Source organism: Macrobrachium nipponense, chromosome 9, assembly GCF_015104395.2.
Source record: "Macrobrachium nipponense isolate FS-2020 chromosome 9, ASM1510439v2, whole genome shotgun sequence".
NCBI lineage: Eukaryota > Metazoa > Arthropoda > Malacostraca > Decapoda > Palaemonidae > Macrobrachium > Macrobrachium nipponense.
This window is the reverse complement of record NC_061110.1, coordinates 69,310,551-69,382,639: the sequence shown is the minus strand read 5'-3', so window position 1 is coordinate 69,382,639 and position 72,089 is coordinate 69,310,551. Positions and strand designations below refer to the sequence as shown.

At 36.1% G+C, this 72,089-nt stretch overlaps 1 protein-coding gene and 1 long non-coding RNA gene across 4 annotated transcripts; one reads left to right on the top strand and one right to left on the bottom strand.

Annotated features, from left to right (window-relative positions):
• The first annotated feature begins 21,712 nt into the window (after positions 1 to 21,712).
• On the top strand, positions 21,713 to 34,359 carry LOC135218292 (uncharacterized). Of its 3 annotated transcripts, XR_010315279.1 has the most exons (4): positions 21,766 to 21,888; positions 32,935 to 33,074; positions 33,232 to 33,542; positions 34,006 to 34,359. It is a non-coding gene; the product is annotated as an uncharacterized LOC135218292 (long non-coding RNA). The 3 variants fall into 3 exon arrangements; XR_010315280.1 differs by lacking the exon at positions 32,935 to 33,074 and having other exon boundaries at positions 21,713 to 21,799; XR_010315278.1 differs by lacking the exon at positions 32,935 to 33,074 and having other exon boundaries at positions 21,759 to 21,888.
• A 23,387-nt stretch (positions 34,360 to 57,746) lies between these two features.
• LOC135218437 (uncharacterized) lies at positions 57,747 to 66,732 on the bottom strand. Its single transcript, XM_064254751.1, has 3 exons — positions 66,594 to 66,732; positions 59,041 to 60,004; positions 57,747 to 58,918 (listed from the first exon to the last, which is right to left on the bottom strand). Exons 2-3 carry the CDS (start codon positions 59,620 to 59,622, stop codon positions 58,067 to 58,069), a joined length of 1,434 nt encoding a protein of 477 aa, XP_064110821.1. The 5' UTR covers positions 59,623 to 60,004; positions 66,594 to 66,732; the 3' UTR covers positions 57,747 to 58,066.
• Positions 66,733 to 72,089: the final 5,357 nt, after the last annotated feature.

Genomic DNA, 72,089 nt, shown 5'->3' with positions numbered 1-72,089 from the left:
TCTAGCAGAAGAGGGTACAGTGGTAAAATAGAACAATGATTGTAATTACTTAGGATCAATAATAATAAAAAATTATAATAAATAAGTTACCAATCAGGAGAAGCTAAAGTGGTCTGTAACTTGTTAAAGCTAAGATAGCTACAATTACAAGATAATTAAAAGCTAATGTGCAGCTAACATTAAGGCTTCACTGAACTAGGCTGCTAAAACGAGCACATAATCGGTACAGATGCAAATAACCAGGAAGTGTATCCAGTATAATGAAAATTCAGCTAAAACTCACAAAAAAATAGAATAAACGTACATAAAACAAACGTATATACGGGGAATTCAATTGAAAATAGTTTCACAGATACATAAAATGAATTGGGTGCCATCGTAAAATCTACTATGGAAGGGGAATTGTTTAGTTGATAATAATTTCGTTGGTTAACATATATGAAAATATATTAATTCCGAGGTAGAGTGAATTAGATATTAAAGGACGTTTGTAGATTAATGCACATATATGAATCACGGTAATGTGATATGACTCATAAATTGGCTACGTGCGACAAAAGCTCTACACAGTTATCAAGGTCGAGGTGGGTTGATGCCGACTCCAGAACAACGAATACCTGAGCATGACAGGGTTATGTAGGCTTAGTTCCTATCTTACTTAATCTCTTGAGTTTTTTTTTTTTTTTAATAGCAGTTTTTGCAGAATGTTTTCTTAATTCTGTAAAGATGTGTTCAGGTCTCAAATCAGGAACTGCGATCATTTTATAAGATAATCGATTTCGTTTTGCTAAAATATGAGTTGGATTTACTATTGTTACAAAGTGTTTGAGCTCAGCAATATTTCTAATTGGATTTGTCTGCGAGTTGTTAGTTTTTATGGTGGGGCAGATATTTAAGTGTTATTTTACAACGGCGTGTGTGTGTTTGTGTATATACGTGTGTGTTAGTATATGTATACACTATATTACTTTATATCTAGTGAACATATGTTCAGCAATTTAAATCAATATTTTTTTAGCCAAACATTTAGGAATATTATTTTGTTTTTAAAAACATACGGCGACACATAACGACAAATTCATTTTTGAATGGGAATAGTATGAGCATATGAAAACTATGTTTACACAGTATGATAAAAAAAACTATATAACTAAGGAGGTTTACTTACAAAATTATTTCATACTTTTTCATTTTATTCCTTACGTTTTAATGCACAATACCTGGCAGAAATATATATCTTTGTAAAGGTAATGTATCCACCTCCAATGTGTCCTTTTTTGCAAATATTTTCTAATGGTAAAATTAATGTTTTGGCTTCTTCCTTTTATTTTTACTCTCTTAATGTATTGAGCGAACCGTTGTAAAATAACACTTAAATATCTGCCCCAGCATAAAAACTAACATCTCGCAGGCAAATCCAATTAAAAATATTGCTGAGCTCAAATACTTTGTAACAATAGTAAATCCAAATTATATTTTAGCAAAACGAAATCGATTATCTTATAAAATGATCGCAGTTCCTGATTTGAGACCAGAACACATCTTTACAGAATTTAGAAAGCATTCTCCAAAAACTGCTATTAAAAAAAAAAACTAAAGCGATTAAGTAAGATAGGAACTAAAGCCCAGATTCGTTTTAGTTTCACCTGTTGAAACTCTAATCAGATTCTTAATACACATAGATAATCGCAGTATTATTTTTTTAAGGAAATGAATTCCATAAAAAAACAGGCAAAAAAAGTAAAAGTAACGAATAAACAGAAAGAAAAAACTGGAAGTTACATTCTTTAAGGGGGAGACTGATCTGAAGCCGAAATTCAGTCAACTTTCACCGCTTCCTTCAATCCGACTTCAAGGAATACGAACATTCACAAAGATAATACCCACTGAATAATTGACATATATGTGATATATATATATATATATATCTATATATATATATATATATATATATATATATATTATATATACACACATATGTATATAGAGTTGTGTATGTATATAAACATATATAGTATGCAGGAGTGTTTAGTAGTTTATAAGTAGCTCTACACATGATATTTCTGTACTTTTGATTAAGTTATTAATACCAATTCGATATTTCTTTGTTGATAACATGCACTTAAAGTAAATTGTACATAACTGAAGATACCCTGGCCTTTTGGGTTGATATGTAAAGGCAGCTTTCGACTCATGTTTGTTAGGTCCTACTAGTCCGCCCAGCTATAAAAAATGGTTACCTGCTATCGTTTGTAATTAAGTTTTAACCTACTAGCATTCTCTCAATTATTTGAAGGCTTCATTGGTTTTGCTACTGTACGTTATTTTCATGGTAAACTTCTGTCCGTTTATCGTGATATAAACTCTTACGTAAATCATTATAGGACAACTGATAATTCTGTTCATGTTTTGATTGTCCATGAAATGGAATAACCTAAACATTTTAAGGTATATTGTAACTGAATCAATATCATATAGCATGAGGATTACCACTAACTTTAGACAAACTTCTTTTACCTTTAATTCTGTATACGACTTTAGCCAGACAGTCTCTCAGCTTTAGTACCAGAAACTTTCCGCTGCATTACAATAGTTATAGGCATATGCAAATCATAAAAACCTTTATTAATAAAAACGAAGGTGCCCAATAAGTCTTGAATATCTGTCACAACTAGATCCAGTGCATTGCTAAAAGTTTCGGGAGTCCAGTGCAGATCTGCCATTCTGATCAGTAGTATCAGATGGATAATAACTAAAATCTCTAAGGAGGCGGTTAAAAAAGATGCCTTGAGGCCTGGAAACTTACTAAGCACGTCCTCGCTCTGCATACTAATCATAACTAGGTGCATGATGGACTCCAAAAACATGGAAGTTGTCTTTGCTGAGAACTTGTCTTACAAAATGAAATTTCATGAGACATTTGTACTCCCTATTATTCCTTTGATGATTAGAGGAATATCCAGAGCAGCGTTACTATTCTAACTTGATTTTTTAGCTAGCACCAAAATAATGGTGTAAATGTAAGCAAAAGTGAAGGGAAGTTATCCAAGCACCACTTGCATTTGACTGCATTAATCTCAGGTTTAGCCAAGGGTGGAGAGTGTCTTCAATGCCCGAATGTGCCAATCATCGTCATAGCAGTAAAAAAAAATCGGTGGTCATTTTATATCAGTGCAGTAAGTGCTTTCTTTATGACTTCAAGAAAACAGTTAGCTATAGTCATAGCACTTTTCAACGTCGTAAGACTAATTTTTTGTTGAAGCAACCGCACAATTGCATAACATATAATTAAGAAATGGTGTTTAAAACAACTGAAGTAAGAAACGTGCGGAACGAAATATGAGGAACCAACAGTAAAAGGCTAAAATTTATTGATGAATATTGCTCGGTTTCCTAAGTTCATGTTGAGCGATCTTTTTTTTTATAGTCTTTGATACCAATTATTCTTTCATGAAACGCAGCCGGATACGGATGGGAGCCTGTCTTCCTTACAGTAATCTTAATATACAAACAATAAAAAAAAGTTTTTTTAATAGTTTAAATGTATTATGTTTATGATAAATGATTTATCTTTTAATCCTGTTATGTGCCAGCATATTTTCTTCAGTGATGATATCATAGTAACACACTAAAAATCAAGACATATTCGGACAAAGAAATCCATTGTGAACCGAAGAGCATATTTGTTGAACACAGAAATTAAATTTTTAACAGACTTTCGGGGATGGCCATATTGTTGCTTTGAGGGAAATCTGTAGAATTCGCCTATAATTGATTTTATTTAGTTTCTAGTTAATCTTTTGCAGTGCATGGACAAGCATGACTTCTCATATTTCACCCTGCAATATTCATGTATTGTAAAACAAAAGACCAAAATATATTACACATGAACCCCTTCTACGACAACTGTACATTTATTTCATCGTGAGTGAACACAGATTCTAATTAAAATGTAAAAACTTTAGCATATATCAAATAGGTCTCATAATATCAATAACAATGCATTGGATTCAGCTCACTTTCAATTTTTGCATTTCCCCATTAGATTTCATTGATACGGAGGGAAGGTTACAGACGCTGCGTCTATGTTTGGCAGCTGTAACCCGGTTTCAACCTCCAAATCTCATTATTACATGGAAGTAACAAAATATGATAATTCATCATGCACATTAATGGCGACACAGTCATGCATATACTTTCCCTAATTGGCATTGCCGTCATACAGATAACCTCAGCAGTTAGCCTTTGATCAGAGCCACGCCCACAATATTTCATAAACTTAGAAACCGAAGAAAAATATGTTACAGAATTTTTATTCACAATGCTTTTTGCACGTCATGCTAACAAGCACAAATAGTGTCAGAGTCATTTTTAAGGTCAAAGTTCATCTGCCATCCCACTTGATCTCTGGAATTACTTATAAATAGAGTTGTGGCGACTGTGGTTTCTTTCGGGCGGTAAAAGTTAGTCGTTTCCAACCCCTTGTTTCAGAAAGTGAGGAAACATCGGTGCCAATGGCCAGCAACTTACCCTTAATTAAGTCCTAATATCAAAACTCACACTTAGCAACTTCTAATTTCAAAGGAAAAAATCAAATGTATAACATAGATTTAGGGATTTTAAAACGTAACCATCCAACAACATTGCCCGTCTATTAGTGATTACCTGTAGCCAGGAGCACTAGGAAATAATGGTTTTCTCCAAATTCAATGATTCAGGTAATCTGGTATGTTAGTACAGTGTAGTTGTACTTTTTCAGTCAGATTTTCTTTTCTATTAATTTTCTCTACTATTGTTGTGAAATTCATTCTTTGCCTTTTTCGCTGACTGCTTGTAGCATTCAAGAGATTTCTGAAGATTTGGTCTGTATCGGGGAATACTAAAAACTCGTTCTTATTGGTCTGGATGTAAATTACTGATGAAGAACCGTGTTGCCTGCGAAGCTTCAAAGGAAATGAAGCATTAAAAAAGGAGAAAACAAAAACTTTCTCTTCGGACTGACCCTAATTCTTTTATGTCCTTTCTGGTCCCAGCAAGAACTTCTGTTTCTACATTATATATATATATATATATATATATATATATATATATATATATATATATATATATATATATATATATATATATTGTGACGAAGAGACGAGTATCTGGTTACTACACTTGCCATTTGTACTTGTTAGAGCAAGAGACTCTTAATCCTGGGTCGGGGACACCATTTATAATTGGTGCAGGGTTTGATCAAGTACCTGGTTACTACTTACCTCACAACAGCAGCCAGACACCTAAACCTTCGTCACAAATACCAAACGACTGAATACTCTAAAGGTAACAGTGATCCCTTATAAAACTTATTATTTAAGTAAACAATCAGACTAGGTTCAATAAAACAGATGTGAGGTAACAATTTTAAAAGTATTTCCCTGGTTCTAATTCACTTGACGAAAACAGCACAATTACTCATTAAAATTTTAAATACAAAAGATTATTTCTAGATTCAAAATTATTAGTGAAATTCACAATCTCACGGAAATTTGCTAATTACTTGAAAACAAAAGTTTAATTAATTCTTGAATTAATCTTTACACAAAATCAAATCAAATTTTATCAAGAAATTAAACAGTCAGAAAGTTAAATTATTCAAGTAAAAGCAATACTTAAATTTTAAAAGAAATTTAATTAAATGCAAATTAATTCACAGATGTTAGAATTATACAATAAGAAACATTCAAATTAACTAAACAAAATGAGAATATAAAAAGCTTAGAATAATATGGAAAAGCACTAAAAGCAATGACAGTAAAAACATTAAACACACAAACTGGACGTGTCGTTAACATAGTTTGACCATTTCCATGACGTCATGGAATTTTCCAATTCACAACTAATCTATCTATGAGGCTGCAAGTCCTCTTTTGACAAATTGAAAGAGATAAGAGTTAATTTATCAGAGCTATTAAATATTTTCATAGCAAAAGTTACTGCAATAAAAAAATAAAAACGAAATGAAATCGTTGTATGGAAGGATCTGATGCAATATCGAGAGATCCTTATCGGGTACGTGAGTGAACAGTTCAACTGTGTTCGTCACGGGATCGCTTAGGACGTCACGGGACGGGATCGCTTAGGACGATAAAAAATTAGCTGGCTAAACCATTTTCAAGTTGTGAATAACAGCCCCTCTCTCTCTGCGCTTTAAGTTCCTTCTCAACACTGAATTATACATTATCTGTACATATTATTTCCAAATATGTGAATCTGAACATAAAGATTTACATTTTACAACATCATACACAGTTTCTGAGGGGAATTAACTGTATTATCAAAACAACAGCATAAGAATATATATACATATATATATACACATATATATATGTGTGTGTGTGTGTTGTGTGTTGTGTGTGTGTGTTGTGTGTGTGGTGTAAATATGTATATATATTCATATATATACATATATAATATACAAACATAAGTTCTTGCAAGGACCAGAAAGGACATAAAAGAATTAGGGTCAGTCCGAAGAGAAAATTTTTGTTTTCTCCTTTTTAATGCTTCATTTCCTTTGAAGCATCGCAGGCAACACGGTTCTTCATAAGTAATTTACATCCAGACCAATAAGAACGAGTTTTTAGTATTCCCCGATACAGACCAAATCTTCAGAAATCTCACCATTACTACAAGCTGTCAGCGAAAAAATCAAAGAATGAAAATAACATCATTAATAGAGAAAATTAATAGTAAAGAAAATCTGACTGAAAAAGTACAACTACACTGTACTAACATACCAGATTACCTGAATCATTGAATTTGGAGAAAACCACTATTTCCTTGTGCTCCTGGCTACAGGCAATCATTAAGAGACGGGCAATGTTGTTGGATGGTTAAGTTTTAAAATCCCTTAATCTATGTTATACATTTGATCTTTTCCTTTGAAATTAGAAGTTGCTAAGTGTGAGTTTTGATGTTAGTGCTTAATTAAAGGTAAGATGCTGGCCATACGCACCGATGTTTCCTCACTTTCTGAAACAAGGGGTTGGAAACGACTAACTTTTACCGCCCGAAAGAGACCACAGTCACCACAACTCTATTTATAAATAATCCCAGAGATCAAGTGGGATGACTGTTGAACTTTGACCTTAAAAATGACGCTGATACTGTTTGTGGTTGTTAGCATGACGTGCAAAAAGCGTTTTTTAATAAAAATCCTGTCATACACACACACATATACATATGTATATATATATGTGTGTGTGTGTGTGTGTATGTGTAAATATTTATATATACTATGTAAATATATATATATATATATATATATATATATATATATATATATATATATGTATATATATTTGAAGATATAGTTAGATATGTATGTATGTATCCATAGCTCACATAAGTAGGTAAATACAACATAACATACGCAAAGGACATTATAAGACCAACAACCGTAAATTAGACCAAAACCTCTTTCGCTGAGCATACCATTAATCTATTGTCGACGGGATCACCTTCGACTTTCTTCACTTTTTGCCATCGTTTTTTCTCCTCCCTTTAGCAGCTGTTAGAAACTTGCTCCAGAAAAAAAGTAGACTTGTTGCTACGAGATATAAAAAGTTGCTATAAGAAACCGAATGTAGACGTACGCTGACGTACGAAAAAAAAAATGCACCTTCACCTGATCGAAAAACACCTGTTTTGAAAAACCAAGTTACTTTAAAAAGTCAGTCTTCTATCGATTAAAGACAACACTGTAAATGAACTTTGAATTATTATAATGGCGGGTGAGACAGACAGACAGACAGATGGATGGATGGACAGACAGACAAAGATATAAAGTATGTAAGAGGTAAGAGGTCTTTAAACTACGCAATCCTGATCTGCAGAACGACCTTAGAACTTTCATAAAAACGAAAATTATCCGTCCTAGGCGAGGTCTTGAAAATAAAAGGACTCCCAGACTTCGAAACGGGTAGTCTGAAAGTAGCTTTAGCCACAGAGCACGAGTATAAATCAGATTAATCATAATTGTAATATCACTGCCTCCGGAATTTAGATTTTAGATCGAAATATGTCTTAGAATCCAAAGTTATTTACGAAATGAACTATCAAATGTAGATATTTACATACACACACACACACACACACACACACACACACATATATATATATATATATATATATATATATATATATATATATATATATATATATATATATATTATATATATATATATATACATCGAGCTACAAATGTCCTTTAATATCTAATTCGCTTTACCTCGGAATTAATATATTTTCATATATGCTTAACCGAAGGGGAATTTTTTAGGCGATAAGAGAATTGTCGGCTCCCGGGCGCGCGCCCGGGATCCAACAATTCTCTTATCGCCTAAAAAATTCCCCTTCGGTTAAGCATATATGAAAATATATTAATTCCGAGGTAGAGCAAATTAGATAATAAAGGACACTTGCAGTTCGATGTATGTATATGAATCACGGTAACGTGATATGACTCATATATATATATATATTATATATATTTATATATATATATATATATATATATAATATACATGCATACATATTTATATATATATATATATATATATATATATATATTTACAAAAGTGTTCAGACAATGAGTGAAAAACGAACATAGGATATAAATATAGCGAGCATAAGGGAGAGAAAAAAAATTAATAACTAAAAACATGTGGGGCTAATTAAGTAGTAGTTAATTCATTTATTTACTGATCCTTCATAAACATTTTACAATATATGAGTCCAAATGGTACAATCCCAGACTAAGATATAGGTTTTTTATTAGCAATGGAATTAACTACTAATTAATTAGTCCCACATGTTTTTAGTTAATCATTTTTTTCTCTCTCTTTCTCTCATGCTCGCTATATTTATATCTTATGTTCGTTTCTCACTCATTGTCTGAACACTTTTATAAGTTTCATATTACCAATACAAAGTATATTGTCTTTCGAATTAAATATGTAATATGCATGTGTGTGTGTGTAACAAACACAGACATTATATACATATATATTATAGGTAATATATTCATACACACACACACACACACACACACACACATATATATATATATATATATATATATATACATATATATATATATATACATATACATACATATATACGCATTATATGTAAGTATATATAAATATACAGATATGCATATATTCATAGCTATATATACATATATATAATGCAAGAGTAGCCAAAATTCACACACACACACACACAAACACACACACGCACAAGACACACACACACACACACACACACACACACATATATATATATATATATATATATATATATATATATGTGTGTGTGTGTGTGTGTGTGTGTGTGTGTGTGTGTGTGTGTGAATTTTGGTTACTCTTGCATTAGTGACTTTTATATATTCACAAATGTTAATCCACAAATATACTTTACTATCGAATTTATTATATTCTGCATATAACTTTAAACTTAAACATTTAAATTTAGTAAACGTGTAAAATATTACCTTTACAACATCGAATAGCTGCGTTTTCTGTCGCACTGTTATAAAACTGTGGTATCATGAATAACATTCTTGGTAATGTACCTCCAAAACTAATATAATTATTGTTGAAAACATTTGACAACATTTCATCTCGTTGTGATGAATCCCATCTTCCGGAAGCACTAAAATAAGATGAAAATGGAAAAGTAAAACGGTATTCATCTAAAAAAAACATTAAATATATACATGAAATACGTTGCTTATTTTTTCCATCAGACAGTTTATTTACAAGAATAAATTTCCTTTTTGTGCGGTTCAAGCTCGTCAGCCGTAATAAATAGCCTTTATTTTCAACGACCATTGCCACTTCCTAAAGCGTATCAAGAAAATTCAAGAATATATGGAATATACCATAAGCAATCTATCAATTGATATATGATAAAATATTAGCAAAGAGCAGCAACAGTAAAGGCAAACAATATCAACAACAACAGCACATCAGCGCTGAAAAGATGAAAATGTTCAGCCTTCGAGTAGAATAGCACGTAACTCCACCTGAAAAAAATAGGGTCCATAGCCCTATAAAAAGACATAAAACAGAGAATGCATTGAAAAAACGGCTTAGTAAATAATGGTTCAACTTTCACCTAGGAAAGTAGATCCTAGAAAGCACCTCATATTCCCAGGTGCTATTGCACACAACGTCTGTGTAACTTGCGACTGAACTAAGAGGTAGCTATTTTTTTTTTTTTTATTAAGGCACCAAAGGACAGGCAGACACAAATGTGCAAGACACAGGAAAAACAGGATCAGTATTCTAAATTCATGTAACCCTTTTTGTAGTTTGCTACCTGGCGAACAACGCAACCAACCAAGCATGATTGTAGAAGAAAAGGCACAATTTAAATATTGTGTGTTAAAGTTTGATTCATTCAGTCACTAAATATTCTGTCAGATCACTAAACATTGGACAAAAATCTGATTCATTAAATCACGAAATATTTTTCCAAATGTTGAAATATTGTGTCCAATCGTTGAATATTGTGTTAAAGTCTGATATATATTTTTGTTCGATGGCCAAGGTCTGTGGAATATTCCTGAAGCCAGTCTATAAAACGTGACAAACTCTATTGCAAATTCTCTGATGTCCTTTCTTCACTCTTTGAAAACCCACGTTCACGAGGATCATTCCTACTAATACAGCAGTTGACGCTAATACTCATTGTAATAATAATGGTAGTGATCATTTTTCTAGATTAAAATCCAGAAAACGTAAAAATAAAAACAAAACAAATAAAAGCGTAAAATAATCCTGCGTTCTTGACAAAAGACAGGAAAGTGCTGAGACACTGGCAGGAAGCAGCTTACGTAAGAATAGAAAAGAGACAAATGCAATGCAAAAGGAAAACAAAAATACACTAACTGTTTTCAGTGTTTTTTCTCATACCGGCAACAGCAACAATAGCAACCAGAATAATAACAATAACGGAAAGCAAACGAAAATGGTGAAATGTAACATTTACTGTTCAATTCAATTTATCACTAAATATCTAAAATCATTTCATGTTCAACGAACGCAAAATAGAAATAAGTATTAGAGTAAAAAGTTGAACGACAAGTGAATTTGAATTAGTGATACAGCAGAGATGACAATGATTCATCAGTTATCAACAAACAAATCAGATATCCTGACAATGCAAAACGACCTTATCTTCCACAAAGGACATTTCTTGCACATGTGTCCTTCAGCCATCAAATGATGTGTTGGCGTATATAACATAAGCTGAGATTGTCGTTAAACTTCTTATATTAAGGATCTCTTTTGCTAGAAATGAAAATAAAAAAGTATATTAATTACAATAAGGCCACCTTTAAGAGTGCAAAGGGTCCCACACTTAATAAGGAAAATATTTCTTTAGCCGAAAAAATATTCCTTTTGTCGATATGCTGTACTCATTATCATAACTGACGTGGTTTCAAACGTATTCCCGAGTCTCCTCAATGGAGTTACTGACTACGATCTCTCGGTTACTTACTGATATTATGAGTCTCAAAAACGGCGGATATTTAAAAAAAATATATATATAATAATAAAAAGACATGGGCTGCAAGTGGCAAAATGCAAGATGACACGTCCTCTTTCAGTTAAGCTTTATGAATATATTCTGTACTATGTCAGTGTCGATAGATTCTTTCTTTACTATAATTTTTACTCATCATGAAAGCGGATTAATCTTCGACATTTAGAACTGCCATTCTATTGCTTAGCAAGATTCCAAGGAAAAGAAGACCAATATGTGAAAACTGAAGGAAACCTCAAAGAGAAGTGAAATAAGGCTGTGCAATTAAAGAAAGATAATATACACATGATTATACAGTTTTCAAAAGAAAGGAACCAACCACTTCGAGCATTTTTGTCTAGAAGATAAACCATCCGGAATGCTGCAGATATCAGCCAAGAGGGCAATATTCCAGGTAAAACAAATATCTGAATCAAAACTGTCATTTATGTAAAATTAGGAAGCCTAACAAACAACAACACAGTCGAAGGTAACATCAAACGTGATCAAATACCCAGAATTATTGCAAAAACAGTGCTGCCCATACAATGAGACTTGAGACTCGAGACTCATTGATTGGGAGCCTATAATTATAGTACGAGATCGGCTAATCAAAAAGTTTTTAGTTTTGCTCAACGTTCAACTTCATCCTTCACCGACAACACTAGTCACTAATCTGTCATATATTTCCGCTATGGTTAGCAGACACTTTACTGAGCACTAATATGAATGAATTTACGTAGGGTTATTAGGGTTCAGGTCCTTGCACTAGGGCTGGAAGACAATTCAGTGAATTTTGCACCTAGGGAGAGTGAATAATTGCAACAAGAGTTGCAGCTATCAAAACTAGCAGTCACGTAGTTTGCAAAGGTAAAAACAAAAAAGGAATCAAAGCACTACGCTATGGAACTCCAAAGATAAAAGGTCTAGGCTGATTAGAACCGTTATCAGTGATAATTATGGCTCCCCATCTCTATGGAAAAGCTAAAATCCACGGAAACCCGATCATACACTCCCCTATGCTCTTTACATCATTATAGAGGTCCGTACCCAATGCCCAGATTACTCAAGTCAGTCGTTCACATGGTTACAGAAGAAGACATTTCTGCATACTTGAAGTACAATTCATGTTTTTTTTTTTTTTTTTTTTACTCAACACAAATACACGTAAAAGCAGATTGTGTATATATATATATATATATATATATATATATATATATTATATATATATATATATATATATATATATATAATATATATATATATATATATATATATATATAATATGTGTGTGTATGTAGAAGGCCATTACAAATGATAGATAAAACGCACGGAGGGCGCCCAAGACAACGGAAATACCAACACTGAAAAAAAGATAGCTTTCACTGAATAGCAAGACGAGTATTTTCATTCCTTTAAATTGCCACAAACTGGAGACACTCATGAAATCTAACGTGTAATTATAAAAGACTTTAAGTGTTGGTAGGACTCGCAATAAACCGCTAGCCACAGTAATAAAATGAAATGAATAATAAGTAGTGCTAAAAAAAAGCTTGGGCGGATTTTGAACCATGGAGCTGCCCAGACCGGTAAAATCCGCCTTTGCCAATGAAAGACAACTTTCGGAAGACGGGGGGAAAAGAAATCCATTTTATAACGGTCGAGGTTTTGACAAATAACTCTTGCTTTCCTCCATTTTTTATTACTATTTTTGAAATATTATCAACTGTGGCTTTATGAAATGTCTAGCAAAAATATTTTCATCTTTAAGTAAAAGCGGAAACAGCAGAATAAAAAACGTTAAACGGAAGAATAGAAAGGGCCGAGAAAGATAATGAGATAACGTAACTAAAAAACCAGGCAATTATGAAACGCGACCGTTTATTTCTTTCATTCTTCTGTTTTTTGCCACTCTCTATTGCTCCATTTTCTATTTCCGGCCAGGTTTCTCATTCATACGGTTAAGGCACCTTCATCATGACTCAGTGCAGATACATGCATACGTAAGTATATACATATGTATATATGCATGCATATGTATTTATATATATATACTACATACATTATACATATATATATATATTATATATATATATATATATATATATATATATATATATATATATGGGATATTGTGTGTTATAACGAGAGGCACAGACAGGGACAGAGACCAGATGAGAGAGAGAGCGAGATAGACTTACAATTTTGTAACGTTTGAAAAAATATTCACATCAAGCGGAAAAAACATTGAATATACGAACTCTTCCATTACATTTTTGATCACGTATTTCAGCCGTAGGGAATTTTTGTTGTCAGTGTTTGACTTGCAAAGAATTGGTCTTGCTGATTCCATCACACTTTTCATTTTGTAAAAATAGGTTTGTGCATATGGTGGGCACAGAGGGCTGTGACGTTATTACTAACAATTTCTCCCGATTTCTTAGAAATCTTTTCAACATCTTCAACACAGATTAAAACCAGAACTATTCCCCTGGTTTAATTTTTTTTATTCTTTAAATAGATTTACATAATAACTACTCAGAAAGAATCAGATTAAAGGGACACACTGAAACAGGAGGTAGAGTATGAATAGAAAAGTAAGCGTGAGTACTTTTGATTTGTAACACAAAAAGGAACAAGTTAATTCCAATTTGAAAATTGGATTCCTGCCTTATGGAACGTAATGTGAGATTCTGGATTATTTTATTTATCATACAAAAATAAAGATTATCAAAGAAAATTCTACCTCGGAAACAATTGTGAAAAATTAATTTTGCGTAATCCATCTATTGTTTACTCAGAAAAAAACTGAGAATGATAAGCGAGTTGCATTGCACCAAGTCATCATGTTGCGTCCATATTTGCATAACTAATTTAAAATCCAAGGGTAAAGTACTTTTCAAATATCAGCTACATCCTATTCAAAACGGCCACTTATGACTGTACAAGTGACCTTCCAGAGAAACGCTGTGCCCTGATCTTATCTGTTTTAGCAAATACCTCCTAATCTTCGTTGCACAAAACGCGTCCAAGAATACTTGCATATTTAACTGTCGCCTCTTTTTTAACGCTGTTTTCTCTCCTTGTGGAGCATTAGCCAAAGTGCTCAGAATCGAACATTGTTCTCCTGTTGGTATCGAAGAAGCCTTTGCATTTCTATTATAACTTACATGCAAATAAATGAAATTGGCTTCATGGTGCGATTCTGTAGCATTCTGTAAAGCTGCATTCTTCTATCCTTATTTGGAAAATAATCTTTAACCTTTTTCCAAAAATCTAGAAAGAGACTCAGATATATTTCCTATGGAAATAGTTCGTTACTGAACTTTCTCATTTTCATAATGAGATCCGAGTACAGAATCACTCTGCCACTCACCCCACTATCGTCGATTGTCCCTAATTCATGGTGGACGATGGGGTCACTACGTCCCAGCGTCTATAGTAACTGATTGCACCTTGTACAAGGCAGTAGATTCACCACATTCCAAAGCCTCTAATGAATAACGGCTCCCGTACAAGGAGTGCTAGCAGTAGGGTCGCCATGTTTGCACACCTATAATTGTGGTTTATACTCACACAGAGTAGGCATAGATGTCACCACATTCCTGTGTCTATAATAGGCAATTGCGCAATGTTATTATTATCATCAATTATTGTTATTATTATTATTTCAGTAAATGAAACCTATTCACATGGAACAAGGACACAGGGACCATTGACTTGAAATTCATGTTTCCAAAAAATGTTGGTTTCAACGTCCCACCAAAGACCCCACACTACAGCAGTGACTGATCATGATAAGGAACCAGTGATTTTTCATTGCCCTGGGGAAGGCACGAACCACGATAACTGAGTGGCAACCACGGCACTAACCACTATACCAGCGGACCACCTGGCGTATGTTGGGATTACAATAACCCTACAACTATAATGCCAGATTGCACCGTATAAAAGGAGGATGTTGAATCGCTAAGTTCCTGCACCTCTACATAAGAGGACTGTAACTGGTCACTTTACCCTGACCCCTATAATGGGTAATCTCACCTTGTACACCCCATGACTATAATGGCTGATTTGACCTTTTCATTAGTGAGGAGTGGAGTTACCATATGTCTACACATAGAATGGCTGATTAACCATATACAATGAGGATGGTGGCATTACCACATCCATACGGTTATAATGGCTGACTGCACCTTATGCAAATAAGACTGCCAATTCGTCTCTATAGGTATAATGGGTTACTGGACCTTCACATGAAGAGTGGTATCGTCGCAACATTCATACCCTTCTAGTATATGATCGTATTTTAAGTAAAGAGGACAGTTTGATCGCCACATCCCTTCTCCTGGGCTGTACAGGAAACGTGCGTCTGCTTTTTCTTCATCGCCGCTGGGATTGATGTTTGATCTCTAGCTGGTAATACTGTTACGAACCACATCACAAATATATATATATACATATTATGTGTGTATACTATATGTATGTATGTATGTATGTATGTATGTATGTATGTATGTATGCATGTGTATATATATAATATATATATACATATTTAAAACTCTTGCTCAGTTCAGATGCAATATGGTGTCACCTATATTCTCGGACCAGAGGAGCACGATAACTAATACGAAAAGTCATTTGCTAGATCTCTCCTGATAGCACAGAAAATAGAATAATGGCATTCGTGAATTTGCAGTTTTCCATGTGCTTTGTTTTGGCATTAAGAATTTATTAAAAAACTATTAAGAAAAACTTTGCCCCAAAAAATGTACTTTCTCCTCCATAAGAAAACGAAAGCAATACTTTCCTCCACGGTATAATGGGGAAATATAATAAAATGTGTCGTGCTTCTTTTTCTGTCGTAAAAACAGAGGTGCGAGGTGGGAATTTACTTTCCAATGCACGGGGGCAAAAATTAAGGCTAATAAAAGATCACGATGAAACTAAGAAACGAGAAATTTCTCTGAGAAATTATTAAAAATGTGTCAGAATTGAACAAGAGGAGGACTGACCATTTTCTTCATGGTTTACTACTTTCCCTGTCGTATTCTGCCTTTTCCCTTTGCGTGATAGCATGTATTCGAATATTCATGAATTGTATTCGCTCATAATTAAGAATTTTTTTGCAGCCACTCAATGATCATCGGAGCTGTGAAGGCCGACAGTCTTCAGTTAGTCAGTAACTTCAGATCTCATCTGCTGTTTCTCAATTTCCAATAAAAAAAAGTGTTGCCCTTCATTCTTTTCATATGCATATATTATACATCGTAGGTGAAGAAAAATCTTTCTTTATTCACACAAAAGTGCTGAACTGTAACACAATGTCTATCAGCATTATCCGTGTCTAATTTTAGAGTTTCACCAACCGGCCATCGTTGAGTGATTCGAACTCACATATTCTAAATATTTGCTTTACCTGAAACAGCCAACATATTTTCCAGTATTATAATGGAATTCAGAACATCACAAGCGAGATAGTTTCATAGAAATGATCGGAACTCAGTGCAACTGGAACCGTGGGACGCTGACCCCCATTCACATTCTGTAGCTATTTTGTAATCCAAAAGAAATTATCAGGTATTTTCTGTATCTGTATCATAAAACGTCTGCTACTTATATTGTGGCGTAATCTCAGACTATTCAATAAATCAAATGAAATCAGATATAATAACTATTCAAGACATTTTTAAACACGACTGTATTTTACAAAACGTGGAAATATATCAGAGTTGCTGAAAACTTTTGTTCTATTGCAGACCATGAACAAATAGACTGCATGTATCATTTATCGATTTAAGGCCAATTTATCTAAGGAGAAGACAACGACCTTCAGCTCACTACCAATAATGAACCACAAAGCCTCTCAATCCAAAGTTGATATTTCGAGCCGGCTGAATCTTTTGAGAGAGAGAGAGAGAGAGAGAGAGAGAGAGACAGAGAGAGAGAGAGAGAGAGAGAGAGAGAACAGTATCATTTTTCCATGTGACAAACTTCCCCCTTAAGGATGAATCTCACATCTGGTTAGGAATACAAAAAAAACAATAATCGTGCTTATATATATATATATATATATATATATATATATATATATATATATATATATATATATATATACACACATATATACTCCACCTAATAAAAGGCGTTTTTATGGGCTCCTATTATTAGATATATATATATATATATATATATATATATATATATATATATATGTGTGTGTGTGTGTGTGTGTGTGTGTGTGTGTGTGTATATAAATGTGTGTGCGTATGTTTGTGTATGTTTGCAAAAAGTTCCACGACGAGTTCACTTCTAAGGAGTAATAATTCTTAATTGTAAAATATCAACCAAAATTAGAATGTTACTGAACTAATTCCAGGTGTGAACCAGTCGCTACATTAGAAGTAATTCTACTAAACGAAGTAATTCATAAGATTATGAAAAGGATGAAGATACAACAGGAGGAAATTCTTCACAGCATCCCAAAATTAGAAGTACTAAATATCACACTGCTAAGAATCCAGGATAACCAGCTTTTGGAGAAAAATGAAATCGCTCCAGCGTAACGATGAAACATATATTTATTTTTGCTTTCCAAACTACGAAGTGGAACAAAATCAGAAACCATAACGAAAAGAATTTTCATTTCACGTTTTGACAGTGTACCAAATTGTTGTTCTATGTGTGTCAGCAAATGTGAAAGGAAAGGCTTTCTGGGGCGTGTGAAGCGAAACGCTGTCAGCTCGAAATCTTTAGTATAAAAAAAAAAATTACAGTGTGAGTACTAGTAAACAGATGACGCATGTTTACAATCAAAACTTAGGATGGCCTCGAAGAGGTAACCCTCATTTCATCAATGTTACTAAACCAAAGGAGCATCAGCGTCATATATCCAAGTGCCTTCATCAATCAACTGCATTGTAATTCAAGACTTAACAAGTGCAAGTTAGCCTGAATAACATATGCATAATAAAAATTACGAAATTACATACAGATGGTGATCCCACACTGAAGTAATGTAAACAATTATTTTTCAACCACACACAATTGCTTTGAAGATTCTGAGTAACACTTCATCAAACAAGTGTCACACAATTTTGAACTTGCCCAGTTAACTTCTCACTTAACTTTCAGCTGAAATGGAAATGTCAAGACTAAATAAATCACTTATCCATTTGCATTGAAATCTGCATTGGAAGGTAATGAAATTTAAAGGACATTACATTGTTTTCAAGGGTTTGTTTAATTATATTAACGTATATATATAAACAATGATTTACATATGCTTTGTATATCCGTAATTAATTACACCTAGTTTAAGTACGTGAGAGCTCGTGTATATACATACACACACATAAACACACACCCTCACACACGCATACGTATATATATATATATATATATATATATATATATATATATATATATATATATATATTGTAGGAAGCCCACTAAAATTCGGAAAAAATTGAAAGTTTTATTTAAGCTTTCGGAGAGTACATTCTCTCCCTCTTTCAGAAAGAGAAATAAAAGTTACATAAACTGAAAACAACGGTCAAGGTAAAAGAAATAACATACAAGCATATGGTTGTATCAGAATAACTAGCCTACGGTGGTTTGCCAATCTTGTTAAACAACTTAGCTATACACTAACTACATGCTTTGTCATAATTGCATTACAGAAAAGGTCCAGTTTAAAATTACTCTTATATATATTCATAGCGTCAACATTTTGAATGAAAATAGATTCTAAAAGTTTTCTTTTTTCAGTGTTATTAACAACCTTTATGTTTTTCATTTTGTCTAGGTTAACCATATGATTTTTACTTTGTCTATGTTGAAACAGGGCGTTGTTTTCATCACCTTTCCTTAATGAGTCACGATGTTGTCTTTTTCTTCTGTCAAAATCAATCGTTTCACCTATATAAGTTTTATTACACTCTTGACAGGGAATTTCGTAAATGCATCCTTGTGTTTTGTCTACATTTTTAACATTATTTGTTGGGTACTTTTTAACAGTGTTTGTATTCTTATATACTGGGACAATGTTGCAAAATTTCAAATATTCGTTTAAAGTCCAGGGTTTGCTTTGGTTTGTGGTAAGACTAAAACAGTATTATTATTACCTAGGAAGCTCCTTTTCTCCCTTGCTACATAATATATTCTACGTGCCTTAAAATGCGCCCTTTGAATAAAATTTGTATTGTAACCAAGTACAGTGAAAACATTTTTGATATGATTGATTTCAGTATCTAAAAATTCAACATCACAAAGTTTATACGCTCTCAAGAATATATTAGAAATAACACCTATTTTGACATCGTCTGAATGGCACGCACGTGCGTGACAGCTCGTATATACATAAACGCATACATACATATCATAATCTTATATATATTATATATCTATATATATATATATATACATATATATTATATATACATATATATATATATAGTTATGTATAAATTATTTATAACGACTGTTATTAGTATGAGGAGAAGGGCGACTGAGACAAATGCAAGAGACATGAGGAAGGATTTTGATTGAAAACGTGACACAAAGGGATTGCTTGGAAGAGAATTTAGACGAGGAGCGTGTGAGTACGCTTGTGTTTATTTGCAGGTCAAGAGTCTGATTAAGTAATATAGTAGGTATATATATACATATATGTATGTATGTATGTATACATATATGCATATACGTATATGTATATAAGTATATATATATATGCATATATATATATATATATATATATATATATATAAGCATACTACAATGAGGCTATTCTGTTACATATCACATATTGCATATCCATACTCATACGTATGTACCTACATATATATATGTATATATATATATATATATATATATATATATATATACACATATATATATGTGTGTGTGTGTATGTTCGTATACTGTAATAAGGTGATTCATTTACATTTAACTACTATTGCGATAGATGTAATTACTGGCCTAGGTAGTGGTAATGACTTGGAATTCTATTGCACTGTATCATAAGGGAGGGCATTTAGTATAGGACTCTGAACCCCTTGGGAAAGCTATGCCTGTGGAGGAGTAGATGAATTTTTCTTCTTAGGCCATATATCATTTCTATTTGTTGCGGTCTGTTGCAAGGGTAGTAAGCGGTACAGTCTGTCTGCTCTGGGTATTTCTTATGGTTTGGGAGTCAGCTGTGTTGCACCCTTAGGCCTAGTTGGGCTTAATTATGTAATCTGATTACCTTTGGACAGGAAATTTCCACATTATGGCAGATTCGTCTCTTTGCAGGAGGCCAGTGATAATCACATTCTTTCTCCTGTAGAATTCTAATAAATAATAGAATTCTCAAATTATGTACAAAAATCAAATAAGTAAAAGAAAACTTTCAATTTCATAATAACATCATGGATATTTGTGGAATCTGAACAGACAATGTTATTATTTTTGTATGGCGCCATAAAAAGGTTCAATCGAAGATTCATATCAAGCCTTTAAGAGTGGAAATTGCAGTTGGGAAAAGGTATTGTGATTTACACATTTTAAGTGCACTTAAACACTGTTTACACTGGGTAGATAAAACTGTATTATTTCCTACACATTATAATTTTTTCTGTTATGTCCGTGTGTTTCATGTTTTGTGACGTTTTATTGCTTTTGACATTTTTCCATATTTTTCTATGCTTTTTCCATTCTCATTTTGTTTTATTAACTTCAGTATTTTTTATTGATTTTATGGGGAATTTATTTATTGGTTGCATATGACAACATTCTCAAGGGTTGCTGAGAGAGAGAGAGAGAGAGAGAGAGAGAGAGAGAGAGAGAGAGAGAGAGAGCGGCTGGTTGTTTCGTCTGTTGTCTCGGGTTGTTTGCGTTCAGCGATAGGAATGGTCTTGGATGTTTTGCGTATTTATTATAACGTATTATGTTTATTATTGTTGTTAAGCTAGTATGGGAAAGGTTTGTTCATATTTTTTTTTTTTTTTTTTTTTTTTTTTTGCATTTTGAGAAAGAGAGAGCGTGAGAGAGAGAGAGAGAGAGAGAGAGAGAGAGAGAGAGAGAGACAGACAGACAGAGAGAGAGAGTGTGAATGATGAATGGGTAGTTGACAAGTGAACTGCTTGTTTGGTGGGTGTTTTGGCTCGTTGAGTGGCTCAGTCGCCGAGCATTCGGAGAGTCGGGAGCAGTCAGTCAATGAAGGCATTCGGAGTGAGAGGTAGTCAGCCTGTGTGCATTTCACATAAGTTTTGGGCATTCAGTAATCAAGTTCTGTCCTGCTTGTGTCCATCTGGGGTTGTCGAGTTGGTGAGCAATTTGTCGTGTTTGTGTTTGTGAAATGTTGTATATTCTTGGTGCTTGTTTGGTGTTTTTTTGGTGTTTGTATTCAGCAGTTTGTTGGTGAGAGATGGTTTGGTGTTTGGCAATTAGCTAGTGGCAGTGGAATATGTTTTTCGACGGCCATACAGCGTTGAAAGCACAGCTTCTCGCCCTGATTGTTAAAAGTTTCCTTGTGAGTAAATGTGTTTGAGTTTTTGCTTTGCTGAACCAAGTGTCCTTTAAGTAGTTAAAGTAAAATAATGTGTGGCTGGGGGAAATTTGTAAGCCAGGATTGATTATCATAAATGTGGGGAGGTCTTGCCTGCTTGCTTAGCTTGTGATCCCGCCACAATTTATTACATTTAACACTTGTGAATTAATTTGATATAGTTATATTTCTTTTCAAATTTCAATTGTTGTTTAACAGTTTGAATGTTACATGAATAATTTAATTTCTCGATTAATTCATTTTCTTGATAAATTAACTTTTATTTAATTTTGTTTGATAATTAATTCAAGAATTAATCAAACTTTGTGTTGTTTTCAAGTAATAGCAAATTTCCCTGAGATTATCAATTACACATAAATTTTGAATTTAAAAATAAATTTTTGTATTTAGAATTTTTATAAGTGTTTTATTCACCATCAGCTAATTTTATTTTTTATTTTATTTAGGTAGAAATATAGTGGTAATTGTGCTGTTTTCCTTCAACTTTAGACATTTGATGCCCTTTAATTAAGATTACCTCACACCAGTTTTAATGAACTTAGTCCGATTTTTTATATGATTCGTAAGTTTTAAAGGGATCAGTGTTACCTTTAGAGTATTTAGTCGTCTTTTATCTGTGATGAAGGTTCAGGTGTCTGGCTGTTGTGAGGTAACTATTTCTTTTGATTGGTAAGTGTAGTAAACAGATACTTGGCCACTTCACCACAAGTATAAATGATGCCCAGAGAATAGAGAGGGAAAACTAATCACATTATCACTGTAGTTTATACTGGTGGCGTTAGGGATATATTTTGTTAAGAGAGTGACCATATAGTTGTTTGTTTTTGCATTCTATTGTATTGAATGTTATTTGAGTACCTTAGAGAAAAATGGCTCCGTTCGATGCTACAGAATTTTTAGCAGCTCCTTCCATCAAAGAGTTATCTGAAACAACTCTGATTAAGGCACAGTTTATTGCTCTAGCAGTAGTATGTGGTGGTCATATGTATAGTAGCATGATGAAGGCACAAATCAGATGCATTCCCATGCAAGCATTGATAGACTCTGGTACAATAACTGATGAAGATGGGGTAGAACTAGCTCAAGAGTTGTTGAATGTAGCACAGGCTGATCTTATAAATAAGCAAGAAGAAAAGAAAGAGAAAGGTGACACAGAGTTAGAGCTTAGATGCATAGAAGGAGAAGAAAGTTTGACTTTGCTGAAAATGCAAACAGAAAGAGAAGAGAGAGAGACACAAGAAAGAAGAGGAAGAGAAGAAGAAAAAGCAGCAGAAGAAAGAGAAAGAGTAAAAGAGGAAATAAAAAGAAAAAGATTTGGAAGGGAGATGGAATTGATAAGAGCTAGATCCACATTACCTGTTACACTGTCTAACCCTAACCAAGGTAATCAAGATCCTGTATTTGACGTAGTAAGAGTGCAGAATTTAATCCTTAAGTTTACTGAAGAAGCTCCAGATGAGTTCTTTGATCACTTTGAGAAAGTGGCTTCAGGTATGGGATGGCCAGAAGATAACTGGTCAGTTTTGTTACAAAGTGTCTTGATTAGTAAAGGGAGAAGTGCTTATTTAGCCTTAACAGCCGATCAATGTATAGACTACAAGGTACTCAAACATAATGTACTACAAGTCTATCAGATAACCCCAGAAAACTACAATGAAAGATTCAGAAATATAAGAAAAGATGAAAAGGTAAATTTCTTGGATCATGCTTATAAAGTGAGAAGATGTTTTAAAGGATGGTTGGAGGCTGCTAATATTACAACATTTGAAGATTTAAAGGAGCTAGTTATTTTGGAGCAATATTTCAAAGGGATCCCTGAACATATAAGATCCTATTTGAGCGAGAGAGAGAGGTTAAGAAACTTGATAAGGCTGCTACACTGTGTGAAGATGACAATATAATTAGAAGCAAGCGCAATTATAATGTTAAGTACCAGACTCAACAATGCACAGGTGTTAAGTCTCATCCAAATTTCAAGAACAATTTTATAATTGGGAAACCTACAAGTAATAATACCCCTCAGCTAGCTAATGTGAAATCCTCATCTAATAAGACAGTTGCAAAAGCCTAATGTTGTCTGTTTCAAGTGTGGAAGAGCAGGACTATTCAGTCAGGCATGTTACCAGAGTCATCAGCAGTCAAAGCCAGTTGTTCAAATAGTAAGAAGTGACCAGGTGAAGCACTGCTAAGAGCAGTGTGGGAACGAATCAGACTACAGGGAAGAATGAAACTAAACAAGCTGAGTGTTTTGCACCCAGTGGAAATGTAACCTCAAGCTTTTAAGCCATATGACTATGAGAGTACCCTGAGAACTCAAGGAGAAAATGTGCAGGTGCCTGCAAGATATTACAGGATACATGGAGCAACCATAGTGTGGTGGTAGTGTCACGCACAATAGTTCGTTCCCTCCACTGATCCAGAGTGAACACGAATCCGCGACTATGAAACCCCGAAGCAGTTGAACAGGTAACTAACGGAACATCCAATAGATGTTGCGCCGTCAGGCCAAGGAAGGAGGAGTGGGCAGCAGGTATTTTTCTTGAGCATAGAGTAAAGTATCCATAATCTATTAACGTTAATTAAGAGAGTGGTCGTAAACATTTTGTTGTTGACGATACTGGGTTTGAGTGTAAAATGTGCATTTAAGGAAATATGCGAAATAAATATGAGACTAAAAGTACTTGCTTAGGAACTTAGTATTTATGAAATAGATTATTAAATCTTTTGTACTGACATGACTGTCCACGAGATCGATACAAAACTTTCACCAACAGAGTTAACGGTGGTGTTCTGTAAGCAGCAAGCCACCTCTATATATATATATATATATATATATATATATTTATATATATATAATATATATATATATATATATATATAGAACATCTATATCGGCAAATTAGCAAAATTTTCAGTTCACTTACTTTATTGAGGTAGCAACCATACACACAGATACATGTCTATATACTTACACAATTCATTATTGGGCCAACCTCCTTAGAGAAGGCGGGCGATGTGGACAACAACACTAAAAAATTACGGCTATATATAATTTTCTTTTTTTACTAAATGTTAGCAACTAAAACAACATGAAATATTAGGATACTTTCACCAATATAACAGGTTCATATTTGGTGGAAAAGAGAAAGACAGAACCACTGAATATAACAAGACAAAGATAAGTAGAGAGAGAGAGAGAGATAACTTATTAAGTTCTTTTCTAGATTATGGTGTGAAGAAGCCTTGTGTTCTTATTTTCTTCCTAGCACCAGGTCTGTTATAAAATATCAGTTATTATCAATTTTACTATATTTCTTTCGTAAGGATATTTTCATCCTTGTTTTCAAGATGCATTGTAATAGAAAATAACTTAACTCAATTTCTGTGTTTCAAGAAGCAAAGTAGTTTTCTAGTGCCGATGTAGTTATAGCTAATTCTAATGTGTAAAAGAGTTAATATGTTATTGTAGGAATTTAACTTTTCTCTCCTGTGAAGTCAACTGCCGTGGTCCTTGCCGTTCCCTGACCATTTCCTGTCTTAGGGAGGGTTAGGAACCACTAGCTTCTACCTTTGCATTGGCGAGTTAAGTTGCCTAGTGTATGGCCATTCGTAGGCTGCAGCTTTTAGCTCCACTAATTCTATCAGGGCTTATTTCTTCTACCTTTTGGACCCCCTTTTAATATTCCAGCCTTAGTTTCTTAACTGCTGTGCTCTTATTCTGTCTCAACTTTATTACCTTAATCTATTTTCCTTCTTTTCTTGGAATGAAGCGCATTTTGTAATTCCCTTTATATCAAAATAGTAAAATAAAAGTAGTGATATTTACAAAATTTAAGTGATATATTCAAAATTTAAGGCTTATTTCAGTTTGACTAAATGTTAAACTAAAAAACCATCACATTTTTCCGACAATCTGGCAGATAACTTTGAACCAATATCACTTTTTTTTTTCATATAATTTTGAGATACTATAAATATTACTTTTCATTTTAAACCTTTGAAATATGCATGATCTTCCAAAGCATTAGCATTAACTGGTAATCAAGTAAAAGGAACATAACTAAAAACACGTGAGCTAGTGTCAATATTTTATCATTATTATTAGTATGATAATATATAATGAGTAGGATGTCCAGCCTCCATCTGTATCTGTGACCTCACACAGACGATCAGGTATGGAATCTACAGTTTATATTATGTAACAGAAGTGTGGGTTATGTATTTGATTTCCCTGGAACGTGTTTTACGCAGATATTTTTTTTTCTTTATCAAGCACGCTTCTGCAATACATTTTCTTAACCTTACATGTCATGTCGTTTTCATTGTTGTATTTATTATTTGACGACATTATTGACTCTATAATTGGTTTTAAATTGCTACAGTTTCTTCGTTACACATTTTGAGAGGCACAGTATTTAATTGTTGTCATTATCATCCGTATTAAACAGTATTATTTACATTTGTGTTCTAAGGATGGGTTCACACCAAATGCGTCGCCTTATATAAAAATGGGGTTGTTAAGATTGTTACTTTATTTCTATATTGGATTTCAATTTACGAATCAAGTTATGCTCTAATAAAATTGTACTCCTTTATATCTGATTTTCACTTTTATATAGGACAAAATTTAGTATAATTAAATTTCGTTTAACCTTTTCTTTGTATGCATATGATATAAATTTAAAATCTTAAAACTTACCTATAGTTTTTGAAAATCATTATGGTTGAGTAGTTGATTATTATATATAATACATAAAATTTCTCTTGATGTCTCAGCTAATTCATTTAGAATTATATCTTTTAGTTATTATGTTAAATTCAATAACAATAAAATGTAGCTTAGAAAAATGGCCATTTTTTGCTCAGTTCCAATTGCCCGCCTGTAGTTAGTAGTGGTACCTCGACATACGAAAGGCTCAACTTATGAAAAACTCGAGATACGAAAGCAAATACAAAAAATTTTACAGCTCTACATACGAAAAGTTTTCAAGATACGAAAGGTTGTTGCTGTAAAGTCCCGAGATTCGCCCGGACCACCGAGAACAATTTTAAAACTCCCACGCCGCCAACTGAGTAAACTCGCCACCATCCTCCCGCTCTCCCATTGGTTCCTGATGCTAGTCACCCCATAAGGTCCTGCTCTCCTATTGGTCAGCATCTACCCCTTGTGCTTTAAGTATTCTATTGGTAAAAGGATGCTTTAAATTGAAAAACTTATTCATGCAATACATTTAATAAAAAAAAAAAAGCATTAGGTAAAGATAGAATAAAGAATAGAAATGAATGGTTATTATACTGTTTGGTAGTTTCAGTAGTTGAAGAGAGATAATGAAAATTTATGGCTTACTGTGTAAAGTGATTGCTTGGCGATCGTTCGATATTCGTAAGTGCTAGATGTAAACAGAAGTTTGGAAGCTTTTTTTTGTTTGTTTATTATACGTAGTTAATGGTTACTTAATAATTAAATTTGAAATGAGTACATGCAATACATTTAATAAAAAAAATTGTGAATTAGATATCATAAAATATAAAATAAATCAGACTGCCAACAAATACGTATTTTTTAGAATTCTTCTTCTGTTTTATTATTACGTTACGTATATGTATGTTTCATTATAGCTGTCAGTAACTCGGTATCTCTATTAGGTAAAGATAGAATAAAGAATAGAAATGAATGGTTATTATACTGTTTGGTAGTTTCATTAGTTGAAGAGAGATACTAATGAAAATTTATGGCTTACTGTGTGCTAGGAAAAATGATTGCTTGGCGTTCGTTCGGTACTCGTAAGACGGGTAAGAGCTAAATGGAAACAATCGATTGGAAGGTTTTTTTTTTGTTTGTTTGTGTATTATAGTTAATGATCAATAAATAATTATTTGAAATGAGTACATACTGATTATTTATACATTTTATTGGCATATTCTAAGCTTTTAGCTCTTAGGTTTAGATGTCAGAATCATAGACTAGGCTACAGTAGCAACCGCTAACATAGGCTAAGCTTATGCAGTAAAAATGGGGTTGAACATTACATGCAGTTGAATATTACTCAAGTATGTACAGTATTTTGCCTTTTTGGAGTCATATTTCTTCCGTCGGATCGGCGTCGTAACCCTAGAACATGTGTTTTAGGCCTGGAAATATAATTTACTGGGGTGTTTTTGGAGGGCTTGGAACGGATTAGCCATTTTACATGTAAAATGTGGTCCAAGATACGAAAACTTCATGATACGAAGGGCGCCTCGGAACGGATTAATTTCGCATCTCGAGGTACTACTGTATTGTTTTTCTTGTAGACAAAAAGGTAAATAAAGGATAAGACGATAAGAGCCCAAACAAATAAGATACATACTGCAAAAAGATCCGTACACGAGAGAGAGAGAATATTTCAGCAATTTATAACACCTAGAAACAAGGCATGATTAAAAATCTTTCAGAATGTTTCCTGCTATATTTTGATAAATCGAAATATCTCTTGTGAAATATTGAAAATCAAGGAAAAAGCGAGAGATGTAGAGGATAGTATATGAACTGGGTATTCCAGTTTGAAGAAAATGTGGCCTTACCTGGCCTTGGCAGCAGCTGTTGTGTGACGTTGTTGTCTAGATGTTGTTTGAAATACGGAGAGAAGTCTAACACAAGGATAGCCATGATGTTTATAGGCTGCCTATTCACTGGTGAGGTTCCTCCTAATTACCGATGATGGAGGTGAACAGCCCAAGGAAATGGAATTGAACGAGAGAATTTCGGCCTTGCGAGACACCATCCAGTACCAGAGAGAGCAGCAAGTAAACTTGGACAGGATAATTTTTCAGCTGCAACAGAGGCTTGACTACAATGAAGAGACTCAGAAGGCGGGCGGAAAGGAAGAAAGCACTCGTGTGATCCAGATAACTCAGGTGGTGTTGCAACAACAGGCCTGGCATGAAAGGGCCCACTTATTCGAAGGTGAGACGTTGTTTCTGAAGGAGAACGATCAAGTGAAGATGGAAAAACAGCAGCTGGAAGACAAGATTCTCAAGACAGAATAAAATCAGCAGTTGATGGATTAAAAAGGAAATTGGGCAGAGAAACGATGCCCTATGTGAGAGGATAAGGGAACCAACAGTGCAATTGCCAGGTTGAGAGGCAAGAGAAACTGCTACGACAGAAGGAGAAGGACCTGCAGATATAGACCGAAGAAGCGACGCGGATGGCGAGGCTTGTCCAGGAACGAAAGGACTCGACCGAAAAGCGGTAATCCGACAGGAAAGACGCCGAGGTCAGGTTCCAGCTCCTGCCGAAGGAAGTGGAAGACCTCATGAAGGAAACGTGTGGACTCCATTATGAAGCTCAGGTTGCGAAACTGAAGAAAAACGAGCTGAGGTGCCTTCTAGAGGAAGGAAATCATCGCTTCAAGTCGCTGGATAGGAAGACCGGCGTCCAGGGCGAACGGAACGACCAGTTGGAAGATGAGGTTCGACAGCTCCGAGGAGGGAAGGAGAAATTGGATTGCCAGCTCAAGAATCTCCGGGGGAATTACAGATGCCTGAAGAGGGTCAAGTGGAAAATGAAGGAGCAGTTATCCATCTTCAAGGAATGGCGCGACCAAGTCTAAGCTGGCCTTGCGAAGAGGGATCAGATGTCAAAAATTTGAGGAGAATGTTTGTTGTATGGAAAGATTTTTTTTTTATTTAAATCAAAGTTTATTTACAAACTGCGATTTTCATTTACACAATAATTTTTTGCAGCAAATTTTGTTATTTACATAATAATTCGAGTTTAACTCGAATTTAAAGGACTTCTTCCATAAATCCTTGTTACAATTGATTTTAGTTTGCAATGGATTTTAGGTGCCCCGGGACAGGCGGTGTCCCGGGACGGGCGGGCGGGGCCCGCTACGTGTCCAGGGACGGGCAGGCGAGGCCCGCCACGTGTCCAGGGATGGGCAGGCGAGGCCCGCCAGGTGTCCCGGGACGGGCGGGCGAGGACCGCCAGGTGTCCCGGGACGGGCGGGCGAGGCCCACCAGGTGTCCCGGGACGGGCAGGCGTGGCCTGGCAGGTGTCCCGCTAGGGGCGGGCGAGGCCCGCCAGGTGTCCCGGGACGGGCGGGCAGGTGTCCTGGGACGGGCGGGCTTGGCCCGCCAGGTGTCCAGGGACAGGCGGGCGAGCCCCGCCAGGTGTCCCAGGACAGGCAGGCAAGGCCCGCTAGGTGTCTCAGGACGGGCAGGCCCGGTGTCTCGGGACGGGCGGGCAAGGCCTGCCAGGTGTCCCAGGACGAGCGGGCGAGGCCTGCCAGGTGTCCCGGGACGGGCGGGTGAGGCCCGCAAGGTGTCCCGGGACGGGCTGGCAAGGCCAGCCAGATGTCCCGGTACAGGCGGGAGAGGCCTGCCAGGTGTCCTGGGACTGGCGGGCGAGGCCCACCAGGTGTCTCGGGACGGGCGGGCAAGGCCCGCCAGGTGTCCCAGGACGAGCGGGCGAGGCCTGCCAGGTGTCCCGGGACGGGCGGGTGAGGCCCGCAAGGTGTCCCGGGACGGGCTGGCAAGGCCAGCCAGATGTCCCGGTACAGGCGGGAGAGGCCCGCCAGGTGTCCCAGGACGGGCAGGCGAGGCCCACCAAGTGTCCAGGGACGGGCGGGGGCCCGCCAGATTCTGAAGAAAGTTTTTAAGAAACTACAAGAGGCAGGGTTAATAGTCAACCTAGAGACCTAGAGAAGTGAGTTTGGGAAGGCGTCTGATCAGTATCTTGGGTTTGAAGTTGGGAAAGGCCTTCTTGCTCAAGTAAATGCTAATGTAGAAGGTATCTGTACGGCTACCCCACCTACTACTAGGAAATTGCTACAAAGATTTTTATTGTTGTTTCTGTCCAAATTTCTCAGCCGTAAAAGTTCCCTTGACAGACATAAGTAGTCCCAAATCTAAGTTTGTATGGACTCCAGAATGTCAAGAATCCTTTGAGAAGGTAAAAGCCATTTTAACTTTGAGACCAGTGCTTCAAGCTCCAGGCTTTAATAAAAAATGTGTGATACAAGTTTATGCCTCTGAATGTGGAATTGGAGCCGTTCTACTTCAGGAAGATGAAAATAATATTTTTCATCCCATGTGTTTCTGTCTTCAAAACTGAAAAAGCATCAGAAAACCATAGAAACGGAAACTCTAGCCTTAATTACAGCATTGAAAAAGTTTGAAGTGTATGTGAAGAGACCTAGTAATGAAGAAATTCTAGTATTGTCTGATCACAACCCCCTATCCTTTATACAGTGGATGAAAAATCATAATCAAAGGTTAACAAGGTGGTCTCTGTGCCTGCATCAATATATTTTAAAGGAGCGGTACATAGCAGGCAAGAACAATGTAGTTGCCGATTATTTATCCGTTGTGAATTGTTGGATTCAACCCCAGGAAAACTAATTTTCTAGGGGGAGGAATCTTTTGTTGTGGTTTTCGTTATGCAATAACATCCCCTCAACAACTATGTGTAATGTTGAAAAAATGTATGTTTTGTGTTTCAGTTTCCAAATTAAAAGTTAGCTTAGAATTAAAATGTTTAAATGATGTATGTTCAGAATTCACAAAAGCATAGCTTTGGGCGGAGAGAAAGAAGGTAGAGTAAGCCACTAAAGAGAAAGGTTGCTCTGTTCGGCTGTTATTCACCACTTGAAAGCAGATGAAGTAGCTTATATTTTTTTTTTTTTTCTATCAGTCCCGAACAGGACACAGCCGGGCTGTTGATTCGCATAGGAAATCATGTAAGAGTCACTCGATATCGCATCAGATCATTCAAGATCTTTCCATGAGACGATATCATTTCCTTTTATTTTAGTAATTGGATATTCCTTTATGAAAACGTTTAATATCACTGATAAATTAACTCTTATCTCTTTCAATTTGTCAAAAGAGAACTTGTTGACTCGTAGGTATTTTCGTTGTGGAATGGAAAAATCCATGACATCACGTAAGTGTCGAGAGTATCGTTTCGAACGGGTTCAGTCAACCGTTTGGATGAAGGGTCACGTATGACCAGGTTCGCCCATATTGAACGCCCATAGAAGCATTCCTTCTATTCTAAAACTAGAAACCGTGTGGTCTCTGTTTCTCTCGCTTACGGGACTTTGGCTCTTACTGTAACGTAACTTATATTTCTAAAATTTTGTTAACTTTATTCTAATGCTTTAATAACGTCTTAGATATTTGTGAAATCTGAAAAAGAGTGTTATTATTTTTGTACGGCACCATAAAAAGTGTTGAAATGAAGATTCGTAACAGGCCTTCAAGAGTGAAAACTGCAGTTGGTAAAAGTTATTGTGTTTTACAAATTTTAAGTGCACTTAAAAACTATTTACAGTGGGTAGATACTATTATTTCCACACATTATAATTTTTTTCTGTTATGTCCTCTTCATGTTTAATGTTTTGTGACGTTTTATTGCTTGTGACATTTTTCCATATTTTTGTTTTTTGCATTCTCATTTTGTTTGATTAATTTGAATATTTCTTATGGATTTATTTAATCTAAAACTCGTGAATTAATTTGAATTTACTTAGATTTCTTTTCAAATTTCAATTGTTATTTAACAGTTTGAATTTTACTTGAATATTTTAATTTCTTGATTATTTAATTTTCTTGATAAATTAACTTTTATTTAATTTTGATTAATAATTAATTCAAGAATTAATTAAACTTTGTGTTGCTTTTAAGTAATAGCAAATTTCCCTGAGATTGTCAACTTCACTTATAAACTTTGAATTTAAAAATAAATTTTTGTATTTTAAAATGCTTATAACAGTGTTTTATTCACCACAAGTTAATTTCATTTTTATTTTACTTAGGTACAAATATAAAATGGCAATTGTGCTGTTTTCCTTCAACTTTGCTAAAGTGAGTTAGAATCATGGAAATACTTAGACGTTTGAAAATGTTGATGGAGTGATGCCCTTTAATGAACTTAGTCTGATTTCTTACACGATTCGTAAGTTTTATAAGGCATCTGAAGAAAAAATAAGCCTATCATATTTCCTTTTTATTTTTTTATTAAGAAATAACTTAATTTATTATTAAATTTTGTCATATTTGTTTTCTTTCAAAGTATGATTGATTTTTTAAATTTAATGTTACGATGTTCTTAGGTCTCACCCGACTTGGTTGACGAAGGAAGTAAAGCCTGCCCCGTAGTTACTGATTTCTTTCAGTTGGAGAGTTGATTGGTCGGTGTGCACCAGGACTGTCAGAGAGTCAGTTGGTGGGTGTACACTATTACTTCATCCTGATTCATTATCATTGATATGGCAAGCTAAAACCTTAGCGGCCGAGGATGGCTCATGGACTTGGACGTCAGAATGGCAGCAAGCTTAATAACACCTTTTTTCCGAGCTATGTATAGTCCATTCCACCACGGGACTTTGGAATCTCACTTCAGCGGATCGGGACTAATGAAGATGTGAGTACAATGAGTTAATGCAAGTTCAAGTACTGTACGATCATTAGTTTAAAGTTTTTTCCGTATCATCTTTGATCCCCATCACGCTCATTAAATAAATTAAAAGGACCTAAAGAATATTTAACATCAAATTTATCATTATACATCAACTTAAATTTTATGAAGCTTAATAACCTATCTCATTATTCAGTGCTATCCGATAACAAATTTTTGTATTTCTCTTTCATTTGTTTTTACGTAATTCATCAAATAGAAAGGGATGTCGAATAGTTATTTTTCTTCGACGTAATTTATACACGTGTTGTAGATTTTTCTTCGACGTAATTTTACACGTGTTGTAGATTTTTTTCGACCATTTATAATTTCTAATTTGCTTTATATGTAAATAAATTCTGCATATAAAGTATTACTGACCCATAATCTTCATATCGATAATTTTTATCGTACTTATTTGTGTTGTCAGGTCCTTGTATTTCCTTTGATAATTAATGGACATCGGGAGGAGGAAGTTTGCTTCCCTCACTTTTGACGGGTTCCTTCTCAAGACGGAGGAGTGCAGTGACTCAACTCCTTTCACGCCATTCCTTCCTTCGGAATAACTACAGTTTTCGCTATTTCATATATAGATAATGGTCATTATTATTAATAGTTAACTATCTTAATCATGTCTTGTTAATTGTTAATTAAATATGATTTGAAGCCTAAAATTTTTTATTTTACGATTGTTCCATACATTAATTTTATCAAAGCATCACTGTTAGCATTAGAGTATTCAAACGTTTTTTTATCTGTGATGAAGATTCAGGTGTCTGGCTGCTGTGAGGTAACTATTTCTTTTGATTGGTAAGTGTAGTAAACAGATACTTGGCCACTTCCCTATTATATATATATATATATATATATATATATATATATATATATATATATCATATATATTATATATATATATATATATATTATATATATATATATATATATATATATATATATATATATATAATATATATATATATATATATATCTATAGTTAATATATATATATATATATATATATATATATATATGATATATATATATATATATATATATATATATATATATATATATATATATGTAATATATATATATATATATAGACTATATATATATATATATATATATATATATATATGATATATATATTACGTATATATATATATATATATATATATATATATATATATATATATATATATATATCGTATATATAGATATATATATATATATATATATATATATATATATATATATATATATATTATATATATGTATATATATATATGGTATATATATATATATATATATATATATATATATATATATATGTATATATATAGTATATATATATATATATATATATCCTATATATATATATATATATATATATATATACATAATATATATTATATATATATTATATTATATATATATATATATGCCGTATTATATATATATATATATACGTATATATATATAGTGTACGTATAATATATATATATATATATATATATATATATATATATATATATATATATATAACATTCATTGAATTAGAATGGCTTTCTCACTGTTAACCAGCTTTTTTGAAATTGCTTCATATTTTCTAATTATTTTCTTTACTTCATTGTTCAGGTTACTAATGGACACATAATGGGGTTCTTCCATTTACTCCAGTATTTTTACACGCGACAGCTGTTTCGTCAACCTATACGTATTGACGTTTTCAAGCGTACTGATACAAAATATGAGCCTACATGCGTTTTGTGACGTCATGAGGACGGAAAGGTAGTACAATTGCCAAGATATTCTAGTTTAAGTATTTACAAAAGACTATAGTGAAACATAAAATAAGACAAATAAATAAATATGTTAACAACAGAATTAAATAAAAAAGTTGAAAGTAAGTTATTATATACACATTATACATAAATATATATTAATTACATATATGTTTAATTCACTGAAAGTCAGTGTGCGCTCCTGTCCGCGTGTGGGGGCTTTGTTCCACGCGGTTGAAGGACTGCCTCCTACACGAGGGCAAGGATCGGTCTGCCTCACGTTGGATGTTAAGGCTGGGACGTTGCATTGCGATGCTGACTGTTCTGATATCAATAAACGATTGTAGTTGCCTTCCTTGTGTATTATTTTGGTGTTTGTGAGAAGTTCTTGTAATGATGGTTTTTTATTGTGGGTATCCACAAAGTGCTGATGAATGGCTCCTTGGTTTCTGTGGGCCTGCATGCGACGTTTGAGTGTGGTGGTTTGTGTGTCCCGATATAGCATTTTTGGGGGGACTGACATTGCTCGTCAGCACAGACAAACTTGTATACTATATCAGATTTAACCTCTTTCTCCGTCGATGGGGCCGTACTATTTTTCATTACCAAAGAGGCCGTAAGGTTTGGTTTGCAGTAAATCCTTGCTGTTATTTTGTTATATGGCGCTAGGGGGTGGTTTTCCTCTTCTCAGTATACCAAGGATGGCTTTCCTTTCATCTTCGTGGTGTTTGTTGTATGGTATCTGATGGTATATCACTATTTCTTTGTCTTTGTCTTGTGTGTTGTTCCTCGGGGTCGGATTATGGAAAGCCTCTAATCTCTTTTTGACAACTTGCTGGATCATGTCATCTGGATATCCGTTATTTGTGAGCAGCTGTTGAACTCTGTTGATCTCTTCGTTAGTCGCTTTCCACGTGGAACAGTGTGTTTTATGGCGCGTTTTATGTATGCATTTACCACAGATCGTTTATATGCATCAGGGCATTCTCCTCTAGATTTAAGCATCTTCCAGCGTCTGTCTTTTAGTATATACGGTGGTATTGTATTTGTTGTTCTTTTGGGTCACAAGTACGTCCAAGAAAGGGAGCATCTTCTCATCACTTCTTTCTACCGTAAATAAAAATTTAATGTAGAATTTGCTTGGAGTTTATTTACTAATTCTTCTATGTCATTGTCGCCCTTTGTTGTGATAAAGATATCATCAATATATCTCCCATAGATTCTGGGTTTTGGGTGTTCTTCAAATGTGACCTCTTCTGTGTGTGCCATGTATGCGTTTGCGAAAACAACCCCGAGGGGGGAACCCATTGCCACGCCGTCCTTTTGTCGATATATTTCGCCCCTATGTGAGAGGAATGGGGCTTCCTTTGTACATGCTTCCAGCATCTCTTTTAAGATTTTTTTTTTTTTTTTTTTAAGTTTTTTTTTTGAAGATTTTTTTTTTTTTTTTTTTAAGATTTTTTTTTTTTTTTTTTTTAATGTCAGTCCCCCCAAAAATGCTATATCGGACACACACCACCACACTCAAACGTCGCATGCAGGCCCACAGAAACCAAGGAGCCATTCATCAGCACTTTGTGGATACCCACAATAAAAAACCATCATTACAAGAACTTCTCACAAACACCAAAATAATACACAAGGAAGGCAACTACAATCGTTTATTGATATCAGAAGCAGTCAGCATCGCAATGCAACGTCCCAGCCTTAACATCCAACGTGAGGCAGACCGATCCTTGCCCTCGTGTAGGAGGCAGTCCTTCAACCGCGTGGAACAAAGCCCCCCACACGCGGACAGGAGCGCACACTGACTTTCAGTGAATTAAACATATATGTAATTAATATATATTTATGTATAATGTTGATATAATAACTTACTTTCAACTTTTTATTTAATTTCTGTTGTTAACATATTTATTTGTCTTATTTTATGTTTCACTATAGTCTTTTGTAAATACTTAAAACTAGGTATCTGGCAATTGTACTACCTTTCCGTCCTCATGACGTCACAAAACGCATGTAGGCTCATATTTGTGTCCTACGGGCTGCTCTATGAGCAAGAGCCCGTGCTGGCATAAAGCCAGCTTAATCCTAAACAACAACAACAATATTTGTATCAGTACGCTTGAAAACGTCAATACGTATAGGTTGACGAAACAGCTGTCGCGTGTAAAAAAAAAAATACTGGAGTAAATGGAAGAACCCCATTATGTGTCCATTAGTAACCTGAACAATGAAGTAAAGAAAATAATTAGAAAATATGAAGCAATTTCAAAAAAGCTGGTTAACAGTGAGAAAGCCATTCTATTCAATTGAATGTTGTATCCGTGAAAAAATTGTGCCTAGAAGTATATAATAATATATATATATATATATATATATATATATATATATATATATATATATATATATATTATATATATATGAAGGGAAGAAATTCCTGCAACGGACATTCTTTGTAAACCTGATTAATATTTTTTTCGTTTTCTTTATCATTCCTATTCGTAAATCCCATCATCATTGTCATTTTTTCTTTACCTCAATACTTCTTACCCTGGATTTTTTCTCGATGTAAAATTTTGATATTGTCCTCATTTCTCTTAACCGGGGATTTTCATCTTCATAACTTTTGCTACAAACAAACGAGAACATTACAAATAATAATGCAAATAAGAAAATCATACGGTTACGACTTGTTGCATTTAGCATTATCTAGTAGCCTTGAAAGAAGTGTTACAGTGCCAACAATACGCAAAGAATAAGCAGAGATGATGATGGATAACTCTGGAAAATTGAGTCGGCTTTATAATTTCTCTCACTATTATTCAGCTTCCTCCAAAACAGGTTCGTCTGATTGGACCCACCTCTTCCCACTTCTTGTGAAAGTACTCTGCCGCAAAAACGACTGTACAAAGAAGGCTTTTTTTTTTCTCTCTCTCTCTCCATCTCAAAACGACCTCTGCTTGAGTGTACGCATGCAAGCGTCCATTCACCAACTCGTCCAGCTTTTTGTCCTTAAAAACAATTTTAATGAGAGCGGGTTTTTTCTCACTCTTTTTGTGCAGAATCATTATGGCCTCTGTGACGCCGCCTGTGTTCTATTGCTTCAGCCGGACCTGTCGGTGAGAGGAGAGGAAATAACAAGGTACTCCTCAAGGCAAAATGCCCGCTGGGTGGTGACAGGAAATCGTTACACACAATCTTTGGCAATTTTGAAAGTGTAATTTTCCACTGGGCATTATTCATGCTAAGCACCGATTGTGTATTATACCATATAGTAATAGTTTAAGCTATGTAGTATCTGTTAAATTAGACAAGTGATATGAAAACATCACTAACAAGTACTCTACGCAAAATTCAAGAATGCAAAGGCAGTTTTCAGTTCTTTAGTTTTATTGTAATTTAAGTAATACGTTACAAACGCAACTTCGGACAAGAATAATTATAATGTTATCATCATTACTATTATTATCATTAGCAGTAGTAGTAGTAGTAGTAGTAGAAGTAGTAGTAGTAGTAGTATTAGTAGTAGTGGTGGTGGTGGTATAAATTGCACGGCAAAATCTATACCCCGAATGCCAATCCATGTCACTATAATTCTCTGTTCCTGAGTATTTATGAAAGAAATCTTCAAGGACTTTCGAATCATCATCTTAAATTAGTGACTTTTCCAAAATATTCTGTTATTGTTGTCAAATGTTATTCAAATGTCAAATGTTTCTCTCATCAATAGAGGCTATCTATATAGTTGCATGAGTTTCTCAATAAAAATTAAATGAGAGAGAGAGAGAGGAGAACATTACTCTCTTGTAAAAAATAATCATGCATTCTATGCTACATTTCTTTCGTTAACTATGCATTCTCTACATACAATGTAATGCAGGTAAGAATCCCTGAAAGCATGTAAACGTATCACAGAATTGTACTTGAAAATTGAAGATAATATGACTAATAATAAATATTACAATCATAGCAATAATGAAACTTTGCTATCGAACATTTCAGCTAACAGATGCTACAAACTTTTCCTTTCACAATTATTTTAACCAACGCCTGGTTTTTTAGAATTTGTAGCGTTGTCCTGATTAACTTTCCACGCTTATTAAGGAATATCATTAACCAAATACTATAAACTACTTCAAAACGGAACTGCAATAGCATATGACGTTCGTTTTCAATGATGCACTCGGAAATTATTTAGTTTCTCTTGTCTTGCTATCACTCCCGTTTTCTTCAGATTTCATGCGCCACTGATCAGGGGCAATTTTGTTAGCTGCTGAAATCTGGCTCTTTATTGTATTTTTCTCATTATCTCTTTTGATGTCCATGTATTGCAATCATTCAAAGAAATGTTTTAGATTAAGGTGTTCTTCATCGTTGATTCTATTTGTACATGTCTTAGTAAATGTGACTAAATAAACTCTGATACATTATTTCGATTACTGTTCAAACGAGTAATTGATCTCTTTGGGCTAAATATTGCAATGTCATTTTCGGATAGTGTTGTTCATCCATTTTGCCATCTACAAACAAATGGTTAGTAGGGGCGTCCTAGGCTGGCTGCCTAGACTAACTTGAAATTCTCTCTCTCTCTCTCTCTCTCTCTCTCGCTTCTCTCCTCTCTCTTCTCTCTCTCTATCAAATCATATATATATATATATATATTATATGATATATGAATATATATATATATATATATAGATATATATATAGATATATATATACTATTATATATACTATATATATATATATATATATGAATATATCTATATAATTAGTATTATAATACTTATATATATATATTAATATAATATATAATTAATATATATACTATATATATATATGCTATTTGGGCATATTTTTTCCCTTATACATCTTTTTCTCTTTTTGATATTGTATATAGACACATAAGTATACACACACATATATACATATTTATAATACATATTAAATATATAAAACACAATGGTAGTAACAAAGTCCTGTAATGCTGGTAATGTAATCCGAAAAAACATGCTAACATATTGGGAGTGTTTATGACCTTTTAATATATGGATAAATTCAAATCTTTTAATTGTAAAGACTATTTACTGCCTCGTACACTGGGCATTGCAAAAGTTTACCGCGAGGTTCCCCAAAACAATGATGAATCGCCTGATGAAGGAATAACCGGATTTCGCTTCTGGATTCTAAGTGATCCACAATCAAATGCTACCTACTTGCACAAAAGCAACAATACTTCAAAGGCGTGTAGTAGTTCTGCCTTTAAACGCATCTCATAACCTTTATGACCAACGAACATATTAAACTAATAATAAAGCTAAAAAATCATTCTAGGTCCCTCCCAAAGAGGATCCAATAATTTAGTGAAATTTAATACCTCTAGGCAACGGCCGATTTTTTTCTTTTCTTTTTTTTCCGAAATTTTAATGGAACGTTCCAAATCAATATTTTGGGACCGTAACTGCTTCTATTTTGCCTAGATGAAATCAAGTTATTAGTGCCGTTTTTAACCTTGACTGTCAGCATTCCATGTTGAACTATATTCGTCCATGTATAGGGGATTACTCTCGTAATATTTATTGTGCATAGTCTTTCTGTCCCACTTTGATGGGAATGAATCTAGAGCAATTCTAGTGATCAGTGATTCCAATGCCACCTTGTCTATTGATTCTCTCCCTCTCTATTGCAAGGTAGCTTCTCTCTCTCTCTCTCTCTCTCTCTCTTTATCTGTTTAACTTAGATGGAAACGTAGTTTTCCTCGTCTAGCGTATACTCTGCGGAAATCAATAATCTCCAAATTACACAGTATAGTATTTGTTTCCTCCTTCTGTTGTAAAACTTTGGAATTCTATTCCTTCAAATTTTGTAAAGCTTTCTTACTGTTTGAAGGAGTCTCTCTCCTTTCCTTTTAAATTTGCTAGTTTTGTCGGGGTCGGACTAGAAAAGGACTTTATGCTGGTTTTATTTATCTTTTCTATACATATTAACATCAATTTAACAATGATTTCGTTCATGCCATTATAATAATCTTTTATCTTTTTTTTCCACAGGGGGTAGTGCTGTCAGTGCACCGCTTAAAGTTCTGTGCAGCGTCCCTTCGGCGCCTAGCTGCAACCCCTTTCATTCATTTTACTGTACTACTATTCATATTCTCTTTCTTCCATCTTACTCTCCCCCGGGCCCCTCTCCTAACAATTGTTTCATAGCGTAACTGCAAGGTTTTCCTCCTATTATGATCTTTCAGACCTTTTTATTGTCAATTTCCGTTTCAGCGCTGAATAACTTCATTGGTCCCCGCGTTTGGCCAGTGGCCTAAGTTCTATATTCTTTCTATCTAGCTGTTTTCCTTATTTATGGCTTTTAGCACCTGAAGAATACCATGTGCACTCGAGTATATAGTACTTACTGTAACGCCCACTCGACTGAAGTCCTATTAAGCCAGGTATAGGTATTAGAAGCAAAGGCTTATAACACAAAGTCAAAAGAATCAATTTTAAAGACTGGCTGCTGAATGTAGCCTAAGTTCTACAAGAATATCGACAATATTCCCTTGCTAGACAGTCGTTCAGTTTCATGCTTGATTTTTTAAAATGTCGTAACAAGGACAAGTAAAACCAAATTATTTTCAACATCATTTTAATGTCCATATTATTTTAAAAACTCGATAAAATGGTGCAAAACCTTCGGGTAATGGGGGTATATATATCCACATCAGCGTTAAGAGGTTTGTTGATGAAGCTGAATTTCAAGAAAAATAGGTCTGTTTCAAGTTTCCTTTTTCTTCTCTTTTTCATTCATAAACGACCATTAGACTTTTAGACGTCTGTGGCGCTGGAATGGCCTTGACCAAAAACACTGACGACACCAAACAATTAGTGTTTAATTAGATTCTCCATCACTTTCAGTTAACCAAATTCAGTCAAAAAACTAAATTTAATCACTCATAAAGACAAATCTCCCTGTCAGTTCTGAAGGGATAAATAGATCTGCTCAGTGTTCTGATTAAACTAATTAATGATAATAATCCTCAAAACTTTCTTTTCCCGCGTTTTAGAGAAATCTAAATAACATGACTTCAATTTTATATCACAAGGTAAATATAAGCATTGCTTATCAAGGTATTTCTGGAATATTCTCACCAAATTCTTACAACAAATGCTTCACCTTAGATCTAATTAGCAGTGAGGAAGATATTTTTGAGACATAATTGTTGTTGTAGACACCCAAAACTAACATTTGTTTTTAGAAAGAAAGAGCCTGGTCTTCGAAACAAGAACCCCAGAGGTAAGCTTTCAGCTGGTGGATTTGTCAATTCTTCGTGGAGTATCCAATGAATGCATACATTCTGGAATGAACCCTTATCCCGGATGATATAGACACATCATTTATTGAACTACTGTAAAAATGTTCAGGAAACTTTCAAAAGATCAGAGTTATAAGGTAATAAAAGTAACGAAAAATGTCAATGATGTCATTGGGCCTCAGCAAAATTGAATTCTGACTTTTAGTACTCCCAGAGTTCCTGAATAAATATAACAATGTAAAGTCAAATTATATGTTCCAAGACTTACGACAAACGCTTTCACTCCCAGAAATCCTGGTGCGCTGAAATAACCTTAAATGTAAGTACAATGAAGTAGATCTGGCTAACAAACTCCTTATATGGAAAAGAAATCAAATGGATGAGAATCAAACTTAATAAAAGAAAGGTGTGTTCTAGATATCTTCCTAATGAACACCATATTCTTTGGAAGCTTCAATTTCAAGCCAATGCCCTCTGTGGGTTTGCTCCATATGAATAGGTTTTATCTTATGAATAATAATAATAATAATAATAATAATAATAATAATAATACTATAATAATATTGGCGCCGTGGGCAGAGTGGGAGGTTAGCCGTCACAATTGACTGGTTAAGCAACATTGGGGCTGGTCAGTCGTTGGATGGGTGACGGCTCTCCTCGGCGTTGATTCCTTGGGAAAGGGTCTTTACAGGTTAAATAGCAAAACTTAGCAATGATGGAAAGAAATGAAGAATTAAACGACAACGACGTAAATGGAACCTCTGGCAACAGAGGAGCTTCGTCCGGCAGCCAGGTATTCAGCCCAATTGAAGGGGACGACGGTCAGGTACTTGGAGGTCGTCATCTAGCAGCTGACCACCACAACGACAGTAACCAACAACCAGAGACTAGAGCTACAGAAGCAAACCAGAGAAGAAAATAAGGAAATATGGAGATGCTACATCAGAAGCAACCCGACAGAGAGAGGATATAGAAGAAGGTTAGTCAACATCTGGAATGAGAGGCATAACACTCCCCAAACAGAGCAGAGGCTGGCAGACCAAGTAAGGAACATAAAGAAAAAGAACTGGCTCTCCCCAACAGAAAGAGAAGAATTGGAAAGGGAAATGACACGGCAACGAATTACAAGAAGACGAACTGAGAGACGATGCCACAGAAGACGGGGATGATGAGGTATCAAACAACGACACACGACGAAACACCGACGAAGTAACAAACAGGACAGAATGGGTAGGAAAGATCAGACAATGGATGAAGCCAGATACAGAGAGAACAAAGATCCCCTCCATGAAAGCCTACAACACCAAGAAATTAAGGGAGAAAACAAGTGAGGTCAATGAAATAATAAGACTAATACACACCACAAATTTCACAGAAACAAATAACTTGACATATGCAGGAGCAAGATTAGTAGCAGAATTGATGGGGATACGAACACCACCAGCACAACCAACCTAGCAGAAACCAAAACAGCAACCGCCTTTGGAAAAAGGCGCCTGGAAAAGCAAATCATGGTGATGTGATCAGACTTGAATAAACTGAAAGAGATGGCAGAAAAAAGGCTAAGAAGCAAGAAAACAAGGCAGGAACTGAACGAGAAATACAAAGTACAGGATAGGGGACTAAACAACACAATAGAAGATGTAAAACAGAGGCTTAAGGCCAAAGCACATAAGATCCAACGGTACATGAACAGGAATAAGGGATACCAACAGAACAAACTATTCGGAACCAAACAGAAAAGACTATACAGCCAACTGGAGCAATCCTGTATCACACAACAAACATGCAACATGGCTCCAGGAAGTCAGGGCTGAAGAAACAGGGAGAATAAAACAAAGATTCACTGACATCACGACAGACACAGTCAGACACCAACTAAAGAAATTGCCCAACTGGAAAGCCCCAGGTCCCGATGAAGTCCATGGATACTGGCTGAAAAACTTCAAGGCCCTACACCCACGAATAGCAGAACAACTCCAGCATTGTATCACAAATCACCATGCGCCCAAATGGATGACCACAGGAAGAGCATCCTTAGTCCAGAAAGACAAGAGTAAGGGAAATATAGCCAATAACTACAGGCCTATCACCTGCCTACCAATAATGTGGAAGTTACTAACAGGTATCATCAGCGAAAGGCTATACAACTACCTAGAGGATACAAACACCATCCCCCACCAACAGAAAGGCTGCAGAAGGAAGTGTAGGGGCACAAAAGACCAGCTCCTGATAGACAAAATGGTAATGAAGAACAGTAAGAGAAGGAAAACCAACCTAAGCATGGCATAGATAGGCTATAAGAAAGCTTTCAATATGGTACCACACACATGGCTTATAGAATGCCTGAAAATATATGGGGCAGAGGAAAACACCATCAGCTTCCTCAAAAATACAATGAGCAACTGGAATATAATACTTACAAGCTCTGGAATAAGACTAGCAGAGGTTAATATCAGGAGAGGGATCTTCCAGGGCGACTCACTGTCCCCACTACTCTTCGTAGTAGCCATGATTCCCATGACAAAAGTACTGCAGAAGATGGATGCTGGGTACCAACTCAAGAAAAGAGGCAACCGAATTAACCATCTGATATTCATGGACGACATCAAGCTGTATGGTAAGAGCATCAAGGAAATAGATACCCTAATCCAGGCTGTAAGGATTGTATCTGGGGACATCAGGATGGAGTTTGGAATAGAAAAATGTGCCTTAGTCAACATACAAAAGGGCAAAGTAACAAGGACTGAAGGGATAAAGCTACCAGATGGGAACAACATCAAACACATAGATGAGTCGGGATACAAATACCTGGGAATAATGGAAGGAGGGGATATAAAACATCAAGAGATGAAGGACACGATCAGGAAAGAATATATGCAGAGACTCAAGGCGATACTCAAGTCAAAACTCAACGCCGGAAATATGATAAAAGCCATAAACACATGGGCAGTGCCAGTAATCAGATACAGAGCAGGAATAGTCGAATGGACGAAGGCAGAACTTCGCAGCATAGACCAGAAAACGAGGAAACATATGACAATACACAAAGCACTACACCCAAGAGCAAATACAGACAGACTATACATAACACGATAGGAAGGAGGGAGGGGACTGCTAAGCATAGAGGACTGCGTCAACATCGAGAACAGAGCACTGGGGCAATATATGAAGACCAGTGAAGACGAGTGGCTCAAGAGTGCATGGGAAGAAGGACTGATAAAGTAGACGAAGACCCAGAAATATACAGAGACAGGAGAAAGACAAGCAGAACAGAGGAATGGCATAACAAACCAATGCACGGACAATACATGAGACAGACTAAAGAACTAGCCAGCGATGACACGTGGCAATGGCTACTAAGGGGAGAGCTCAAGAAGGAAACTGAAGGCATGATAACAGCGGCACAAGATCAGGCCCTAAGAACCAGATATGTTCAAAGAACGATAGATGGAAATAACATCTCTCCCATATGTAGGAAGTGCAATACAAAAAATTAAACCATAAATCACATAGCAAGTGAATGTCCGGCACTTGCACAGAACCAGTACAAAAAGAGGCATGATTCAGTGGTAAAAACCCTCCACTGGAGCCTGTGCAAGAAACACCAGCTACCTTGCAGTAATAAGTGGTACGAGCACCAACCTGAAGGAGTGATAGAAAACGATCAGGCAAAGATCCTCTGGGACTATGGTATCAGAACAGATAGGGTGATACGTGCAAATAGACCAGACGTGACGTTGATTGACAAAATCAAGAAGAAAGTATCACTCATAGATGTCGCAATACCATGGGACACCAGAGTTGAAGAGAAAGAAAGGGAAAAAATGGATAAGTATCAAGACCTGAAAATAGAAATAAGAAGGATATGGGATATGCCAGTGGAAATTGTACCCATAATCATAGGAACATTAGGCACGATCCCAAGATCCCTGAAAAGGAATCTGGAAAAACTAGAGGCTGAAGTAGCTCCAGGACTCATGCAGAAGAGTGTGATCCTAGAAACGGCGCACATAGTAAGAAAAGTGATGGACTCCTAAGGAGGCAGGACGCAACCCGGAACCCCACACTATAAATACCACCCAGTCGAATTAGAGGACTGTGATAGAGCAAAAAAAAATAAAAAAAATAAAATAAAATAATAATAATAATAATAATAATAATAATAATAATAATAATAATAATAATAATAATAATAATAATAATAATCATGAAGATTCTCCTTTTTAATCATAGCCGCCAAAATCACTTGGAAGCAGAACACTGTACATGACCAACGATGCAGCTTCATATCAAAATCCATGAGCTTAAATTAAAGGCCTGGTTAAAATTAGGATGATCACTTTTATTTGACACTAAATAAGCAAGAATTATGGAATCTAATATTCTTCAACTTGAAACTTATATTTCTATTGTCGTGCATTTTTCAACTAGTTACACAATTTTGAAATGTAGATTTTCTTATACTGTGTAACTTACAATTTTTCAAGTGTATTTTGTTTCTGACCATGAATGTCAATGTTGTGTGTCATTTGATAAGAATTTATCCTCAATATCTTCATTTAATAAAATGAATCTGGTACTAACTGATCTTAGTCATTTTTCGTTTTCATACTCTAAACCGATAAATTACTTCAGAGTCAAGTAAAAGTCCTGCTTTTAATGATATGGTCGTTATCTCGTCCACCATGGCTCGAACACAAAAAACCGTTTTATCAAGTGCTTTTATGTCAAAGACCTCCTCAGTACAAAGAGATATTTTCACAATCTACAATAGTGGTTTATCAGTGGTGCGAAACCGGCAACGTAACCTGTTCTGGTCACCGAGGGACCAGTCACACCGATTCTTGCCGGTAAAAAAAAAAAAAAATAAAAAAAAAAAATAAAAATAAAAATTCTTACCGGTGAGGTAATTTTCCACATTCCGTCTTTACATCAGAGGATTCTCCGTTCTGCTCATCACCAAGTGTAAATATTACTTTGTGTGATGGATCGATTCAGAATTGAAACCTTAAGTTCTGAGGAAGCAAGCACATCCTTCAAGATTAGATTATTGTACTATTTGGTGCTTCAAATCTATTTTCTTATCATCAGTGCTTCAGAACAGTGAATATATAACTAAAAGAGTACAAATGACATTACATCTGCTTGTCTTCTTCTTCCCCACCGTTATGCCTACATTAAGGGGTCGGTCGCCTGATGCGCCTTCTCCACTGCCTTCCTCACAATATCAGGCAAGGTTTATTGTTTGGCGAAATGGTTTTTACGACCGCATGCCCTTTCAGTCATAAACCACACTTATTGGCGGTGGGCCTCGCCTTTGATTAAAAAGTCCGCCGGCAAGGCAGTAGTTTCCACAGTTATTGGCAGTAGACTGCAAGGCAGCGGCTGTCCTTTTAGTCGCCTCTTACGACACGCAGGACCTACGGTGGTAGTATTCTTACACCCCTACCACAAGGTCACATTGCTTATGAATATCCTCCTTGTTAAAGATCATAAGACACGCAAATTTGAAGTCACATCAGAGCAAAGCGTTACGTGAAAGGTCCACGATTGATCGATACTTCGGAAACTGAATATTTTAAAGTCCTACAAATATTTCAATGAGACTGAGCTTAAAAAGTAGGCATCTTAAGCGTATTGTTTAAATATACTCTTTCGTCAGAGACGTCATGAATTCTTGACTGCAGTTCATTTCTCAAACACTTCACCGTCATAAAACTATTAACACAGATTTGCAATTCGCTCTTTGTCTTGAATTAAATTGTCTGTTTCTCTTTCGTAACTTTGAACGTTGTTTGAATTACATTGCGACCACAAGACGTTTTAGTTCTCAGTAAACTGTTATACATGAGATCAAATAAGATATCAAATATAACGAAAGACTACAAAATATACATCATACAAAAACATTGAAGATGTATTACATGTGTTAGGGAATAATGTTTTCACTCTCCGTGCATTTATTTTCTAACATTAAAATTTATATGAGAATGTAATTCTCATCGCACGTGTTGAAGAAATCCAGTAACCCGCTTCCTTTTCCGATATGAAAAGTAATTCCTCGTCGCTAACCTGAGGCGTCAGTGTCTGTCAGCTGAAGTCACTGAACCTCCCGAGATCAAGCGACCTTGTCACGTGAGGTTTTGTTCACCTTATCAGATACGTAAAAAATGTTTGAAGAAAGATAAAACCTTGCGAAGAAAGTAAAGTAACTTTAACATTTCTACTTAATGTAACAATTCTTAAATTTAGGTGCATGAAAAACTATAAAAAAAATCATTTAAGCAAGCCATGGTAAAATTAGTAGAACCGACTGGAGGTTTGTTTAACATGAAGCCAAGTGCATAAAAAATAGAATAGAATATATTTCAGTAATGATAAGACAATTAACAGCTTAAGATAAGTATACAGTTAATGTAGAGATGTATTGAACAATCCCATGTCGTTCACCAGTCCATTTAAGTGGTTCAAGTTTGTAACCATAATCCCTGTAGGACTCTGGAGAATTATCTAAATGCCAGAATCGTCTCAGTTTTTTGCAGATCCATCGCATCACCCTGCGTCACATTCTCTGAAGGGTCATCCGTGCTCTCTTAAGAGAGGAAACAGACCCTCTCAATGAAGGAGACTCAATATGTCAATCTGACACAGTGTCAGCATCTGGCTAAGAGAAACATTTTCCGCCAGTGTGGCACTTCAGGTCACCATGTGAAATCGGAAGGTTTTAATAGGTGCATCATTTTGTGAATGAATCACTGCTCTGTGCAAGAAGACGGTACAGTATTTGAGACAACGACCGCAAGTGCATGGACAGCCTGTACTCAGCTTTTCTTGGGTTAGTTAACACGCAGTAGCTTTGCTCAAAGCATAACGAATGATAGCAACCATAGCCACTCTCAGTCGACAAATTTTGACAATGAAACGTTAATCTTATGGTGCTCCACATGATTCCATTATCAGGCTCAATATAACTTTGACCTAGAATTTGGTCAGCTACCAAATGACTGCTAGCTATTTCATGTGTATGAAGAAACCTCTGGCATTAAGGTGATAGTATACATATTCATGGATCCTAAACAGAAAACTACGAACCAATACAAAGATAAGTTTTAGTAGTCATTTCAAGTGTTGCACATCCAAAAGGCAATATTGGCAGGAAGCATCTATGCTCATAAGTAACAAATGATTATACTTTTTATCCAACAAACAGGCTATTAAAAAAGTGCCAAAACTCTGATCAAATTCATCAGTTTTTGAAGGTATGGTAAATAACAGCTTTATCTTAAATGATATCTGGCAATGATATATGATTTCATGGATGTCAAAACTTAAAAATGGTCCATTTTTGGAGTGAACCGTGTGCCACAGTCAAGTAACCACAGGATGACATAAAGCCAATGCAACTTAGTTAAAGTCAGTACAATGTTTAGGTAGATATCGTGTCAGTGACAATGTTAGTCAGCCCAGGGTGAATCTGTGTTACAGCTGAAAGCTCAAGCTGCCAGCTCAATATTTTATGACTCCTTTTTGGCCTTTGCCCTTATTGTGAGACATATTATTTGATACAGGAGAAGGAGTGACTTATTTGCCATAGCGATACCGGAAGCGTACATACTCTGTGAGAGTTTTGCGTTACTATCTGCAAAGAACTCTTTATCTTACCTGAGTGTCGATAGCAGTGGGTGAAGTGTCAGAGTCAACCGGAAAATAGAATCATCCATCAATTTTGAGAATTTGCAAGGAGACTCCAGTTCTATAAGAAATCAAAACTGGCTGAACAGTAGTAGGATATGATCTCATCTCACTGAAATAATGGGACAATGGTAAAAAATAAAAAGATAATGTTGAGCTGATAGCAGTTAGGATGTCAGATGGCTTACTTGGAGGCAACCATCTGCTGAACTTTGCCTCTGAACTGTTACTGTCATAGAAGTCAGTTCTCCTTTTCCACCACTGCCTTCTCTACCACCAACGTCTCATGAGGTCACAGCTGAGCGCCCTCATCCTCAATATCTTATCCAAATGCTTAATCAGTTGTAATGCCTGTGTTGATGGGGATTGCTCCAAAAATTAATTCCACTGGTACACGTATTTACAGCCGACTGGCAAGTGAGGCTGGCAATTTTATTTAAGAGGAGAGAGGAAACCAATCTGTTAATGCCGCTTATTAAGCAATGGAAGATAAGTTCTGTACTATCCTCACGGGGGTTCCTAGCTTTTAAAAGACAGAATTATTTTGGCACTAGTCTTACTCGTACTTTCCTTTGAAGGTGCTGTATGAATTCGTAAAAGAATTGATTGGAGACTGATATGAGGGATCTTCCAATTAAATATGAACCGCCAAAAGATATTGGTAAATATGAGAAAGAAGTACAGTTTATTAATAAAGATATGACGAGGAATAATGGTCCCAATGCTGATGAAACGTTTCAATTACAACCAATTTTTTTTTTTATAAAAACGCAAAATTATTACAACCCTAATTTTAACATATATAGTCTACCTTTATTTTTTTTTCAAACGTGGCTTGCTCTTGGTGAATCATGTTGAAGAACCTTAATGATAAATATTAAATCTTGTCTCTTTCAGACATCATAAGCCAAGTGATGTATCTGTATGGCGGTATTAGTAATCAGGGGGAAACCTCTGTATTCATATCTATATAGTATACAATAAGGCCTTTCCTTTTCCACTTCGTCATGCAGTATTTTATTTAAAAATAAATTTAAATTATTTGTAGAACCATTGATATTAGCAATTCTATTTTTCCTTAAAGCACATTCCATGTGAAGAATTATATACTTTTAGTGAAATGACAAAAAGAAGCATAAATGTTTTCTGCTGTAGGTTGTACTCAAATGTTTGTACAGTCACCTCGTTTTCTATATTTTACATCAATATATATCTATGCAAGGCCTTGTTTTTGGCAATGCCAAATTCCAGTCAGGTAATCACGAAACGACAATAAAACTGTATTTCCACGTCTTATTGAATCCCCCAGAAACATTGTTGAAACGATTTGTTCCAACTTCAAATTTTCCTTAACAGAATGGTCAACCCACTTAACTGACGACCATTGTCGATTGCAAAAGAAACCAAACGCATGAGGTACTCATTTGCTACCAAATTAAAACTGCTAATGATAAATTACCTGTCTCATAAATTTGTAAAAATTCAATTTTCCACCTGCTAGATCAATCCCCTTGTTATTTACATGTATCTCAAAGACATTATTTTACTCCCATAAACATGCAATGATTTTTGAAATTCGAGAGTAACTCTTTACCTTTATTTCAAGTCTGTTACTAAGTTACAGCATCATGGGGGAGCCACAAATACTTGCCTCCAATAATTCAAAGAAGTCAAACCGTGCAATACATTATATCACTTCTAACTGATCTGTTAAAAACACATTTATACAAAATGCTGAGGCATTACTGATAATATTTCTGTAAGTGAACGGAACTACTCCTTACTAGTTCCGCTGGGGGTAAAGGCCAGGCAGAATTCAGACCAGTATAGTCTGCTCTCAATAAAGACTATAAGGAGGAACCCATTTTCTATACTGTTTTCTTTTCTTTTTTTTCTCTTTTCTTTTTTTTTTGCTTCTTCTTTAGGATGAACGCACAGAATTAAAACTTGCTTCGTTTAACAGGAGTCATATGATGGGACGGGTTTGAGAGTGGGGTGGTGTCGGGGAGAAGGTAAGAGATAAGACACATCTTCCTTTTCCATTTACGGCCTGCTCTGGGAGCAAGAGCCCGTGCCGGCAAGTTACTGGCTAAATCGAAGAATTCCCGTTCCATAAAATATAAAGCTGGAGGACTCGGGATATTATTATTATTATTATTATTATTATTATTATTATTATTATTATTATTATTATTATTACTAATGAATGCAAAGGAAACTGGAGAAAGCCTTAAATGAAAGAAAATGAAACTTCCCCGGTGTTCAATTTCGTTGATGACTCCTATAGAGATGGTGAATTTCTACCGAAACTGTTACCTTCGTTTCAGCCGTTGAAATAATAAGATAATTTTAAGCTTTATTTTTTTCATAATATATACACTTACCTAAGAAGATTTCTAGCCTATTCCCACTGTTTATTTGTTATCATTATCGTTATTCAATGTCCGATCGGTGCAACTTTAAAAATATAATTATTTTTTAGTAACTTTCGACCTATTGCAAACAATACAGTTAAGAATCTTTTTAAATTTGCAATAAATTTTTGCATTCCTCAAACAACAAACATTATTTAAAAAAAACTGCTATGTTTACATGCCATCCATGTTCCTGACATGATGGGTGCCTTTCAACGGGTCAGTTACTGAAAAAAATCTTGGCTCTGGTAATGACCATGATACGATTGATCGCATCACAGATAAGGAATTGAGATTGTAAAACAGACAAATGGAACCTGAAATAGTCCGAGTATCTTAAAAAGCAGAAAGGAATTGAACGAAGCTTAATTTTAGGCTTTCTTCTTTGTATATTCGATGATCTTAAACGTGTTTTGGACCAAACTAGTTTCGTTATCAAAGACAGTTAGGCAAGAAATAAATTTTCACACGACGATAACATATATTTAAAGTTGGCCCTGCAGCCAGAGGTGACATGATAAAAGAATAACAATCTTGCAAGTAATCATTATGTAATTTTCAAGTGCACGAGGAAAAGTATTTTTAAAATCCATGTAAGGATATTTTTCTTAGAAATAGATTTCAGACGAATATAATTAAAAGTATCGGAGTCGCAAGTAAGTTCGTTTGTACGTGGGGCTCTGTTGTTCAACTTCGAATAACTGTTTCTATCTATCTTTCCTAAAGTCAACTACGTGAATAGACGCATTCAGCCAAATCGTGAGGGGGGTTGGGGGTCAAGTAGAATCTAAAGATCATTTTGCCTAACAGAGGCCAACGTTGGAGTATTCCTCCAAGAGGCCAACCCATCATATTTTTGTGATGATGAGGACGCTGAAGAGGGAATGCGGAAGACAGGTTTTCGAGAAAACTCGTCAGCACAAATTGTATTCCTTTCCATGAACGATACATAAAGAAATTCTTTCAAATGATGTATCGTGCTTTTCACTACGTGATGAGCGGGTTAGATTGTAGTAGGATTACATCCTCTTGTCTCCCTTCTTCCAGGATTCCAGGATGCGCTGGTCTTCCAAACTTGATGGAGCTACTATACTCTCGCTGGATGGCAAAGTTTAGCAGTGTGCTAAAATAATATTGAAGGATTTAAGTTGAACACAGGCTTTCATACACTGTCGTACGCTATTTTTTTTTATTTTTATTTTACTTTCATTTGTACAAACGGTAGTCTAGAATTTATCTAACTTTAAATGTAGACCTTATGTGTGTGTGTGTGTATGTATATATGCAAATATATATATATATATATATATATATATATATATATATATATATATATATATGTGTCCGTTTGCTTAAAATCCCCCCATACCTCCAACCTTTTACATTACTGTTGCAAAATGAAATACTGCTTACTTTTTTTCTTTTTCTGAATGATTTACAAAGCCTTCTTGTCATCTGGAGAAAGGACTCGTCAAGCGGCCCTGAGTCGCTTTCTCTCACAATAAAATACTAATAAATGTCTATTCTTTCATATTACATTCGAAATTAAACAACATACCTCCACGTAACATTTGCAATTACAGGAACTTACTTGTGACCCGGAGAATTTTTATAATCTTGATACTTTTAATTATATTCCTCTGAAATCCCGTTTCCAGGGAAAATATCCATACAAGACTTTCAAAAATGCTTTTCCTCGGTCCCGTTGATATCATGCAAAGGTCTTGATAATATATATAACATGAATTTGGTATTTTCATTTTCACTGAATAGAGTCTGACTGTGTCATCTCCAAAATCTTCAAAAATATTACTGTGATCGTTAGTTCATAATATACCCTTTTTCTCTTGGTACAATGCATTTGTAATATCTCAATTCATTTTTAATTTTTCTATAAAAGAAAACTATTGAGTTGGCTTTTCGTCTGTGCGTCCGCCCTTAGATCCTGAAAACCACTGAGGCTAGAGTGCTGCAAATTGTTGTGCTGATCATCTACCCTCCCGTCATCACACCAAATTGCAGCCTTCTAGCCTCAGTAGTTTTAATCTTATTTAAGGCTAACTTAGGCATGAGCGTGCGTCTGGCACCGCCATAAGAACCAAAAACTCAGGCCGCCACCAGGCAGTGGCTTAAAGTTTCATGGCTGCGATTGAAAATTTCATGGGCGTTACTGAAGGTTTCATACAGCATCATACGCTGTTCAGAAAACTCGATTGCGCCAATGAAATGTTTTATCACGGCGTTTCTGCATAAACTGGTTTGACAAGTAATCGGTTTTGCCCGCCCTGAGGATTTATTCATCTGAGTCTATCGATAGAATGATAGATTACTTGCAAGCATGTATCTTCCCTGGATATTTTGCCTAAATTATTTTGAAAGATAGCTAACAAAATCAATGTTCTCTGACATTCAACGACAGATCAAACGAGCCAGAGCATCAAACAGCAGCAAAATCAAAGTATCATTCCTGGATGGCGTCAAGGTTAGGGAACTGCGGGGGAGAGACAACTCATACGCTTTGAACTGCTTTCTTTCCAGGGGTAGACTGAGTTCCGGTGCTTCTAATTACGTTTTCATTAATTTCAGGATTTTCCTGATGTTTAAAAAATTCAAATGATTAGGGGACGAGACACTTTACTTTCTGATCAATTAACCTGCGTCTGTGAAATAATTATCAACGATTACTTTACCGACAAATAAAAAGAGGTAATCCCAGGTAGGTTTGCATATGTTCTTTACCTTTTAAGTGGCTGAAGAATTTAGATATGTTCCAGCGAAAGGTATTTGAAGATGCCAATAACCCTGCTGTCAATTATAGTTTTGCACAACTAACGACAGCATCTACTATGCTGCAGGCGTTATTGGATTAAGTTGGCCGTGTGCCAGCAAGTTAACATAATCCTATAACGCGTGCAGCTCAAAAATTTAACTGCTTAGTTATCTCAGATGTCACTTTTAGTTTCTTTATGCCAGGTTTCATTATTCTGTCAAACGTTTTTAGACCTAAGGCTGTGTCATAGCTTTTGAATCTAAGATTATCATCAACTAAGGATAAATTAGACTGTGTAAAATGAACAGGGAACGCTGGTAAATATATCATACATACAATAATTGTTGAATCTCTAATGCACGATACCGAGCCAGATTATTTTGGAGAATAAAAAAAAAATCTGTTGAGTTGGTATTGTTTTCGAAAGGAAACTCATAAATTCATTCCCACATCCTACTCAGCGTGCCTTCCTTCAGTCTCCGTTTTTTCCCTCACACTCGAATGTGAATATGGTGTCTACTAAGACAATAAGGAAGACAAAGACAAGAAATAACTTGAAAGCCGTTGACATCATGAAAGTTATAGCGTTGTCATCAATACCTCCTGGAAAAATAACAGTCACGAAGCTTCTGGGAGTTTTGATCGGTTTTGTCTGGATGATTGATAACTGAGATTTTTCCATCCTTTGTGTGTGTGTGTGTGTGTGTGTGTCTTCATGCCACCTAGGCGTTTTGGGGAAGAGCCATGAGATTGGGGGATTAAAAATGACAACATACATTAAACTGAGAGGGCAGGTGGCAGAGGAAGAGTTGAGAATCACGTTTCCATACTATACCCTGGGAACGTACTTTAGTTTATTTGTGGTTTTTTGCCTCATAAATCTTTGGCCTGCTTTACTTTACTCGAGCAGATAACCAAAATATGCTTTCCCTTCCTTCTCTTGATCATTTATCTACTGTTATCTGTTGACAGTCATATACATTCTGTTTTACTGATGTTATTTGCTATTCAGTCTAAGTTATCATTTTCAGTTATTAAATATATGCATATGCATGTATGTCGATTTTTATGTGTATACATTTCTCTAATCTTTATTTCGTCGTTTTATTTATTTTCGCTGGTGCTGTCCAATTCTATAGCCTTTCGAATTTTCTATATGAACATCTGCTCATCATGAATCACCATTAAGAAATCTCACATTATATTTTATCTCCAAGTACTTGATCACATGAAACCTTCTCGCAGAACTACAACTTTTTAATGACTCAACGGCAGTAGAAATGTAGTTAATGGCCAAGATTTGAATAAAATATTTTGGGTAAAACATTCAACGGGAAAATTCTACAGTAACTTGAGTGTACAGGGTTGTTTATTTAATTGCAAGTCCTAGACGAAACATCGCTGAAACACTGAAGGAGATATGAGGTCAGAAGAATAAACGATGATGCACGAAAAGGACTAATACAAAAAATTGTTCAATATCTCTAACAGTTTCATTTTATGAACAAAGGAAATACTTCATATGTCTGATCAAGTATCCAGAGCTGAAAGTGCTTACTTAGTACGTTTACTGCTCTTCTACTCTGAAGAACTCTTAGGATTTCTAAACATCTTTTATGAAATTTAACCAAGTGTCAAATCTCCACCTTTGATAAAGTTCTGGCGAAGCAATGATAATAGCACCATATTTCATATTCAACAGGTTTCTAAGAATAAAATAAGAACGCAATTGATTTATCTCTCTCTCTCTCTCTCTCTCTCTCTCTCTCTCTCTCTCTCTCTCTCTCTCTCTGCAAACATCCACGTATCACTCATTTCTGAGTTCATTGCCAATACACCTAAGGCAAGCAGCAAAAACTATACAACTATTTTTGCAGTTAGAAAAAACAATTACTTTCTTTTAGTCTTGGGGAAACACGCTGTCGCTTTCTATTTCACGCTTATTTTATGCACTCACCCATACACACGTGCGCACACACACACACACACACACACACACACATATATATATAATCATATATATATAATATATATATATATATATATATATATATATATATATGTGTGTGTGATATAAAATGTGAGTAAATAAATGATTTTGAGACACTAATAAAGATATAATATTAGTCCAACACTAAAAGTATGAATCGGAATTCTAAATTAAACATAAAATAATTATTAAATAGGATGATTGAAAGTATATTTAGGTTTATTTTTTTTATTTTATATAACAACAGATAAATAAGAAACTGAAAATATGGCAGCTCGAGACAAGGATACTGAATAGAGTGAAATTATAGAATTTATTTAAAGTCAAAAAATTTCTTTTAAAGCGGTCTGAAATAATTTATACAAAGTTATCAAAAAGTATGAAAAGACTGACTTAATCCAAATGCATATATATATACAAAGTATATGTACTCCGTTCACTGAAGTATTTCTATTCTACAGAAGGGTGTCTTAAGGTATCATGAAGGTCGCATGGAAAGCGAGTCATCATTCATCTGGAATGGACTGGGTTTCTATCCCTGTCGCCGTCCAGGAGAACCAACACCGGGACCGGGGCGAGCCTGAACTTCACCAGTAACGCCATCTCTGATCCTCATGGTGTTGGTGTCATAATCATAGTAATAATCGGGAGCGTCTGGGTCACAAGGGTTGCCCGACTCATAGGGGAAAGATACTTCCCTGCCGGTGTCTTTGTCGAGATAGCCATAGACACCTCTGACAACGCAGTCGAGACCCTTAGTTTCGTTCTTGAAAGATCCATCAGTGTTGACGTATCCCCATGAGAAAGTTCCATCAGCATTTTGGTGGGACCAAGACCTAAGAATCTTGACCTCTGGTTCTTTGCGTCCTCGGATGTGGTCTGGGTCATCGAGACTGAAGTCCCTGTCAATGCTTGCCAAAGTTCCAGTTGGACGACGAGGTGCTGCATTGGGTCGTTTTGGCTGAGAAGCTACGACTGTTTGACGAGGAGCTGGGAGTGGCTCTGGGCTGAACACTGGTCGAGGAGCAGCAGTCACAGGATTAGGCAACAGTGCCTGAGGGGCATCATCCACATAAACATAGTCATAGTCAGGGAAATCATTAGCTGGAGGAGGAGGGGGAGGGAGAGGAGTGGTGGTGGGAGGGGGAGGTGGTGGTGGAGGAGGACCAGGTAAGGGGACACCTACAGATGAACGAGGGCGACCTTGAGGAGTGCGAGGCCTAGCAATTCTAATAGGAGCAACACCTTCCAACGGAGAAAGCGCCGCACCACGGAACGCGGGTCTCTGCGGCAGAGGAGACTCTGCAACAGGGCGACGTCCTCGACCTCGACGCCCAACCTGACCCTGGCTGAGCACAACCCCGATGACTATGGCCAGAACTAACTGTGGGAGAGAAAAGAGAAACCATGAAATGAACAAGCACCGAAATGAAACTGGCACAAATCGCTGAAAAAGAAAAACGAACAACAAAAACTTCAAATGAGGCACCCTCAGCTCCTTCTTACCAAGAGGGCGTAGCCACCAATTAAAACTGCCGCCTGTAGCCCTGCCAAGCCCACAGGGCGGCGACGGCGTTCATAACTACTACGCAAGGGGAGAGGTGGTAGGGGCGGCAAAGAGTCTATGACCACTGCAGGTTGGATATCACTAGCTCTTGGAAGAGATTGAATATCACTAGCTCTTGGAAGAGGATGAATATCACTAGCTCTTGGAAGAGATTTCGGATTGAGTATGGTTAGCGTAGCGGCAGCCGTCTCCGTTTGATGTTTGTGTTTGGCAGCAATCTTGGCGTCGTTTTTGTATATTTTCCGGTAAAGGAAAGACACATTCTTCCTGAAGTTGAGTGGGCCATCGTGATTTCTGCTATGTACAGAAGCTACTTCGACTTTAGGTTCGGCATGAAGTGAGGACCTGAGTGGATGAGTGCGTTTGAGATCCTTGGCCGGGATGGGAGCGTGGATGTGGCAGTGATGGCATGATGAGGAGTCGGGTATTGGTAAGGCAATGCTCCTGCCCGTCACGGCAGCGGCAGGGGAGGCAGCCGCATGCGGAGGTGGTGGCGGTGGTGGAGGCGGAGGAGGAGGCATGGGAAGGTATTACCAGACATCCCGTCACTTCCATCTCACCAGACCCTTCTCCCCATCCCTCGCAGAGAGCTGAGTGACCCGCCAGCAATTACTGCTCAAACGACGAATAATGGATTGTCGCATTGCACTCGTCAAGAAAGCGCGAGTTCATCCCGCTGTCTCTCCGACAAGAGGAGCTCTTGATCTCTCGACTAGATTCAAAGAGGCCACACGCTCAACTTCAAGATGTCTGCCTACATACGCTTGAGAATGAATATAAGTTCACGTAAGTTTCACTTCGGCTGCCTTCTTGGTAACAGAAGAAACACTTCAATATCTTAATTCAATGTTCGTTTCGTTCAGATAGTTAAGAGTTCGAAATTTATGATGTGAATGTTCGACGCTGGAAATAAATCGAATGATCAACAAAACACAAAAATGTCGTGAAAAGCAAATCAGGTCATTATGAGAACAAGAGGGAGAAATAAGGGGCAAATAACTCATAAAATGAAATCTCAGGATACATATTTTCAAAACCATAATATCAAACACCATCGTCACCTTAATCTATGTCATATTTTCGTACACCCAAGCAAACTCAAAGCATCACAGTCAGTATGTCCACCAGACAAGCATCGCCATAATCGTTCGACGCCTCAAGCATTTATACAAGATGAGGACTTTCCCTCGGCCTTCCTTACCACTTTTGATTGTTGCGAAAGACTAAAAAATCAAGCATCAGACGAGGGGCAACCGCGCCTTTCACAACCACTGCTTACAACACAAAGCCAGAGATATTTTGGGTACGCCCTCTCCCCAACACTCATACACCGAAAACGTACTAAATAAAATAAAATAAGAAAAAAGTTGTTAATTTAAACTCACCACCAACCCTACTACTTTTTAAAGATACAGGATTGAAAATATGCTGTGTCGAAACAGGTAATTAACTAGGCTGTGATCAACTTCCCAAAATATTTCTATTCCTAAATAAGGCAACCTTGACTCTTCCCCCATCTCGTCATGAAAGACTTTGGTATGAAAGTCATACTAAGAAAAAATGACATAAGCAACACGCGTATTTTACAAACATAAAGAAAAAATGATAAAAGGTACTAAATAGGGAAAATGAAGCGGTGACGTAATCGTTCATGCGTAAGGAAAAGCCTCGTAAACGAATAAGCAACTTCAATAGTGACCAGCATTACTTCCAAGCCAACGGGAAGAAATTTGGGGAATACCCACGTAATGCTCCTATTTCTATCAAGGATGGAAGGTAAAACTATTTAGCTGAAACGTAACTGGGAAAATAAACATCCAAAAACTATCGAAATTCTCGTAAACAAATTGTTATCAGAAATTCAAAGGCTTTAGTCCCGTATTTTAAGGAGGGGTCGTGAGCCTCAAATAGCGACGAGTGAACGGTCTCTAGCACAAAAGAAAATAAAAACAATTACCGTAAAAGCAGTGATATGCGAAGCAGCACCATGCAAACGATACAGTACAGTAAACTTCCGACTTTCCACTTCGGTGTATGCGCACCAATGCGTGTGCTTGTCTACCTTTATGCAACATATGTTGTGGAGGGGAGTCAGGCCTTAAAATTCAGTCAACAAACGAAAGTTTCTTGTTGCAATCCCTGACAAAGGGAAAGAAAACATCAGGAGAGCAAGGATAGAAAACACCCAGAGACCCCGTAACTCTACAGACGTCAGTAACATCAAGATCTTTAGACTTTGAGTTACCTAAGACAGCATGTCATTACTGACCAGGAACTGCCGTTGTAGGGATCCAAACCATATTCACGGGTTAAAAGGAGTCATAACCTTCGGTCTGGCTTTATTTGAGAAATTCAATATTAAATCTGATTGCAAAAATTGACGGTCATGGATGCGTAAAGCTTAGGTTTCTGAAGACCGGTACCTAACTCCCAAAACGGTCCCAAAATACAATTAATCTTTGCCTTTTGCAAATTTTAAAAACATCCATATATAACTTCTGAATAATCCTGTTAGCAAACAGACAAACACACGGAACCTTAACATAGCCTCTTTGTCGAAGGTAAGAATTAAACATTGCAAATTCCCTGAAATATGATAAGACAAACAGAAAACCCAACACATTAGAATATTTGAAGCATAATTCCGGTAGAAAATTAAACCAAGAAAGTGAACAATCTTAGCATTTGGTGACCTCAGCGCAAAACGCTTTGTAAAGCAAGCTAGTCACGAACGAAGTGAAAGAGAAAATAAGAGATCAAGAGAAGGCAATACATTTCACAGTCAGCATGCATGATAAGTCGATTTGCTAATCCGAGAGAGAGAGAGAGAGAGTGAGGGAGAGAGAGAGAGAGAGAGAGAAAATTGCGTAACCATCGCTGTTGTAACTACTGGCACAAGGCATTTGATAAATGATTAACTATTTGTTCATGAGGAAGAGGCCGAATACAAACCAAATATCGACTTCGGGGCCATGGACTGTCTGTCCAAAACTCTTCACTCGCAGACCGTAAAAGAAATCGAGCCAAAACGAAGCAAACTCGACTCATAGGAAGATGTTTGCAAGGAAGGTCAAAACACAGTGACGCTTTAATTTCAAAATTGAAAGCAATCCTACCAAGTTGGTGCTGATGTCTTTAAAAGGTCATCTGAAATTAGAGTTCGAGTAACCTTTTATCAGGTGGCCAATAGGTTCCGCTTACGCCGGTGATAAAAGTCAGTACTTGACCCAAAAAAAATTTGGAAGTGTTTTGACGACGTCCGTAGACTTTTGGCTAGTTAAAAGAAACGGGAACTGAACTTTACAGGGATTCCAAAAATATTTGGCCTTTAAACACACCTCGCTTTTGCCTAAACTTTTCATCAAAATGCTTGTGCCCTGATGGGCAACATTCATTGCTTGTTTGGGTAACAGGATTGTTTTGCCATCCCCGTTCCTTGAGGCCGGTGCGGAATTGGAAAGGAGACAGAGTTCAAATGGAATAGGTAAAGATAGAGAAAAGCAACAAAATTCCAACGTGAAAGACAGCGATTAACATCCAGGTGACTTCCACACCCAAACAAAACCGTCTGCGGCAAAACTTGGCACCTTGGCCGAATTAATTGACCATGACGGTTTTCAAATAATGGCGACAGTAGTTGCACAAATTTCTAACCATTTCAACAATGAATGAAGTAACATTCTAAGGAAGAAAAGAATTAGATTGGTTATATTCCCGACTTGTCTCTTTGTTAACACTATATCTTTATTCATGTCAAATACCTATCAGCCAGAAATTATGGAACCATAGTGTAAGAAATAAGCATAAGCTTACTAATGGTTAAGGTCAGAGAGAATCAGTTTATATTGTTACCATATGGTCACCGCCAGCTTAGTGGTATTCACATGATCATATCTATTCTTAAAAACTGCTTTATATCCTACCTTGCTTGCACGACGCCTCCATCGTATACCGCACGAATATTCGTGTGCAAGCGTTTGGCAAAAGATTTTTCCTTTCTAAAGAGATTTGTCAGTATAAAATCCGGTCTTCTGTCAGTTTATTTCCACCGATGAATGCTCAGCATGGTGAAAAAGCCCCCGCATGACAGGGTCTTTTATTATGTTTAGCTTAATTTTGAATTAAACTTTTCAAAAATTAATATCTTAGAGAGGAGAGTGAAATGAGACGTATTGACGTCGGTCGGAAAGCTAATAAATAGATACACCGTTACCGAATACATGAGACTAAGTCTCCAGTCAAAAACTGAAACTTACAAAATGAAGGGCAGAGAGAGAGAGAGAGAGAGAGAGAGAGAGAGAGAGAGAGAGAGAGAGAGAGCGGAATATTACGATTAATCTCCTCTAATCAGGCATTCTGATCTCTCCAGTTCTTCATGTACTTTCGACATTTTGACATGCAGTGTCTGTAATACCAACTTTGCCCTCATCGAATCAAATGTCTAAGTTGTTCATTCAAACTCATAAAGGGAATCATTCAAAAGTTGCACACATTTCCACAGCCACACACGGACACACACAGACGTGTGTATTTGTTGTGTATGTGCATAAAATATAATGACCATGGAATAAGAGTTAATTTCTGCAAAATTTTATCCGATTTCTATAATAGGCCTCCTCTGACACTCAGAAACTATGGGTAGCCAAACATACCATCTCTCACTTGTAAAAAAAACATTCATATTTATAATAAAAACATAAGCCACGTTCTGACTGTTATTCAGAACCCACGTCAAATTTCCACGTTTATCCAGAATAGATTTCACCATTTATCCTAACCATGATTTCAACATTTATCCTGAAGAAGAAAAAAAAACAATTAAACATTTACCCTAAACAAATTTCAACAGTTACCCCGAACAAACTTTAATATTTATCCTGAACAAATTTCACCATGTATCCAACATGACATCAAAAGCATTTCATTTTGTATTCAATCTGCGTTTTGATAGAAAAATAAACTCTTACCAACTCCCCTTGAAATCTATTTGGTACTAACGATATAATATTCAGCAAAGAGTTCCTTTCTCTCTCTCTCTCTCTCTCTCTTCTCTCCTCTCTTCTCTCTCTCTATCTCTCTCTCTCTCTCTTCTCTCCTCTCTCTCTCCTGGGAGTGAAGGCCGCCCGGTACAACCAAGTGATAATCTCCTCTATCACCCGGCCGCCGGACTCCATGAGCCACCCTGGAAATCCCGATCACAGCGTGTATCTGTGCACCGGCTCCTCCCACTATCGAAGTCTCTCGTGAAGGAAATGTGAGACCGGCTACGGCTTAGTCGCTTCGTAGTCATCTTTACTTTCTCAAGCTCTCATTCTCCGATCGACGACGAAATACTTATTTGTTTGTTCGCTCCTGATTCGTTGTGCGTCACATCACCAAAGGTCACTTCGCATTTTGACAAAAAAAAAATAATAATAATAAATAAAAATAACTGATAGTAGTAGTTGTAAACTTCTATAGTAAAAATAAGCAGAAGAGAATGACACCAACAAAATAGATGACAATCAGCTAGCAAACAGTTCATGACAATAGATTGCTTGAAGTGTCTACATTAATCATTTATAATAAGAAGAAAAGAGACAGAAAAATTAAAAGCAACTTTCGATACCTCTCACTTTTCTTGAGATATAATTTTAAAAGGCTAAAACAATATCCTGGTATCTAAAGATATTCGAGTATGTCTATAGAGTATACAGTCATACATATATGCATTGAAGTCATTTGTCAGGTTTCAAAATTATTTTAATAGTATTCCACCATCAAAAATGAGTGTTATTTTGTGACGACAAGGTTTTCCATGTAATTATGAAAACGCAGAAACCCTTAACGGTCATCAAGGAGGCAAAGTCATTGAGCGTGAAAAGGAAGTGAACTTTTTCACATAATGAAACTGGAAATCTCTCCAAAATCCAGAAGGGAACGCAAGTGAATATATATAAAAATTTCAACGGTAAAAGGCGTAGGAATAACACAGGTAATTAATATTCTGTTACTCAGACTTCATTATAAAAGCAATTTATTGCGTCATTCATGTTTAACCATCATACATATTGCAGCGTCATGCCCGAGATGCCTATGTGGAGCACGTTTTTCTCTGACCACTTTGTTCAGGTTTCTTCGCTATTGTTCGTCTGCAGTTTCTGTGACAATGTGCCGGTTCAGTGACACGGCAATATCCTCAAAAATTCTGAGAGAAAAATATGCAGTGATATATCTTATGCAAATGAAAAAAAATATATATATAGAATTGACATGAGCGTTGCAATTGAGGCCGGTGAGTGCAGCCCTGTACACAAAAAAGAAAAACGAACGCGAGTCAAAAGACTTCGTTCAGATTCACTTTCATGAGGGCTCGGGGGCTACCGCAACGCGCTCTCGGGCGCGCGATGACAGAAAAACCCGCACTTCAATTAATTTCTATACCTTCCCCTATCTTTAGAAAGAGAATAACAAATGGAAGGGCTCCTTCAATAAGCTGAGTCAATTAACCAACCGCAAAAAGTGAAGCGGAAACCCAATAAAAGCAATAATGATGATCTTCTAAATGTCCATTAAGATGGCGTATGACCCGGATACGAAGTTTTTTTTCTTTCGGATTTTATCCTTCATTCAGCGATTAAAAGAATGAAAGGGGGAAGTGACTGCGGTTTTTTTTTCTAGGCCATCTCCTCCTAACAGAAAAAATATTATTGGTGAAAAGACACGCCACTACTACTACTACTGCTGCTAATAAACTATTGTTTTCCATTACCAAATCGAAAGTGAGCGCAGTGACAAGCGAACAAAAAGCAGGCTGCCGAAAGAGCGGCATCCATCCCGAGGGCGTCAGAAAAAACGGACTCGCAATAGTTTACGAAAGAACAGAAATCCGTGGAAACGCCTGATCCGCAACAGGCTGTTTGCTTCGATGCGGAGACCGAGCTAATGGCCAAAGAAAACTAATCAAGATCATCCACGGAGCACAATAATCGGGAAGGATCTTGGCCTTAATGACGAGTGAATGATCAGCAAGGTTTCAATTCTGTCTGACTTCTTGATGATGGATTGTTACTAAGTCAACTTCAGGGACGGTGTTCTAAAAATGAAAACATTATGTATATTCAAAATAAACAAAATTATTATGGAAAACTCCACTAAATGTCTTTCGTACTCCAATAAGTAACTATTACATCACGAATCATTCAAGAAGTGCTTATCTTCATAGTTAGTCTCTCTTTCGCTTTACTTCAGGACACCTTCGTCAACTGTGTCAACATTGTTTACTATATCACAGCAATTTCATCTTGAGTAAAGCCTAAAAATCATGAATAACGGGTTCACTTTTTAAAATGCAATGCAAATTAAAACAAAAAGAGTATTATAAAAAAAAGCCACAGGAAAATTCACGTTCCACTGAATCACTGGCTGAATCGGCTGTTGTCCTCACATCGTTCCCTCACTGTTCAAACAGTATAACCAATTTCAATCACAGCGATAACTAATCAATGTTTACAAATAAAAACGTTGTGGTTTTATCCAATGGCTTCCACTGGGGAGTCCTCCAAGTCCCGATCACAACTGGCCGAGCCACTCCCTCGGAACCAAACTTTGCCCGCTCACACAGACACACACGCACACACACACACACTGCAACACTTCAGCAGCACTTTTGAACTTTACGTCCAACAAGAGATCAGCCTTAGTCCATAGGTCAAAGGACTTCCCCTCCCAACCCCCATCCACCAACCCCTTCCTAGTTTCAACCATTCACCGAATGGAGACCTTGCTGGAGGTCTGACTCAGGTCCTTGGCGACTTTTCGATGGACTTATGGCTTTCTTAATGTTAGTAGACGAGACGACGGACATTTAACCATTCAGGATGTAAGTAGGAGCGCGTGCCATAAAAACAGAGAGAGAGAGAGAGAGAGAGAGCGAGTTGGAGAGATAGAGAGAGAGAGAGAGGAGAGAGAGAGGAGTGGCTGATGATCGAGAGAGAGAGAGAGAGAGAGAGAGAGAGAGAGGAACGTCCGCAAATCTAATATTTGTCAGGTCAAATAATGAACAAAAACTTTCAACATCAAGAATATATATTATTTTCTCATATACAAACATGAGATGAAAATCCAGAACATCTTATTCCTAGCGGTCAGAACGAAGAAAAGGAAAGCAAATATACTAATATACATACACACATATATATATATGAGTGTGTGTGCGTGTGTGTGTGTGTGTGTGTGCGCGCGAGCGCGTGTGTGTACAAATTTTGCGCAATAGTCAAAGTATAAAAGAGCAACTTGGATGGCCTAAAGGCAAAAACGAGAACTCTGTAAATGATAAAAAAAAGTGTCATGATCGTAAGTGCATTATTAAGGGAGACTTATTCAAGAAGACTGCTGCTGTCATATGTACCTTTAGAATACTCAAAAAAAGATCGAAAATTACAATGTGTAAACATTCACGTGTAAGGAAATAGCGTCGCGTACCAGTTCAATAGCGTTTTTTTATTGTTTTTTCAAGGATACAGGGTCTTTTGCTGCTTTGTATAAAAACTAAATAAAAAACTCTTAACCGTTTCTTAATCAAGTGGATTGCCTTGGCAAGGCGTACCGGCAGGGTTCAACAAGAAGAAAATGCCTGTATGAGGCCGTTGTTTCGAACTGGTTCTACATTTGTATCAGCTTATGGATTCCATCTATATGCACACACACACACACACACGTATATATATATATACATATATATAGTTATATTATATTATATATACATTTATATGTGTATGTGTGTAGAGCAATTTCATCAAGATGAACTTAGGTGACAACAAACAGTATATCAAGGAAATACCTTGGCATACTGGAGTCCAACTACAGTTAAAAAAAACACTGACAAGTAGTAATATATTTCCTGAAAACCGGGAAGTATCGAACGCCAAAACCAGCACGAGACTGGCGAATTGACGATGCTTTGCAGAGGAAGTTTATCAATCCAAGTAGCACATGAGGGATCTTTCCTGGATCGTGACCCCCAAGAATTTTAGCCTGGTCTGTATCCACATTTGCTTTATGTTTAATACAAGCCCGTTTGGGATTACCGTAAAAATATAAATAAAAGACTGTAAATATCATAAAGATAATGACTCACAAGAAATATTAGTCCCAGATAACGACCCCGAAAAACCTTGTGGTCACTATCTAGGAAAAATCGCACATGAAAATATTCAGCACGAAAGTGAATGGTGCAGGACTTGTCCAGGATGTCGTGATGGAGTTGGGCCTTTTGAGCGAAGGGCTCCTCAGAATTTGAGATGAATGACGTCATTATTGATGTGATGTCTCGTCTCTGAGATGCCTCACACTTGATCTCAAGAGAAATGTTGGTAACATAACGTGTTCGCCAGCTTTTATATAACATCCACGTCTTTTCAGATTTCAGCGAAGCATAGTCATAGATAATGTTGTATTCGAGATGACTAGCTTTACATGTATATGTATATATATATATATCATAATATATATATATATAATATATATTATAATATAATATAATATATATAGAACAGCTCTAAACATTTGTAATTCAAGAAGCTCATTATATGACCTTACTTTCATGTAGCAGAACTCCCAAACCAGTTCCACATAGCGTGTCTCAAGATAAAGCGTCGCTTAAAAGACATATACGTATTTTCCAAATATAATTTCATTAATAACAATTCTTGTAACATTTCCCGTTTTAATGGCAATACCCATCTCGATAGAAAAAAAAATGAGCATGAGTTTAGGATGGCTGTGACGCACTAAATGTAAGACCTGAACGTAACATTCTAGACTAAACGTTTACTTGCTCATTAAAACCAAACAACAAATACAATCATCCTCCAAGGCGGGTGGCAAACATTAGCTGGAACGAAATTTCATCAAATTCTTTGAAGATCAAAAGACCTTATACGGTTATAGGACGTCAATGGAACACATATACAAAGGTGCCATCTGCAACTGTCTTAATTAATAACCATATAATGAACAGCTTATCACCATTTGCCTAAGAACAACTAAACAAATACTAAGTATAAGCCTCCTACTCTTGAGTATTCCTGATTTATGTATTAGTCTTTCGTAGACAACCTAAGATTCCATTTTAGAGGTCTTATGGTGTCTATGAAACAGACTTGCACAAAAATTAGAAAGATTCAAATCATGAGGTTTTCCAAATTCATATGGGATAGTATTGCACGGAGACCAGAGCAGCATTGAAACGCTGACAATGCAAATTGAAACTGGGGCACATCTCCTAATATTTGATGAATTTAAACAAGAGACTTTTTTATCGATTCATCTCTGGCGAGTATACAGTTAACTGCGCATATTATGGCTATATCTACAATATGCAAATGCAATGGGACAGTATCATGATGACCTATTTATTTTGATTGCGTAACTACAATATTACTATTATATTATCATTATTGTTATAGTTATTTACTCTAGTATACAAGCCCTTACTAATCAACTCTACAAGGATAATTGTGTCTGAGTAGTTAATTTTATTCTGTTACGGTGTAAATGACGGAAATCTTATGAAAATAAATGTGACGGCTCGGTCTCATTATTAAGAAAAATATATCAAGACAATGACTTGTCGAAAATTCTTTGATGTTAACGAATATTAGTTATTAGAGAAGTTTCATATGTCAAAATTTCCGGTCAAAAGATAATGACATACATTCTCTCTCTCTCTCTCTCTCTCTCTCTCTCTCTCTCTCTCCTCTCTCTCTCTCTCCTCTCTCTTCTCTCTCTCTCTCTCTCCAGGTAATCATCTGGTAACCTCTACATACACACGCACTTCATGCCTCATCATCGTGTTTGCAATTTCTTTTTTAATTTACTTTTGTCTGAGGCAAATAGCGACTTATCACGTGTAACAAAATATATATGACTTAACGATGCCTATAGCTAAAAGCCTCAGAGGATCAGCAACTAAGAGAATTTACCGAGTGAAGCAAAAAACTCCACGAATCCACAACAAACAAAGCTCGGTCACTTTTGCTCTCTATGACTCGGTATTTGGGAAGAGCGAGAGGGCCCTTGGTTGGAAAGGTGGTCAATGCTTCTCAAGTGCTGCCAAGTTTTTAATACATCTAATTATTTTGTCGACGAATTTCAGTGATTCAGAAGTGATACGTATTTTAGCTGAGAAACCTTTGAAAAATAAATGAAATAAGAACAGACCAATATGAAACAAAGCAAAGAGGTGACAACGGTCTGCCCTTTTATGTCAAGTATGCATCGAGCGAGCCAGAACGGGTTTACCTTTGGTGGAGCCCATGCTGTGCTCAGTCTCTACCATAATTTGTAAAAATACAAAATTTCCGTGATCACGGCATACATAAAAAAATATATGTACATCAACTATTTGTCCACATAAAGATTCTGTAGTTTCATAAACCACAGATAATGCGTTTCAAAGGCGGTGCACTATGACGTCACAAGCTATTTCCCTACGTAATGTTTCTCCTTCACCCTACAACTCCATGGATCCAGCGGGGTTTGTAACCACCTTCCCAGCCCAGCAATACCCTGGTGAGATGGAAGCAGAAAGGCGGGGAATGCCCTTCCACCCCCAGTGACTCTCCATCCAGGTGAAGACCTTGCTACCCTACCAGAATGGGCAAGCCCAACCAAGCCCCCCACCCATCAACGAAATGACTACGCCCACAATTTCGTTTTCTATTTGAGTCTTACCACTTGTTCTTAAGCCAGTTTTTATGACTCCCTTCCATTCGTTTTTTTTTTTTTTTTTTCAGTTAAGCACTTTCTTTTCTTTGGTGGCGTTTGATTTCCTTCAGCGCACACAGGCTCCTTGGCGAAATAGGAAAAGTAACAGTAAAAAGAAATCAAGGCTGTAACACAAAACTGTTTCCCCAAAATGCCGCCAACGGAAAATATCGTAAGATTTTGATAAAACAGGACGAAATTAAAGCACACCTTTTTTTTTTTAGATAAACGTACAAAGAAAAATATTAGGCCTGTAAACACGAAAGACACCAATGTCAACATAAAATTCAAACAGGGAAGAAAAATCGGGCAAAATACGACAGAAATCCCCATACAATTGTGTTTCCGCCTTTTCCGGAGACTGAATGAAAAGGCGGGGAACGAAAGACCCTCTCAAACCGGACAACAGAATCAAGTCCAAAATGGGCGCTCGTGAACTTGTACCGGCGTGACCTATGCAGCGCGTGTTTGACCTCTCAAGGTAGGTAACCCCGCCTGTATCCTACCCTAGGGGCACCCTGGGTCCAACTTCGTGATGTAACCTAACGGGAGCATGCTTAACTGCCTCGTTCACGCGCACGACTCGAGGGAAATTGCTACGTATAATTCTTGAACAGCCACGGAGATTTTTACACGCAATAAGGAATAATGAGCACAGAGTTGGAATTATGTAAATAAAGTTATTTGTTTATACTTATCTCCCTAATCTACTCATTCTCTCTCTCTCTCTCTCTCTCTCTCTCTCTCTCTCTCTCTCTCTCGTCTCTCTTCTTCTCTCTCTCTCTCTCTCTCTCTCTCTCTCTCTCAAGTGTAAGTAGTTCACGTGGAAGAATAGCAGCAGCTTCACGAAAAAGTCGATAAGCCAGAAAAAGCCAAAAAAGGAATGAAAGAGAAAATTCACCCGTATAATTTCAGTGAAAGAGAGATGAACTAATAATACACACACACACACACACAAGTCATAGAATTGTATTCAAAGTGACACTGAAGTAACCAATGTTGACAAAGACGCGTGCGAAAGCAAACTATCGAAGACGTCCGCCGTTTCTGTAAACAGTTCTGTTTGTGTTTTGATTGGGCGCTGCAGTTACAGGAACTGGTTTCTGTTAGTTTGGTTCTGCTTTTGCAATACTTATGCGCTGAATATAATCAATTTAATACGACAGTAATAATATCTTCTCTCCTCTCTCTCTCTCTCTCTCTCTCTCTCTCTCTCTCTCTCTCTCTCTCTCTCTTTCTT

Bases quoted from the DNA above. Each gene is read 5' to 3' on its own strand.
- LOC135218437 (XM_064254751.1), bottom strand. From the start codon at position 59,622: ATGCCTCCTCCTCCGCCTCCACCACCGCCACCACCTCCGCATGCGGCT. The intron at 58,919-59,040 runs GTAAGAAGGAGC...TCTCTCCCACAG, and splicing joins TTGGTGGCTACGCCCTCTTG to TTAGTTCTGGCCATAGTCAT.